We start from the raw sequence: 72,089 nt of genomic DNA on the forward strand, positions 1-72,089 counted from the left end.
TAAGCAAGAGGAAGAAGCCTTGGATTAATGGGTATCTTATTAGGCTTATCAAAAAGCGCAAGAGGGCTTTCCCCCGATACTTCCAAAATAAATCTCCTTATAACTTCGACAACCTGAAGGACTTAACGGCACTTTATAAAATTAAATCGAGAGAAGCTAGGAAAAAGTATTTTGAGGGCTTGGCTACTGAATTTCCTAATAAAAAGAGGTTCTTGAAGCATATGAAACGCTGTGGTAGCGAGAAAGTTAGTCCGCCAAGTCTACGTCATGATGGTTTGACAATTTCTGAGGATAGGGATAAGGCCACACTTTTCAATGACTTCTTCAGATCGGTCTTTCGCCCTGATGCACAGGTTAGGGTTGAATGTAAAAGAGAACAGTGTTTGCCCATGGAGCAGGTAGAACTTTCTTTCAATGGCATATATAAACTATTACAAAACGTTGACGAAAATAAAGCAACAGGACCAGATGGCATCTCTCCAAGGGTTTTGAAACGTTGTTCTGAGGCAGTAGCTCGTTATCTTTATGATATATATAAAAAATCACTAGCTGAAGGCAGGCTTCCCGATGACTGGAAGGTTGCTAACGTCCCTGTTTTTAAAAGTGGCTCTAAATTAGAAGTGTCAAATTACAGACCTATTTCCCTGACATCGATTTGTTGTAAACTACTTGAGCATGTTCTATGTTCCGCCTTAATGAATCACCTGACTTCTGTTGGATTTTTTTATCCTAGACAACACGGCTTTCGAAAAGGATTTTCATGTACAACCCAATTAATTGAATTCTATCACGATATAGCGTCGGCTTTGGACAAAAGAGGACAGATTGATTGTTTATTTTTAGATTTCCAAAAAGCGTTTGATACGGTATCACATTCAGTTTTGATACAAAAGTTGCAGAATTTAAACATTGACAAAGCCGTTTGCAGATGGATTACGGATTACTTAACATCAAGAAAACAGAGTGGTTTTAGGTGGATCATGTTCATAGTTAGTTTCTGTCACTTCAGGGGTACCACAGGGTTCTGTATTGGGCCCACTTCTTTTCCTTGTGTTCATAAATGATAATTCGGATGCAATCAAGAGTAACATTAGAATGTTTGCCGATGATTGTATATTGTATACTAACTTGATTGACCAAACGGATTCCACACAGCTTCAGGAAGATCTTAATCACGTAGAGGCATGGTGTAAAAATAATGGCATGGTACTAAACAGCAATAACTGTGTTCACGTCAACTTTACTAAAAGGGTCAATAGGCTAACGAATCAGTACGTCTTAAACAATGAAGTAATTAGGAAGGAGAACAAATACAAGTATTTGGGCGTTACGTTTTCTGAAGAAGGGACTTGGTCTGAACAAATCAACAGTGTTGTTAGCAGGGCAGGAAAAGCCCTTGGCTTTCTTCAACGAAACCTTAAACATGTGACTAAAGAAGTTAAACAGACCGCATACCATGCCTATGTCAGACCTATACTGGAATATGCCTGTCCTGTGTGGGACCCGTTTCACAAGGTACATATTGATGCACTTGAACGTATTCAGTGTATTTCAGCCAGATTTGTTCTGGGGAGGTATGGTCGGTACGAAAGTTCTACAGCCATGAAAACAGAACTTAAGTGGCAATCTTTAAAAGAGCGAAGACGTAATCTTAGACTTAAGTTTTTTTATTGAATTTATAACAAGCAAACCGGAATCAATGCTTCAGATTATCTACGACCGGCGCATTATCAGTCCTCCCGTTTGGATCACAAATTTAAAGTTCGGCCATACACCCCCAGGACCGATTTGTTCAAAAATTCATTTTTCCCTAAAACGATTTCTGAATGGAATTTGTTGCCACCAGATTTGGTTGGCCGCAAGACTGCGGATTTATTTTATGAATGTTTGTGCCCCCCGCAATAATGCCAACAAAGGCGCTGCGGGTAATTTCAAATAAAAAAAGAGAGCAGTTCACGCGTTCTAACGCCTGTACCTTTAGCTAAACCTTCTAAAATGAAACATTTATTCAGTCCATCAAAGTGCCACATTCAAATGAGGCATGACCTGCTGTAGCATATCTCGGTTTTATTATTGTTCTGATTATGTTCAGTGTCGGTGCAATGTCTTTCACACTGCGTCGTTCGAAATGCTCGGGACTAGCGTCTATAGGGTTGAGCTGCCTCTGTGAATTTACGCTATTCTTTGCTATTTTTTTTCTTTCTTGCAAAGCATCACGTAGACCCAGCATGTTTTTCGAGGAGCCCGAAGTACTGGAAGAACCTGAGCCAGGTAACTGCTTGAGTTAGATTGCAATAGTTACGCCCTTTGGGGTTTAGGAAATTATTTCCCTACTGCGTCATTTGTTTATGAAGGATGCAATATGGAAAGATTCCTAACGGGGTTTGACTAATTCCAAATTTAACGAGTTCAGGCCTGGTTACGCAGGCATATTTTGCATTTTGCCCCATAAGAACACGGTCACTCCTCAAGCGTTGCCGTAGCTTCAAAAGCCAGTGCCGGGCGTTGTAAAGCGTTCAGAAAGCTATACTGTCACAATTGGCTCAGCTGCAGTTCATTTTAAAAAATTCAGCATTTCTCGCAATTTACGAGGCAATATAATGACGATATTCGTTATCTCAACTATAATGCAATATTGAAGTATGGCGCTAAGCCTAAATAGAAGCTCTATTATATATTTCCATATGAAAAGGGCATGCTAGTGTCTGCGCCTGATGTGTTCACAGAAAGAAACAGTAATGGCCATATATGTGCCTCCTGGAAAGTCAAGAAGCAAATGAGAAAAAGCACATAAGTGAAAAGTGCATGTTACAAGGAGTTCCAGCTAACTTGCGCCACGCTATGAAGAACGTCAATGGAAACTACGCAACTGCTGCCAACTCAAAGTTGTTCATTCTCCCGTTAAGCAGCTGACAGGGTCTTTGGCACGAGCCTAATTTGACAGTCAAGCGAATATAAGTTAGCTGAGTCCTAAAATAGTCCGATCAAACGGAAGAACCTTCAAAGAAAAGGTAGAAGACCCCATTCAGAAACGTTCAGTCAGCTTGTTTCCATTGTCGTAGGGTCATTTATTCATGCAACGGAGCAACAACGATAATCCAGGCGGTACCGGCCAAGCACGAACACTGATCTCGCGGACAGCGACAGACCCAAGGCAATTCTTCTTCTTCTTAACTACAACATGAGAGTAGCTTCTCTGTATTTACGTTTTCCAAGCTCCAAAAAATGGCGCACGAGTTCAGAAGTACTACGTAAGTAAACGCACGCGTCCAGTGGTATTATAGAGTCGTCAAACAAACTACGAATGAACAATCTGCGTTGCGCGCGGACCGAACGTACGAGTAGGCCGTAATATTGAAAACGGTGGCACTGAGACGATGGCAACGCAAATGTCGTGTGGGGAAGTATCACCAGTCACGGCGGCGAGCAGGTGCGCGATGGTCTGTGTAGGTAGTGTGTCGGCATCTCGAAACGTCGCGTAACGGACTTTCGGGACATTTGCTATATTCCCTCAACTAAACTATTCATCAGACTTATATCAGACGTATGACTTCTGTAATTGCTGACGAAGGTTGTTTTCTGTGCTTTGTTACAGAACCGTAAGTATGAAAACAGTATTCGTATATATATATATATATATATATATATATATATATATATACATACATATATATCTTCGCGGGCCCTGATGCTGCTGGCCTTTAAGACTTTCTGGCATTGAGAACCGATTATGCTCTGCGTGTCAGCGTGTCGGAGCGCTCCCCACACCCCCCTCACCCTTCTTCCGCATTCTTCTACACGTAAAGGTTTCGTTCCGTTTGAAAGCGGACTGTGAGAAATAGAAGAAATACCGAAAAACTGAAGCAAAAAAATCGTGGCAAATTGGAAGAATGAGCGTTTAGTAAACCATTAAAAGAACACAAAGCTGGCCAAGTTGGTATGAATTTATGATTTGAAAGGTTAGGCGGGGAAGTATCTGATATACCACAGGAACGGACAGGAACACATGAGCCGACAGCTTTGTTCTCTTTTTCGTTCCACTTGCGTCCACGTTTTCTACACTTACTCTTTCACATCGTGTGTTTAGTAGTATCCCTGCTGTCTAGAGTTTCTTTTAAGGAATGCTATTTCCTAAAAAGAAAAGTAAACGCAGTTTTCCGACGCTACCTAGTGTCCTGTCATCGCGTTGTTTTGAGAACACTTCCTGATCAAACCAGCGATGTTCTAACAGTGTCGAAGTTTCCATCTGACTGGGGTGCCGAACTCTCTCCAAAACACTCTCCGTTTTGAATGTTACGAACATGCTTATTGGTACTGCTTCTTGACGCCGAAGATATCGCGCCATGTACGGTATAGAAAGTAAATTTATGAAATGTCAGTACTAGACAAATGCTAATAGCGTTGACCTGCATTCTCTCGGAATTGCGTGGTGCGATGTTTATTTCTCTCGTACTGTGTGCCGAGGGGTCTATAGCTATCTTCCCATTGAGGCAATAACAAACGACAAAAAAAAGAAAACCACTTTACTCTGCAGATAATCGTAATTGAAAACTGATTGTAGTGGTCAGCACTCTCGGCATGGCTGTGTTTTTTCAAAGTGTCTCGTATTCAATTCAAGCGTTCAAACTGATATTTAAAAGATGCGCTTTCCTGTTGAACAATAGGTTCAGTATTTTAAAACTTTTCAAATGTTCCACATCTTAAGCGAATGATATGAATGGGATATTTTTTATACAGTCGTATTGAATAGCTCATATTCTTTACATGCGATTAGTTAGCTTATAAATTAGGTTTAAGTATGCAGTTTATTTTAATATGTTTTAGGGGCATCACTTATATTCGGAAGAGTTGTAAAGCGTGCTCAGAAATGCCCCAACATACTTTTTTTACGACGTGACGTTTTTTTCTTTTTCCCTGGGCTCTGGAAAACGGGGCCCAATTTTCAAGAAATGAGGTCACTACGCGCTTGCCCTTCTGGATTGCAGCACTCTCAGTCGTGTTTTCAAAGGATCAAGCGCGCGTGCCTGTCACAAAACGAGAGAAATTGGGTACACGCCGTTTAGTTTTACAAATCTTCCTATTAAAAATACTTGACGGGCATTTCACGCTAGTGTGTACGTACGCCGCCAGGTACGTTTCTCTATGAGTACCGCGCCTCATCCAACGTGCGAAGATCCAGATCAAGCCGCACCTGTTATAAACGTATTCTTGCACTTGAAGTTATGTAACCGAACAAACTGCTTGTTAGCATAAAAAAAAACTCCACTGCTCTTAAGAAATATCGTGCGACTAGCGCACTACGCAGCTGAACCACGAGGAACCACGCAACGAGCAGTTTACTTCCTCAGTAAAGGCAACAGCAGCGCCGTAACACACAACCCAGCGAACGGGGGAAACAGTTTTTAGTAGGACACGGCGCAATTACGCGTCGGCAAAGTCACCCCATCCCTCTATCTTGAGGCACATGTGTCCAGCTTCTGACCTCACTGGCAGCAGGTGTACTATAACTGCTAGAACGTATATAAGCGTGTATTCACTCCTCGCAATGCGCATGACCGTGCACGCAGCGTGGTGGACGCATGAGTCTGAACTCTAAATGAAACGTTGATACAGGCGCCCGTTTATAACCGTTCAAAATCGTGCCCCTTACCCACAGTGGTGGCTTCGCGGTTATGGCGTTGCACTGCTGAGCACGAGGTCGCGGGTTCAATTCCAAGCGGCCTCATTTTGATGGGGGCTGAATGCAAAAAAAAGGAAGGAAGCAAAAAATCACACTCTCCTGTATTTGGATTTAGGGGCACATGAAAGAACCCCAGGTGGTCAAAATTTATCTGAAGTCCACCACTACGGCGTGCCTCACTACATGGTTGCAGCCCGCAAAGCCCCAGAATTTAAATAATCTTTAAAAAAATTGCCCCATTCCCGTGGCGTCCCCGCTGGACAGCGTTAGCATCTTTCAGTGGCACTCCGAACAGTTTCCTACTAGAACTTCTAGAGGGCGCAACGGTCGTTCATCTTCCAAGGGAACGATGGCTAGGCTATAGTTGCATGAACTTGTCTGATATTGGCGCCTTCCTGGCTTCAGTCGTTCTTGCGGGTTTATTTGCTACGCTTTGCCTGCCTTTATTGTCATAAATAACGAAGCAGTCCTAATTTTCTAAACGAAGAAGAGAACAAGACTCTGCGTACGTGCATAATTACGGCGGATTGATGCATTTATAACGGGATGTTTTGCTGAAGATGATCAATTGGCGAAGTCACGAAGCCCACTTCAAGCCACAAGGACGAAGGTCGTTAAAATGCAAATGTACTAACAATAATTCGGCGTGCTGGTTGAACCGGAGTCTCGCTGTTCCCACACAGACACTAATGTCACAGTTTCCTCTAGCAATTTTTTACGACACCTTATGGCACACTCAAACTGCTGTAGTGCCTCTGTCCGGCGATGATTCCCAAGCCCATGATTCCCATTGTGGTTTAATGATTGCAGCACCAGATATCCTTCTGGTAATGTCAGTGCGAAACTCTATGTTCACTGTAAGCCACTGAGCGACGTCAGCCCCCTTGTTGTGCAGATGCAAAACACCTCACTACTAAACATCATGGCGATAAAAACAGAGCAAAACGCCTCGTGTCGGTTGATTATTTTTTTCATCATTCGCCAGCTTCGCACACACGCGCACAAAATAAAACGTCACGGAAATGGAAACAATGTTATTGTTTCCCAGCGGACGCTAAAAAATTTCCTAATTCATGCCCTTAAATGAATATTCTTATTGTTTGCGAACAGATGTTACAAATTCTCCAGCTTCGATCATGCCTTAAATGGAATATATAAAATTTGCATAGCTAAACACATTTGATTGGCAAACTAATCGGGCTACAAAAAAAGAAACGAAAAAAAAAAGATGAATAACTCATGTTGAATACACATCTCATTCGTTTATCTTGGTTTCAATCGGTACCACCTATTTTTTTATTAGGTTTGATTCAAGTTACGTGAAAACTTATTTTTCGCTGACTGCAAATAATTCGCTTGAATAAGCTTGCCTTAATCGTGTCCCTGTCAGGTTTGTGGAACTGTCTTTCCTTTTTTTTTCTTTTTCGAGTAAAGATACTTCGACACACAAAAATAGAAATATAGATTTCGTACAATATGAAAGGGGAACATCTGCTAAAATGAAAATCGATCGAAATTTGCTAGACCAAGACTCTATTTTTTTTGCTCACTTTTTTTTCTTGTTTCTTTGTTTGCAACACCTCAAAGACCCTATTGAAGGGGTTTTACATAATACTCGTAAACATGTGTACTCTCTTCAGTTATGAGTGGAGCCCAGGCACACGTTTTAGTTGCTGCTTTTTTTTCTTTTTCAGATATTTTGTGTGCTGGCGGAAATTCCTGTTGGCCTTGGCCCTCATCATGATTACCATGCTTGCCCTGCTGGTGCCCACCATGAAAAAGATCCGCAGAGGTGAGACTACGTAGTTGGCTGTTCGTCCCTATAAGACAGCCCAGCGATGTGGTACACGTCAGATATTCGAGGCTTAGGTTTTAAGGCGTTTTCAGGCACGAAGCATTCATTGTATACCGGAACCTTCTCTAGCGTGTTTTCTTCAGATTGTTACCGAAATGTATAAGCAGCTGCTGAGATCTGCGAAATATATATTGAAATCGCCTACAATCTGCACAAACTTATGCGGCGAACTCGAGCGTATGCTTTTTGAGAACTGCTTTTATGCGCATTTCAGCTGCAATTTCATTAATCATTGTCATGACAGGATGCCCCTATACACCGCGTGTTACTTAGTTTGGATTCCAAGCAAAAACCGGAGATCTCATTAGACCTGATTAACTAACTGTGCTACTTGGTATACAAAGCTAGTTTAACGTCTTGCAACTCTACCCTGTGTCCCAGCTAACGTTAGCCAAGCTGTTGCCAGAAAAAAATGAAGAAAAGAACGCGGTTCAAGATGCAATTATAAAACATATGGTGTTTGTTCATCGCAGTTTTGACCACTGAACACAGTAGATTTTATAACGGTGACTTGCACCATATTTTTTTCTTCCTCTTTTACTTAGAATAGCTTGGCTAAGGTTAACTGCGACACCCTATATACAGGGTTTTTTTTCTAGACCATAAAGATTTTTTATAAATAGGTAATAAGAGCAGCGAACGGTTTTGCAGACGAGTTCCAAGGCGAGGCCGACATATTCTGTGGCTAATTACGTGAGCTTCAAAATACCAGATACCAAACATTTAATAATTAGCCTTTTTTATAATTGCCTTGGGAGAAGTTGTCTAAATGACAAATTTGGAGGCAATGAGATTTTTACGCATACGCATCTCTTAAATATCTTGAAAATCGCACCTAAATCGAGGTATTTATCATCTAATTCCAAAGCTCAATCGAAACAATATCTAGAATGAGGGCGCCCCTGCGCGTCAGGCGGCAACGCCCCGTAACGAAGTGTGGCGTGAAGTTTGAATGATAAGTTGACGCGGCAAATCCTGATCCGACACACCGTCGCACATGTTTGCCAGGCAAAGCGTGCGGTATCAATAGCGGCCACGACTGGCCGAGACGTTCGGTTTTAAATTTCTTCGCGCTTGTCGTTACGGGGTGGTTCGGTCTGATATGATAGCGGGCCGCATTTTAGGCGCTCCCGCGGGTCTCGGTTTCGATATTGCCTGAATTTACCGTTGAAACTCGATAAATATTGCCACGTTGTAGTGATGGTCAAGAACACAGTAGCAAAACTGGGAATGACGACGCTAACTCTTATTGGGCGACCTTGTGCCCCAAAAAGCAAGTGACATTCAAAGCACAACGATAGCGGTGAACACAATCAGTGATCGTCGAAAATCTGATCAGCAGGTCAAGCGTGTCACCTTTTATACATGACTCGTCGAAGGTTCCAGCGTAATCGCTGGTGCCCGCGTGTCTTCCAGAAAGTACTACACAATTCGCGTCACGCCTGCAATCAGATTACACAAGGTTCGGTGACAACAGACAACAGATAGGGCCATCGATAACATTCGCGAAACTTTCGATACATGCAGGCGCGTCCTGCGCTGAGCGCTAGCGTTTAACATTTGTTAGCCGGGGAAAAGCGGTACCCCGAGAAAGATAAACAAGTGTACGTGCGCGTGTCAATGCCCCCCCCCCCCTCATAAAAAGCATCGTTTCGATGCTGCAAACCAATAGAATGGCACGTACACACAAGCGGCAAAACGCGCGCGGCGCGCCGCCGGCGGCAAGACGCGTGCCGCAAAAGCAGCCGCGAAACGTGTTTTTCTTGTCGCGGCAGGGATCGCTCCTGGACCGATTTCTTGCGGTTTGGCGCGTGCCGCGGATGAAGGAGACCAATGAGAGCAGCCCGCTTCCGTGACGTGCGCGCGGGAAACTGGTGTCATGCGGACCCGCCCGACCGCTTGTTTCGTACTCGCGTCCCGTGTAAGCCGAAAACTCGTTTCGCACTATCGTCTGCACGCGTCTGCTCCCGGACGGAGCTGATGGATAGTTCGAGAAGGGGAGAGGAGTCTATGCTGTCACGTGACTGCCGCAACGGCGCGCCGCCGGTTGGTGTGGTCGCTTGCCGCAGCTGCGTTTTGCCGCCGGCGGCGCACCGCGCGCGCTTTGCCGCTAGCGTGTACTTGCCAGAAGAGTGCAGAACAAAAGTACCGGCCGTAGTAAAGAAAAGCTATAACAAAACAACGAAGAAACAAAGTCCCGAGGTTCGTCATCGGCCGTAGCAACGCTTAAGACGCACCACGGGGTAGACTTCAGGTCGTGTGCACCGCCGCTGTGATTGCGACATACAGTCGGGCACGACCTCATAGTCCAGTGCGATAATACGTCGGATGATCTTGTAGAGTCCGAAATAGCGTGGAAACACTTCTTCACTAAGTCCTCGTCAGCGTATCGGAGTCCGGACCCAAACGCGGTCGCCGGGCTGGTATTCCACGTAACCTCGTCGAAGATTGTATAGTGTCGGCTGCCCTTCATTTGCTGGCTCTTGATGCGCAGGCCGGTAAGTTTTCGTGCTTCTTCGGCGCGCTGCAGATAGGCGGCGACGTTGAGATTATCTTCGTCGTTAACGTGCGGCAGCATAGCGTCGAGAGTTGTCTTCGGGTTCCTTCCGTAAACCAGCTTGAATGGCGTGATCTGCACTGTTTCTTGCATAAGCGAAGGTTACGTAGGGAAGGAACGCATCCCAGCTCTTGTGTTCGACGTCGACGTAAGTACATGGATAACATGTCGGCGACGGTCTTATCCAGGAGCTCTGTGAGGCCAGTCGTCTGCGGGTGGTAGGCGGTCGTCCTGCGGAGACTTGTCTGTCGGTATTGCAGGATGGCTGGAGTAAGCTGCGCCGTAAAAGCAGTTCCTTTGTCGGTGATCCGGACTTCTGGGGCACCAAGTGATAACAGGATGCTCTCGACAATAAATTTCGACACTTCGGCAGCAGCACCTTCGGGTAGGGCTTTCGTTTCGGCGTAGCGGGTAACGTAGTCTGTAGCCATTTGACGACGTTCCATTTGTTCCCGTATGTTGACGTCGGAAATCGCCCTAACAAGTCCATTCCAATCTGGTGGAATGGCCGTCAAGGTGGCTCGATCGGCTGCAGCAATCCCGCTGGCATTGTTTGTGTCGTCTTGCGTCGCTGGCAGTCGGCATGTCCTGACGCAGTGGGCAACGTCGGCGATCAGGCGCCGCCAGTAGTACTTATCTTGTATCCTCGATAACGTACGGGAGAATCCGAAGTGCTCAGCGGTCGGATCGCCATGTTGGGCTCGCCGGCGGTCACCTGAGAAAGATAAACAAGTGCACGTGCCAATATCTCGAATTAGGTGCGACTTTCAAGATTTGTAAAGAAATTAGGGTGTATTAAAATGGACTGCCTTCGAATTCGCAATTTAAGCAACTGCCCCTAAGACACCAATAACAAAGTTGAATAATTTTTTTGTTAATTAGTCTTCTGAAGCTCATGTTATTATCCGAAAAGTGTGTCCACCTTACCTATAGGAACCCCTCTGCAAAAACGACACATTCGCTGCGCTTATAGCACTTACATTAAAAAAAATCTGTATTGACTAAAAGAACAATACAGATAAAGAACAATACAATACAGATAAAGAACAATACAGAAATATGGCCTTCAGCAAAGGCCGTATTTCTCCTCAAGCTCTTCGTATCCTCCGCCAGGCACCACACTCTAAAGAAAGCATGATCTCCCTGACATGGATCCCGGCCCACGCGGGCACTGTCCACCCACACCTCCCCAACCTCAACGAGGTCACCCACTCCATTGCGCGAGGACTAGTCAACCGCGCCGGTGACACTGGAGACGAGTTGGACACTAGGGACAGTCTGACTACTTACAACGGTCTCGTCAAGGCATTTTACCTTAGTCGCCGAACCTTCCCCCCACCTCACCCCAAGTTCAGCCGGGCTCAGGCTACCACCCTGCGTCTGCTACAAACAAATACGTACCCTTCACCCGCCCGCCTCCACCTTATATTCCCTGAAGTTTACAATACCCCCAACTGCCGGTGCGGTGGCACTCACCCGGCTACGCTTCCGCAGATGCTGTGGGAGTGCCCAGCACAGTACACACAAATTAACACCACGACCCTCTCGTCGAGGTTGCGTGAGGCTCTGCGGAGCTCCGCCCTCGACGACCAAACCTGGGCGACCCAGCACGCCCGTGAGGCGGCGGCGAGGCAAGCCCTCGACGTCCCCTCATGGGAGGCTTAGGCCCGGCCATCTTAAAGTGCTGGTTCCGAAATAAATGTTTATTCCTCCTCCTCCTCTAAAGGAAAACACCTTGTATACGTATAGGGTACTGTGCATATGATGCTGATTACACTTTCAGTGCAGGTTGTTACTATTTTCTTATTACACATTAGGCGTATGAATTAAGTAAGTACTGTAAAGTTTATTCAAGTTTATTCATCAACGATATCAGTTTACAGAAAAGTGCATACATAATTAGTACATACACAGGGAGTCCCAAAGTTAAAAACTGTCAGGGGGACTCCCATACATGAAAAAAAAACGAGATATAGATCAAGCATTGGTTACGGTGCTTTTAGAAACAATTAGAAAAAATAAGGAATAGTGCGAAAAACAAGAATATAAGGCTGTTTAGTAAGACAAAAAAATGGCAAAGAAAACTTCTGTAATAAACAAGCAATTCAAGTTCACAATGCAATAAAAATGGGGGTAATATACCATGTAGTATTATAGCTACGTCAATTATTATTATAACAATCACAAAAGTCTGTTGTTAGGATGAAGAGAGTTGTAAAAAATATTTCTTAACTTGGTTCTTGAATATATGTACTGTGGGTGATGATTTAATGGTATGTGGAATAGAATTCCACAGTTTGATTCCCGCAAATGTTGTTAACTTACCATAGTTGGTGCGCACTTTAGGTAAAAGGCGGTTATCGAGTTCAGAGAACATAGTAACGTTAGTATTTACAAAAGTTTGAATGATAAAGCCATCTATATGGGCAATATTACGAAATAACTTATATATCACGATTGTTCACTTAAACTGAAAGAGCTGATAAACAGGATGAATGTTTAAACTGCAATAAAGTGGCGTTGCATTGGATTGGAAATGGCTGAAAGTCATGAGTCGAAGCGCCTGATTTTGCAGGCGTTGAAGTTGGCTGAGGTGTGCGAAGTATGTGTTACCCCATGCTGATATGCAGTAAGATAAATGACTGTGAATGTGCGCATGATAAAGGGAATGGATAATGTGTGGCTGAAAATATGAACGGGTTTTGATTATGGCGCGTATTCCAAAAGAAATCTTACGTACAAGCGACTGCGCATGAAGATTGAATTTTAGGTGCCTGTCTAAAACTACGCCTAGAAACTTTGTGCTATCAGATATTGGTATTAGGTTGTTGTCGAGACATACAGATATAGATTTCGAAATTAGTGTCGGGAAAGAATGAAAAACCATGAAAACCGTTTTTAGCGGATTGATGCACAACATGTTCGTTCGACACCAGGAAGTTATGTTATGCAGATCAACGTTAACATTTCGCTGTAGCTCGTCGACATTATTAGGGCAAGTAAAAATAGTCGTGTCGTCTGCATATAATATACAGTCAGTAGTTGTCAAAACGTTAGGTAGGTCGTTAATAAATAGTAGAAACAGTAGCGGGCCTAGAATTGAGCCCTGAGGAACGCCTAGATTTATGTTTTTAGCAGATGAGAGTTTGCCGTCAATCTGAACAACTTGAGTACGATTGGTTAGATAGCTAGAAATAAACTGAAGTGGCGGGCCAGTTATGCCGTAAGATTCAAGTTTATGTATAAGAATTTGGTGATTAATGGTGTCAAAAGCTTTCGTTAAATCTATAAATACACTTCCAACCAGCAAGCCTTGGTCGATTGCCTTCTTGACTTTATCGGTGAAGGTTAGAAGCGCAAGCTCGGTTGAGCAACCCTGCCGAAAGCCATACTGTTTAGGTGATAGTAGATTAAATTTTGCTAGATAGGATGATAAACATGTATGAACTAGTCGTTCAATTATTTTACTAATAAATGAAAGAACACAAATAGGCCTGTAGTTATTCAGAAGTTCGCGATCGCCTTTTTTGTAAACAGGTGTTATTTCACCAACTTTCAGAGAATTGGGGAATATGCCTGCTTTAAACATTTTGTTAACAATATCTGCTATGATAGGAGACAGTTCATTAGAGACTAACTTGATACGAGATGGGTGAACAGAGTCTAGGCCAGGTCCAGTAGACTTAAGCGAAGATATAACATGAAGAACTCCCTTTGCAGTCGTAGGTCGCAAGTAGAAAGAATGAAGATGACGAGGCAATGTCGGTAATGGGGGATCTGCTTGAGAATCGCAACTACTACTGAAATGCTCACTGAAGGCATTCGCGATATCAGCTGGAAGACAGTATGTTTGTGTGTCAGTTTTTATTTTAGTTAAATGGTCACGACATTTATTATTTAAGAACTCGTTGATAACCTGCCAGTTGCGTCTCGTATTATTGCCATTATCCAAGATCTTGTTCTGAAAGTAATCTCGTTTGGCACATTTAAGTGTGGCTGCAAGTGTGTTAGAATATTTCTTGAAACGAGATTTAAGTTCACAGTTAAATGGCTCACAAATTACCCTTTTGTGGAGCCGATTTTTCTTCAAGATACATCGAAGTAGCGCCCTCGTGACCAAAGGTTTTCGAGGGGAACTAAAAAAACGAGTTATGGCAAATGTAGTAGTGCATTCGTGAATGCAGCGAGTAATTTCAGCCAAAAATAAAAACTTAGCAGTATATGCCTCCTGTTTGAACCAGTACTTAATATAACTGAAAAAACAAGAAGTTGCGTAGTTTCAGAGGTGGCGTTGAAGTAACGTATCTGCTTGACAGGCTGAGGTCCAGTTTTTTTTTTATATTCAGCAGTGTCTCTCACGTGGCGAAAACATTTTCGTCACTTATATCTGATTATGGGAAATGACCGCAACCTACGCCTCCTCACGGCCACTCGACAGCAAGATCTAATGAACGATCGCGTCACGCGCATAAAACGTTTATTGCGCGGTTCCTACACTACGTTCGTTCCGATTTTTATTTTTTATTTTTACATGTGCTCCGTAGTGCATGTAATAACGGGGGAAAGCACTTACTAAAACACACGACACCATGATTCGATGCATTTGCACGTGGCACTCCGACAGCAGTGATGGCTAACTGTTTCCAAACGTCGTGTTGCAGGCTTTTGCCCCGTTATGAAAACTGCCGCAGACAAAAATTTAAAAAAACAATTTAGTGAATTCGTATGCAACCTAGGCACCCAGCGTAACAATCTGAGATTTTACCGCAATGTTAACAAAATAACGGTCGGCTTGAGATAGTTTCTCCCCTTGTAATATATTATAACCACTGACTGCAAACTGCTCTGCTTCCTGCTACTTGATGTTTGTTGAAATTGGCGTTTCTATAAGCCAATTCTTGAGCGTTTTACGTACGGTATACTCTAACCTTTCATCTATAACGTATTGAACACAAACAGCCACTGCATTGGTCGTTAGAAAAGCGGTACCTGAGCCGCGTTGACACTGATTACCATCGAAGTGAGCTACTATATGTGTACTCTGGACAACGTTTGCGCAAAACCCCATCTATACAGGATTGAATACTTCAGTTAGACGAAGCAGCATCAAAGTAGATGTGTGTATATGCTACTGACACGGACCGGGAATGCTTTTAAACCTACGCAGAGCCACGACGCCTTAATTCGTGCTACCAATTTCGCAGTGTTTAGTAATGGTGTACCTAGCAGTATGCGTAAAGCAATTTTCTGAAGAAGCGTCAACTAATAACTCTTTTAATGACAGAGCAAACGGTAAAACAACGGCCACTCGCGCCGGTTCGCGAATGAAAACTGAAGACCACTTCAAAAGCGGCCAGCAAAGCTAACTGTTCGAAGAATTGCACCTCTCTGCTTTCATTAGTTCAATATTATTTTAATTTGTGCATTATAGTTTTGATTTTTACATCTTGGAAATTCTGAGAGGCTGCAACACGAACCAATTTCAACCAATGAATGAGTGGATCGTTAACGATGCGTAATTGCAGCATTGCTCTTTTTACGATAAGCACACGTGGTCACAGTATCGCGTCGAGTGGCACCCAATAGAATGCGTTTTCCTTGCTGTTAAAGTGTGCATCAACGCTGTGGAAGCAGATGCGCCAATTACAGCAATGACGAGCACGCCGATACGCGGGGGTTGCGCCGAAACAGGCACGCTGCGCCACAACACACATAGAGTAAGCACTGACACGAGGGAAACATGTATTTGGCTGTTCAGCGTGCTTATATGCTCGTCGTATCCTAACGTGAAACAGGGGGAAAACCAATGAGAAACGTCGGGCGTACTTCTAAAAAAAAAGAAAAGACAAACACTGCTGGATCCGTCTAACGTACCTTTCACTAACGTTGGAGAGAGCCGTCAGACGTACAGTCAACCAAAAAAGTTTACGGACTACGAGATCTTAGAAAACGTTAAATTCCCGAGCAGCCTGTAGCAGTAGCCTGTAAAACTGTGTACAACAATGTTGTTAACATATTCTAGTCGAGGCCCGAAATGCATATACCGGACTGCGTTGTGAGGATGCGGAGATATTTAGTTTTTTCTACGATTTCATGGCCGGTAATATTGCGTGGTTAACGGTACCTTTAGCCACAGCCTTTTTAGGGCGCAGCTCCGTTTCTGCGGCGAGCATGAAAGGGGGATGAAAGACGCGAGGAGGAAAGCGGAGGGGGAGGGTTCAGTGGATCCACGATGCGTAAAGCGGAGAAGGGTATGGCGAAAGCGTGAGAAGAAGAAGTGTAGTGCGGCGACGATGGCTACAAGATGGCGCCAGAGTAGCGCGTGTCGTCGGGCAGGTCTGTCGGCGGCTGCTGCTGTAAATCGCGCCCACGCTTCACCCACGTGCTGGCTCTCGTGATCTCCAGATTAGTGAGTCGGTCGCGCCACACATCACTCCATTTGCAACGTGCCCCACGAGACAGATTGTTCGCGCCAGCCAATATATGGCGAAATGAAAACACGTATGGAGCTGCGCTTAAATTTCGCATTAAGGAGTATCGCAATCGGCGAAGCATTTTTTTAATCAAGATCTGCCCTGCCAACCTACCATTCATATAGCGTGCGGAGTCAAGCTCACTCCATACCTGTCAAGATTTCGCACTAAAACACCAAGAACTATTCGAAATTAGCACGAAAGCTTACGTTTGTCGTTTTTGTCTGCAGCTGCTGCACCTAGGAAATGAGAGACGTAGAATATGTATTTAATGGCGTTCGTTGTTTCCCCTTTTCTCTTTCCCAGTTTCTCGCTGAGTGCGCGCTACTGTTGGTTATCTCAGCGCTTGATTACGCGAGTCTTATACTGCTTTCATTGCTCACCATTCGCTGTCCAAACACGCAGTGATTGCAGCCTGTGACGAACTGCCCTCTACCATTGGATCAATCGACGATTACCTGCCGCAAGAGGTGCAGACTAGTAAGTCAGCCAAAAATGCACACCGCAGCTTGAATTGCGAGTAACGTAGTTTATGCATTCTGATATTTGGTTGCTCATTCGGGTATTAGAACGCAAACAACAAGAAATACACAGTAGCGTACTAGCCCGCAGTGGGAGTGAAAAGAAAACGTCGGCTCTCCGTGAGGTTTGGGACCAGTCTGGTTTATTTCCAAAAGGAAAGCACGTTGAGGAATAGACTAAACGTATAACATGAAGGGGGCGTGTTGGCTGCGTGTCTCCCGCGGCGCGCGGGAGATAACATGCGGAGGTTGGCAGCGTACGGCCCGAGCGCCGGCCGCCAGCGCACAAAATATACAGCAAGGGATCTAACGGAGTGCCTTGCGTCCTGTGGGCTGGAAGTCAAGGTCCCGGCATCGGCGACCCGCACAACACAATAGGCTATTGAGGTGTTAAGTCACTGCGATATTTTGTGATGATGGCAGCCCTCCGAATTTGCCGAATTTATGTGCGGTGGCCTTGCCGATTCCTCAATGCATGATAGCAGGCTGCAGGCATGTCCCTCAGGCCGACTTCTCCACCTTTCTCTAATTAAAGATTCTTTCTCTCGAAAAAAAATCGTCCATAGTTGATTTCTTGCCATCAACGTCCAGAGTGGCAGTCCCTAAGGAGCCATAGCACCACCGGTTAAATTTGTCGCCCAACATATGGTGCAACGTCAAGATGACTAAAAAAAATACTGAGCATCCGGGTTTGTTTGTCTCAACATGCGCATCTGCGAGGCTGCTTCGTGGCGCAATCAAAGGTTTCCTACTCTAGTTCCCATCAAATCCAAATGCTCAAAGCAGCGTTGCCTGTTACAGCTTGTCTCGTCAATAAAGTAACTGGTTACATGTAATTGGTTGTTAATAAAAGTAAGTTAGCGTTATCGAGTAAATAAATTAATAAATTACGAAAGACAGAAAATTTAATTGATTACAAGTAAATCATTTCATGTAATTCGTTACGTACAAGTCTGAAATACATGAACAGTGGTCATTGATGAATAGCCTTTGAGTATTCACATATAATAATGAATTACTTGATTGCATTTTTGACTGTCACTTCTGGTTTACCCTAGCTGATAGTTATTAATATGTTTCAGTGAAACAAAACGCCACCGCATTATTACCTTACTTCCCCAACTGATTTGAATAACTATTCCTTTGCAGCGACCGTCGGTAACTTTCCCGGACATGACGCCGATGTGCAATTGGTTGCTCCAAAAAGTAAGCATTTAACGCCAAGCAATATTTCGGTACTTGGTCATTTTTTGGTCACATAGGTTGGCATAACATCTGGTCTCAGTAAGTTGGTTAGTTAGTACAATGCATGGACTATTATAAACGCCGTAGTGGATAACCCCCGATTTATCTTGACCATCCGGATTTCTCAAACGCACTTAATTCTAATTACATGATCATCCATTTTTTATTTTTTATTTATTTGAACATACTGCTACCTCACATTTGAGGCTGTTGCAGGAATGGGGCAGGATACATATTCAAGAGAACACAGTTCAAGTAGGCGCGGACATTGCATTCTGCCCCCATCGGGATGCGACCTCCTCCACAAGACTTGGCCTCTCAGCAACTTGTAACAAACTGCAACGAACCTCACATCAGTGCTCGCACCATGTCGAATCGGTCAGGAAGGTTCGAAGAAACAATGGCTACGTAAGACAGTTTTTTTTTTCACGCACCAAATTTCATACTATTACAGATGTCGTAATAATTGCAAAATACTCTCACGACTTCTCATCTTTTCTTATTTATTTTTTCTGTAATACTTTTTTACTAACGTGGGCATCTACCTCTCCTGACAACTAGGTCACGAAAAAAAAGATATGTTGATTCATCAATCAATCAAACAAAACTTATTCTGCACTAGAAACATGCGGGGTATCGGAGACAAAGCTTGACGAGCCTCCCGCCTCCTAAAGAGTTCCACAGCAAGTGAGCGGCTGTAGGCTTGTGAGCAACGCCGGTGTAGGAAGCAACATAACGTGCTACGTAATTCTATTCACTGTAAAAATTAAGTTATCGAAGAACCATACCTTTGTAGAACAGGAAGAGTTCAGCCGAGATATATCACCGTAATGGGGATATTCAACACAGATGTTGCGCGCCAGGAAAGTGCATCAAAATGCAAATCACTGATAAAAGTATTGACTTTTAAACGTGTTGCATACATGTAGAACCACTTCTGATAAGTTCGAATAATCTGCTGCGAGTTTGAATAATCTTTGTAACGCGTTTTAGTAAAACGAGTTGGAAGGAAGACAGCTTCGATGTTTGCTCTTGGTGACAGTATGTCGTCAGATAGCAGGTTCACTACTTTCATTCTTTTTCACTGTCTTTTACATCAGGCATAATTTTCAAGCGGCTTAATGGGTGCTTCCCACGTGTGCTAGACGTAAAATAGTTGATATTCGTATATTTGATTTGAATTTTGGGGTTTTAAAAGTGCCAAAAATACAGTTTGATTATGAGGCACGCCGTAGTGGGGGACTCCGAAATAATGTTGACCACCAGCGGATGTTTAGCATGCCACCGATGCATGGACACAGGCGTTTTTGCATTTCGCCCCCATCGAAATGCGGCCGCCGCGGCGGGGATTTGATCCCGCGACCTCGTGCTTGGCAGCGCAACACCATAACTGTCAAGTCATCGCGGCAGGTCCTTCGTATATCTGACGTTGCTGTTGCGAGTTCTCACGTGGCGACTGGATTCTGTAAGCTTGGCAAAACTCACTGAAAATGGGAAAATTCGTAATTATTTCTGCAGCTGTATGATTTTCGTGATTCTATAACATGCAAGAAATGTTATACGAAACTAAATTTTCAATACACGAAATCATTTGGTTCCTGAAGAGAAACAGCCGCGTTAAAAAGGCGATGCCATGAAATAGAAGGCATAAGAGGGAGGGAAAAGTTCGTGAGTGATAAGATATTAACCGCAAAAGAAAAAATCAACTAGCAGGCTTAGAAATCATCTTTTACGGCAAGTTAAAAAAATTACCACCACTTCTCACAGATAAGTTTGAAGAGCAGTTCAAAGAAGGCCAACTAGGCATTTCACCACGAAAAAAAAATAAGAGAGAGAAACAAAAAGGGGGGGGGGGATAAAGGAGAGGCGCGTATTAGCGAATTTAAACCTCCTTCTTCACTGGCGCTACTGGTATCACATACAGAGCAAGCAGTTCCTGCATAAAAAGTATATTGCGTTAAACCAAGTCAAATCGATTACATTAAATATACGCGAATACGCATTTAGAGTACTTTGTCAAAAAAAAACACACACACAATGGATTGAGGCTATTCTAGTAATTCTTTCGCTTCGTGTGTGTCGCCGGCCATGTAATAAGTCGAGAAAAAAGAAGCCCACATACTTTGCGAGTGTATATTGTGCGCATCATCAAATGGGCACCCCCCCCCCCCCCCAATGCCAATCCTTCTTCACTCTTTCGGCGCCCTTGTTGCTCAGACGTGCCGCAAGAAGCGATGGTCACCAAGCCAGTCCACTGCACGTACCACTGCCGCCAAGCGTCTGGCACTCCCGTCGGCTTTCCGCCGGACGGTCTTTGCGACTTCGTCTACTTCCAGAACCCGAAGGAGCTGTCTCTGACGGAGTACGGCAAGAGCGGCTGCTCCAAGCTCATGACCACCTCGGCCGCCAAGGCGCGAAAGACGCTGTACGGCATCAGCATATACATTACGTGCGTGTCCCGTACCCCATTTTTTTCACGCGGTTACGAAGGTGCAGAGCGACGATGGAGTTTGTTACTGCGGCCCGACCTCTATACTGCCAAATTTAGCTTATTTAGTTAATTATTTGTTCCTTTTCAATATCATCGCACACGTTTTTTTAAATATATATATATATATATATATATATATATATATTCATTCGAGGTTATGTTACACGGGAAACTACGCAGTATGACGTCGCAACCACACGTTTTTTAACCCAGAGACGTGCATCTGCGGTGTATACCAATGGCGCCGGGTCATTTCGTCCATTGATATGAACAGTGGAATAGCCGGAGTCATTGTTTTCTTCTCTCTCTCTAAATGCTTTTTATAACATACGCACTGAAACATGGCTATGTGGCGCAACAACCACGCCATTTGTTAGTTTGAGTTAAGAACAGCGAAGGGCTGGGGAGGAGGCGGTTAAGCGATGGGTTGCGATGACACTGGGAAGCCAGTAATGAACCCCGCGAAAGAAGGCGCAATGTCGAATGCATTCTGATCGTTAGCGCAGCGTAATATCACTGAACCCCTCATGCACACGTAGGAGTAACTCGGCCAATTACGTGACCTTTTAACGTCGATCTATGACACTCAGCGCATTGAAGCGGTCCACCATACAATAGCGGCGCCTGCGTGAAAACGTGCGCGCGCAAAAGCAGCTATGTCGTTTGGTATCGTGCATGTAATGGCCCTGCCCCTGCCTGTCACCCCTACAGCTTGAACATTTTCGTTGTTTCGAAGAGAACTCATAAATCAAGCGATTCAGTCAGAAAAAGATTTCATTATCATTTGTTCATACATATATTATAGACCCGCTATCCCTGAAAAGAACAGTGTACAATCATTGTATTCTACCACTACTAACATACGGGGCGGAAGCTTCTAGGTTAACAAAGAAGCTTGATAAGAATCAAAGGACGGCGCAAGGAGCGATGGAACGAAAAATGCTGACCGTAACGTTAAGAGACAGGATGACAGCGGTGTGGACTAGAGAGCAAACGGGGGTAACCGATATTTCAGTTGACATCAATAGGAAAATATGGAGCTGGGCAGGCCATGTAATGCGTAGGGGAGATAACGAGTTGACCATTAGAGTGACAGAATGGGTGTCAAGGGAAGAAAAGAGCAGTCGAGGGCGGCAGATATTTGGGTTGTGTGTGGAAATTTGCAAGCATAACTTGCAAATCAGCTAGCACAAGACAGGGGTGATTCGAGATCGCTGGGAAAGGTTTTCGTCCTGCCAGTCACCTTAAATATAGGATGATGATAGTGGAAAGTCAATTTCAAATACTTGATGGGGGAGCACATGCTTTGCTCGTAAAATAGGTAGTGCAGTATTGTCTTCAATGAGCAAACGTGTGTGCTAGACTATAGTTATTCAATATATTAAAGATTGTTTCTCGTATTTCTCACTCTCGCAGTTATTTTTCATTTTTACTGTTCTTTTTCGCTTATTTTAACTGGGAATAGTTGCGATGCTACTCATTTTTGCACGAATTGCTGGGTAATAGATCTTTAACAATTGTCCAACGCTTCGCTCTCAACCGAGTGTATTGGCTTTGAATGAGCTGTCTGTTGTTTTATAGTAATAATGCAGAAATCGTGTTCTTTTTGGTTTTGGTTTTCAGAATATTATTTATTTATTTATTTATTTATTTATTTATTTATTTATTTATTTATTTATTTATTTATATTGATATAGCATAACATCAACGTAAGCTGTCAGAAACCATGCATACAGGCAGCATTGAAAGTGAAAAGCATTGAATCAGGTGATCAGTGTCTGAAACTTGCGATTACAAGCACTAGCGTTGTAACCAACATGTTATCGCATCAAGTGTGCTTGCGTTGTCAAAGCGATGCATGTTTTTTCTTTCTTTTTTTTCACTCTCCGCCAGCGCTGGCTTGCGCGTGCTAGACGGCACAAAAACGATCACATTTTCTATTGGAAACACTCTGGAGCAGCAAGATGGATGCGGTGGCTTCACTTATGGTTTAGCCACAAGGCTTCGCACCCTCTCAACGAAACCCAAAACACACAGTTAACTGCATACATCCAAGGGCTTGGCGACGTTCGCTGTGTGGCTCGTTCACAACCTCGCACCCATTGCATCCTCCACCTTTAGGGTGCATGAGCTTCACCTCATTAGGAAGCAACAGCAGCACGTTCCAAACGCTCCCGCTCGGCATATCTGTAGCGCTGCTTTTGACAGTGCTTCGTTCTTCATTCAGTGTCTTATTTTCGGCAAGTCCCAGCTTGCAAAGCCCGGGATCATATATACCAGGCTGATTGCAGCAAATCATGCAAAGCTCAGCTACATTTCCTATATCCTCAGTTTCCTTCTCTTTTCTGCGAACTGCGTCACCGCACGCGTCCACATATAGGACTGCGTGAACATTGGTTATGAAACTTGTTTTGCGTAAAGTGAAAGATCATTGAAGTAACATGTACATCCAAACACGGCAAACTGCGTTACGTGGCCTCCGTACAGCGCTTTTCTTGCCTCCACCTCGTCGGCCGCACTGTACGCCCACTCAATCATCCACTCCATGCGCTCGTCTCTTTAACGTGCTATCTTTAGCTCGCAGTTACCGATAGGTTCTCGAGAGAGCGGTGCATTTTCGGGCGTACGGAAAAGTGATGAATGGAGTAAATTTGCCTATGGGATGAACATAATGAAGTAAATGAACCTAATGAATAGGCAAGTGAACCTATATTAAAATAGGTTTTTATCTAGACAAATTATGCGTGGCAGCGCAACGGAGATGCTCGCCTTTCGCATGCAGGACGGCTGAAAACAACGAGAAGGAACTAAGAACCACTGCTGGCCTCACCAAGTTCAAAGAGCTCTGGGACTCGAACGTAACCTGCCATGGAATCAACTTCCACATTACTCAGCCTGATGAACTGGCGAAGTTCCAGGGCTATTCGTTTCTCAAGGTGAGGAACGCGTTTGAGCTAGCATCTCAGCGGCAGCTCGGTATTGGGGGGTGTACAAAACGTTTTGCTATCGCAGGACAACCATAGGTACCAGAATTCTTTTTCGCAGCCTTATCTTACCGGCGCCGCAAACCTGAGGAGTGCATCGCATAAGACGAACGCTGGACTATGTGGTCACAACATTCGTTTTCAGGCAGCAATGCATGGTTTCGAGAAACTTTCTTTTTTTTCTTTCGAGCACTCATGGCTCTATATTCATTTTTTTTGTTAGGACACAATGAAAAATTTACTTAACGGATGTTTGTGCGAAGTGAACAATTTTTGTTCACGAATAACACAACTTTTCCGCCTACAAAGAATACAAGTGTAGTTTCGAAATAATATTTTACTACACTATACAAGTTCAGCGTTTCTCTCTGTAGAGTACCTTAAGGAAGGCAACGGTGGAATCACAGGAAGCGGAAACTGCCTGGCCTCTGCCAATGAACATATGCCTGAATAGTTTCACGAAATGTAGCTAACCATTCGGCATTACTGATTGCTTTACTCGGAGTGGTATGTGAAGGTGGGGTCATTTGAAAAACAAGCTTATGTGAACAACGCCTCCAAAATGAAAAGAGCGCGTCATGTAGACGAAGAAGCGTAATCATCTATGAACCGCGACGCTCCTTCGAAACAGTTCTTTAAAAAAAAAATAATCGGCGCCTAGTGTCACCTATGAACTGTTATATTCTCCTTGTCCTGGACTGCCTTCCTTTTTTTAGTTTTTACCTATCTATAAATATACCTGTAAGATAACAAACCAATTTGGCTCTACCAAGTTCAGTAATTGGAATATTCACACATGTAAAACGGTAGTGTGTAAAAAAATGTGCAAGTGCGTATGTGTAAGCATGCCTAAATATGACATATTGCTATGTTTTGTGGCGTATTGATCGCTGTTACACTCCTTTTGTGACGCATGTGGGTACGCAGCATCTAATAAGTAAAGGTATTATCAAACAATACCATTTTATTATCTTGAAATAATGGGATAGGCTAGTCTCTATAAGAGATATGCTTCGGATAATAAAGAAGCTAGAAATGTTGTATCGATTGTATTATTGAGTGATTAATTGATTGGTTGATTTTATTTTAGGCTTCCACGGGTGCTGTATTTGAATATCTCAATACGGTGATGAAAATGAGATATATTCAACTCATGATAGTGTCTAGTTGATGGAAGTGTAGCGGGTGTGATGTAGTTGCTGACTATAAGAAATCTTAGATAGTTATTGTTGGCGACGAGCAGAGAGAGTGGAAAGCTGAAGATTAGAAAAATTGGAACGAATGAAAAATCCCTCTGTAACGACGATAAATGAAGCGCATAGCTTTCTTCTGGGCATATGTAATCATGTGCGGTTTCATGCACTGCAGAGGGTGTGGTACCTGCAGCGCGTCATGGCCGGCCTCAGCGAGAAGATGTGGCTTGTGCCGTACAACCTCGCCGGCGTCTACCTCGTCTCGAATGAGTACAGTAAGGAAAGGAAAACCATCACCCAGGTTCTGACTCGTCTCTCCAGGTACTGTACCGTCGCCTCTTCGAAGGCTGCACAAACATTTGCCCCATAAGCAGCGGTGTCATGAGTTTTTGCACTGTAGAGCTCCGTTAGCTGTACAAGACCAATGGAGTAGACTCCATAGAGCCAAATTCAGTTTCTGAGTAGACATAAACAACAATGCCAGTGTCTACAATGTTGTGGAAATCTGCAGGGCTTACACTATGGAAACATGAAGGGAGGAGACTGTCGATGTTCCTTTACAATCTGATGAGGATGATGATTGAAGTGCCCACAACCAGTGATGTGCTCGCACGTAAGTAGAACACCCCCCCCCACACTTACACATACGCACGCACATACGCAGACACTCACGCATGCACACACACACACACACACACAAACACACTTCTTGGTAAAAGGTGAAAAATATATCTACCAAATGCGAAAAAAATAAAAGGGCTCCTTCCCGACTTTTCTTGTTCCTCAAAATAATATTTGCACACAGTTAGGCTGTCAAACTATCGTGAGAAATAATTGAACTGATTCGGAGAATTCCCGGGAAGTGTGCCACGCTTGTCAATATACCTTCTGTCATTACCATTATATAGCAAAATAGTTTAACTGCCTCCACGTACTGTGGCAACGGCGTGTGGTATAAGATTTGCTATTGGTGAGTTTTATAAAATCTTGATCCCATATTGGGATTTGACTTCTCTTGCAGATTTTTTTCCTGTTCTGTTACATATTTGTCGCTTTTTCTCCTGCGAATGTGCTGCTGCCAAGAATGCAGAATGGTTCCTCTCACAATGTCATATTTAGACACAGTTTTCACAAAAATTCTAGAGACGGCTTTTTTGTAGTTTAGATGTTATAATTTGACACCTTGTGCACTTTCATCGAATGCTTCTTGTCGACTAATCTGCCCAAACCCTTCGAAAACAACCTGTTTTAAAGTGTATGAACCACAATAGACAAAACGAAATGGAACAGCTCACGACTTATGTCAACTGGCTGTCATGCACTTTTCGCACCCAAAAGGTCAAGTTCATAAGAAGTGGTCTTTAAAAAGTCTACAGACAATTCAAACACAATCCGAAATCATTTTAGGCGTTGCTAGCTGACGCTAAACCGTGCCGTTTCGTCCTTCACTGTAAAAACGGCTTATAATCTTAGGGCCTTATCTTTGTCCCACAACAACGTTTGTCGTCTTGCTTGCGTTTTCTTTCTTGAAAACTCTGCGCTCACTATACTTTTCCGTCGAGAATGCTACGTCACGTTGATAACGCGCATGCCGTTCTTGACCTGGACGTACCGTCAACCGCAACAGTTCACGGCACGCAGGATCTGCCAAGAAGCTGAATTCTTGCGAATCATGGTCCTCCTCCTCCTCATCATCATCATAAGCCTATTTTCATGTCCACTGCAGGACGAAGGCCTCTTCCTGCGATCTCCAATTACCCCTGTCTTGCGCTAGTTGATTCCAACTTGCGCCTGGAAATTTCCTAACTTCATCACCCTATCTAGTTTTCTGCCGACCTCGACTGCGCTTCCCTTCCCTTGGCACCCATTCTGTAACTCTAATGGTCAACCGGTTATCTACCCTGCGCATAACACGGCCTGCCCAGCTCCCTTTCTTTCTCCTAATGTCTACTAGAATATCCGCTATGCCGGGTTGCTCTCTGATCCACACCGCTCTCTTCAAGTCTCTTAACGTTACGCCTAACATTTTTCGTTCCATCGCTCTTTGTGCGGTCCTTAACTTGTTCTCGAGCTTCGTTGATAACCTCCAAGTTTCTGCCCCCTATGTTAGCACCATATGTGTCACACAACCGAAAATTAAATGTTCCAGCGTGTAGTAGTAGCCTTTGCCACCTACACCGTGATTCATTAAATTAGAAGTGCCTTAACAGTGGAGTAATTCACATTTGCAGGGGAAACCTCATCCCGTAAGCTTTTGCAGTTGACTGTACCTAGCGCGCAGCGTTAAAGAAAAGAAAATAATGCAAAATAGATGTCGACCATTTGCGGCAGGACAAAGATAACCCCCAAATGGCCTAAACTATTTTTGGAATGTTGTAGTAAGGCGAAGAACGAACCGGCTGTGCAAAATCTTCGTAGGGCAACTTTTCGTCTTTTCAAAGTCCCAATCCTTGCTTTGCGATATGGGAGAACACTAGGAGAGAGAATACTTTTGGGCACAACGCGTAACAGTGGGGGCATTCAACTATGCCCACTTTCGGGTGCTACACCATGTGCCTCTGCAACAAGCAACTGCAGCTGTTTAACCGGGTCGAGCTGTAGCCGTATCATACGGCGCTCCTTAATATACTTGCCAGTGTTACCAATTTACACGAATTCGTTTTAGTTTCGTTATAATAAATTACTAGCAAGTGAACGTTCTTAAACGAATGTTTAGCTTAAGAACACTTCCTGTTCTATTTGCAACAGCCGCAACCGGGCATTTGGCATAGAACCATGGAAAGAAAATGACGCACTTACATTGTACGTTACACTGTGTGCAGACGGTGTTTCCGAATAGAATTTTTTGCGCGTACGAGCCACTTTTCTTGCACGCACCTTAGCACCTCCATTTCTTGGAACTACATTTGCTGTTTATGAATATGGAAAGATTCTCAGTACTCACAAGCTTCTCAATCGTGTTATGTTCAAAATCTGGTGGTCGCTATACGGGATAGCCGTTTGTACCAGTACTGCTCCTTCACCGCCGTTGGCTTTCTTCCAGAAATTACAAAATCAACCTCATGGTGCTTAATACCCACTCTATGAAGTACGCGCAGCAAATACCATACCAGCCCCTTCAGGGACAACGGTGCACCGTCACGGGACCCACAGCTTCCAATGAGCCGCAAGGTTCTATTGAGCTTTCTCTGGTGAGTTAATAATCTTTAGCTTTCCTAGCTTCTTTTATTTCTGCAACGTTTGAAAAAAAAACTTCTCCTGGGTACGAAGCGCGTTACAAAGCGCGTTGGAGGCAACGGAAAATTTTCTTTCCAGCACGGGCCTTGAACTCTCCCCCGCTAAATCAGAACTACTGTTATACCGACAGTCCCGACGAGGGGCCAGAAACCTTGAGCCTCTGAAAACTCTGCCGATAGAAATTCGAGCTAAGAATGGACATCCCATACCAAGGATGGACTCGATCAAGATTCTAGGTCTCCACTGTGATGCTAAGGGCTGTAACTCGACGGCCCTCAACAGGCTCACTGGACAGGCTAGTATTGTCCTAAGACTTTTAGCCCGCATCTCAAATCAGAGAGGTGGTCTCAAAGAAGACAATCTGCTCAGAGCTCACCAGGCATTCTTCTTAAGTCATGTTACCTACATCGCGCCGTACCTTAATTGGGGTAAGGCGGAAAAGGCCAAACTCGACTCTCTAATCAGAACCGGTATCAAGCGCGTGCTCGGCCTTCCGCAGTCCACGAGCACCGAGAAGCTGCTGGAGCTAGGACTCCACAACACTATCGATGAGCTAATAGAAGCTCACACAGTGGCTCAAATAATGAGATTGTCGTCCTCTAAGCCAGGGATGAAAATTTTAGAAGAAGCGGGTATCCAACCCAGACATGAACCGGGGATCAAAATTAGCCTGACCCAGCAAGCCAGAACTCGCATCATGGTTGACCCCGTACCGCGAAACATCCACCCAGTGCATAACGAGGGTAGAATATTCGCGAGAGCCAAGTCGATCCTTAAAAAGATCAATCAGCACAAACTAGGGGCCCTCTTTGTCGATGATGCCAGATATGACAGTGGGGATAAGTTCGCTCTCTCGGTTGTAGACGCGGAGGGCAACCTGCTTAATGCAGCTTCTGTCTATACTAAGTTTGCACATGTGGCGGAGGAAGCCGCGATCGCTCTGGCTTTTTACAGCGCAAAAGTTCCCCCTCTCATCTTCTCGGACTCACGCACAGCAGTTAGATCCTTCTCGGCCGCACTAGTGTCTGAACAGGCGAACAATATTGTGAACGAAGCTCTTCAAAGAACTCGGGAGAGCAGCGAAGGAGGATACCACATCTCGTGGTTCCCAGCCCATATAGATGCCTCAGTTAACCCGCTCGGATGTAATCCTAACAAGCAGGCCCACCGGATAGCGCGCGATTTCACGTACCGCGCTGTCGGGGGTAGCCAGGCTCGGAACGAGGTCAACATCCACAAAGATCCATTATGTACCTTCCACCAAATTGTCTCCCATTATCGTCTCGGCAGGGGGACATTTCCACCCCCCACCCCAAATTGAACAAACCTCAGGCTAGCAAACTCAGACTTCTGCAAACCCCCTTCGTATCCTACTCCCCGGTGCCTTAACAGGATAGACCCTGACCATTCACAGTCGTGCTCCAAATGTGGTCATGACTCATGCTCTTTTGATCACATGCTCTGGTTGTGCCCAGCCCTTAACACCTCTCCACCCATCACGAAAGAGCAATGGGAGAAATCCCTCAGGAGCAACAATCTTCAAATTCAACTCCAGGCTGTCCAGAGTGCCCACGACATCGCGACGGGACTTGGTCTCCCGGTCCCATCGTGGGCGGAGTCACCGACTTAATCTGGGGGAGCCTTCGGCTCGCCTAGATGTCAGTTCCTCAGGACTCAAATAAAGTTCTTGTCATGTCATGTCATGTCTCCGGGGTACGACAATTAGCTATGAGATATGTGGGCTGTTACACGTTCAGATAAATTCCTAAATTAAGTGGGGTTTTACATGACAAACCCACGATCTGATTGCGAGGCACCCCGTAGTGGGAGACCCCGGATTTGTTCCGACCACGTGGGGTTCTTTGACGAGCACCTAAATCTAACTACAGCAGCGTTTTCGCATTTCGCGCCTATCGAAATGCGGCCGCCGCGGCCGGATTGGCACCTGAAACCTCGAGCTTAACAGCGCAATGCCACTAAGCAACTGCAGCTGTCGCTCGGTCAATTTCTTCCTTTTTCACACCTATAAAGCTAACAAGGAATTAGGGGGGAAAACGGTGTATCCGGTTAATCTGCGCCCGCTGCAATATGGCTCACTGTCATCTGCTATGTTGTTCTGCTTCCAGGCATGTGGTTTTCGAAATTAATGCGGGGTTCTCCACTATACTACCCTCATATAGGCAATAATCAGCCACGTAACGCAAATGATCAGGTGATACACACTAGTTAAGAAGTGAGATAGTCAAAGTTAACTAATAGGTTCAGTAAATCAAGTTTACTCATTGGCAACGACATTCAGCCATGGTTATTCGACTGAGCCATCCCTTCCATGCGTGTGTCCGCAGATTATTCCATCAAAGGCGTTCGTCGTTGATTTCATTATTGCTCTGAAATGAGGTGGCATCGGTAGCTTTGCGGACACACGTAGAGCTTTTCCTATTACTCGGTTGTTAATAAAATTAATATTCATTGCGCAGTGCCGTTTCCAGTATTCTGCGAAGAATACGTGTCCTGGAGGTGTTAAGTAAATGGTAATTGGATAATTTCAGTTGGTTTGATAATTAGCATCCACGATGTCCTTTATGATATCTGTCGCCGCTGATAGGCTTACCTGCGCCTTTTTTTTTCTCAAATTAAGCACACCAATAGTTGTCTGGAAAGTAGGAAATTACTTCTCCAAAAATGCGTTAATGCATTTCGTTGAAGTATTGCCACCCTGTTAACACGAGAATTCAATTTATCGAGAAACAAACTTCACGATAATGCGTTATATGTACACGTGCTAGACCTCGAGTAAAAGCACTCGATATAAAAGCGTGAATATGCGACGATTTTCAGGCTGCCGTATAAATCGGAACCTAACGTAAAAAAACACAAAACAAAACAAATTCACCACGAGAAGGAAGTCTTCTGCATACGAAATAATTACAGAAGAGCTGAATGATGGTCTAGTGGTTGCGATGATGATCTGCTAATGTTAGAAATCTGCGCCATTTCGCATTATTTTCATGCGATATTGCAAAGTCTGAATGACTGGACGCCTGTATACTCCGGGTGAGTTTGCTGATCGGTGAAATCGCCGATCGAAAAACGCTGTGGTCGCTTCGTATGAGAGAAAAATCACGACGCATCTTGACGAAAATGCGTACGCAAAGAGTTTCAGTACGCGTATATAGAACGAGAACAGGAATAAGTGCTGTTGACGTCAGCACTTCTTGTAAACAAAAACAGTCGAGAATAGTGCTTTTCCCGTGTCCAGCCCACTTATCTTTCGTGCTGTGTTTGTTTTTACCGATATTTAAATACGTTGCAAAGCTGCGGACAGCGCACTAATGGCTGGAACTGAGTTCTCTATGTTTAGTCCTGCTACCTATTATTCTGAGTGGGTTGCGACTAGTGTATGAACTGGGTCGGCAAACCTATAAACACCGAAAAAAGCATAGTGTTCTGAGAAACTAGGTTTCAACCGAAAATGGTCAATAATGATTGATTGATTTCCTTGAACGTCCAGAAGCGACTTCTTGGATGTGCCAGACACAGTATAGTGGAAGACACCGGGTTAATTGTATTCACCTGGGGTTCCTTATACCGTGGCCTCAGTGCTAATATTCTATGGCAATTGGACACATGAATAACAAGTATGAGAGAGCGTTATACTCGAGAAAATAGAAATATGAATGTTTAGCGTGTGAAGAGACAGGGAGAGCAGTATTTAACGCCGGACTGCGCTGTTTCCTTTTTTATTCGCGAAAGAACACTTATATACGTAAAGGGGTAGAAAGGCTCAACGCAGAATTTGCAGCTGAATTTCGGCCACTTCGTGCACTTTTAAACGTAGCAATAGGGTAGTTTTGCTCAATTAACAGTGGTATCCGCAAGGGCGCGGGTGAAAACAGTTGAAGGGCCATGTGTGGCCCCCTGTTGGCCATACACTCTAAAATTACTTACACATTTAAAAGTGAATACGGGTGTAAATCGGTCTATAAGGGTGTAAATTAGTTTACAGTGTATTTTCCTCAGACCTATTACTCAGCTCAACACAACAGACACATCGCCTGGGGAGGAGGGGTTCCTGCGCCATTATAGAAGAATGCCACGGTGTGGCGTTCTTCGATACTAGCGCCACACCTAGTGTAGTTATTTTTTGACAATACAATTTATATATATATATATATATATATATATATATTATGCGGTGTGTCTTGTAGATGGTATCTAGGCAAGGGGGACACACTTTGCCAGTATTAAAGCGTGAAAATGCTAATTAACACAAATGCGTCACTGAACTTTTTATTAGAACCTCGAGGGAAGTTGTGTATATGGCAAGCTTCGAGGCAGCTTGAAAGTCGCACTTAATTCGCGATATTCATCATGGAATTTCAACATCCATTTTGAGAAAATATCGAAACCGAGCGCGCCGGGAGTGCAAAAGAAAGGCAGCCCGGCGCTGTTACGTCAGACGGAATCATCCTGTGAGGAAGTATATGATTAAATTTTATGGTTTGTCGCAGCAATTGCTGATACGGTACGTTCCGCCTTGCAAGCACCTGTGATGAGGTGTCGTGTCAGTTATTTGCCGCGACATGTCATCATTTAAACTCTGTCACGCGCTTCGTCACGTGTCGTTTCCGTTTCACGTAATAGCGCGGGGCTGCCTACCTTGCAGGCTTGGCGCACTCGGTTTCGATACTGCCTGAATGGAGCGTTCATATTCGGTGATGAATATGTCGAGCTAGGTGCGTTTTTGAAGATATAAAAAAATAGATGCACATTAAAATATGACTGCCTCCAAACTGGCTGCATAAACAACTGCCATCAAGGTTATAAGAAAAATGTTAGGCAATTTTTCTTAAATTTAATCTTGAAACATCCGTTATTAGTCTTCATACAATATTATTTTTCTCAAACTTACGTCCGCTTCGCCTTACAACACCTCTGGAAAAAGGTTACGTTCACTGCGCTCAGAGCTGTTTTATGAGAAATCTGTATACTTCAAAAAATTCGTTTGCGACAGCATTACACGCTTTATTCCGGTCAAGAAAACGCTGCACTTTGGCCTTTATCCATTTCGCATGCAGGTTGAGGCCAAAGACCTGCTGAAGCACGTGACCGTACCGGGTTACGTTCGCGTGATGGTCTCTTTTTCCGCGGCTGCTCACGAGTTCGACGTGGTGACTCCTAGTTCGACGACAGCATATGGTGCAGAATGCACCAGACAGGACTTCGTCCCTTACGAAGTGGTAAGAAAGTCGCTCGCAATTATATCCCGATATTATGCCCGGAGCCTACCGCGAAGTTTGTGGGAAGTATTAAGTGAGGCTAAACGGAAAGGGGAAAAAATACAGCAAACACCGCTAAAGCGGCAAACAGCATAACAATATGCTTTCTTCTTTTTTTTAAGCGTGCTCGTCACTGGTCGTCGGCACGACCAATTAACGCCACCTAATATGCGCCCACTGTTACCGTGTCGAAAACACAGAGCAAGTTAAAATTATATTGAACAAGCCCCCCCCCCCCCCCCCTAATCACAAAAAATGTTCTTACGCCATAATTGTTCATAAGATCCGATGTCAGTCACTGAACATATTGTTAGCCAATGTGGCCGGCCAATGACAAGCAGCACTTACGAAAGAAAAACTTTGTGAATTCGGCCCACTTTTTCAAGGCTGGTTAAACATAGAGGTGATCACGGAGCTTAAAATCAACGGCGCCGACAACAAACGGCACTCCCGCCAAATCTACACCCGAAACACGTTCCATGCTTGCAGTTAGAGCGAGTATTTCCCGGTTGCTTTTATAAGCGGTGACCGAAAGATACAGCGTGCAGGCCGAGTTGTTCGGTCATTACCAAAATATTGGATTAAAAATGGCCGCAATATAGATAAAAGCTGGTATACTAATTACTTTATGTTAATATGATACGTTAATCGCTCGTAAACACTGGTAAATAAATGCTAGTTCAACATAATGACTGCAAGCTGCCAGGTTTGGACATGAGACGAACGGCACAGATCAAAACGTGCATATTGCGTGTTTAAAGATGGTTAATATTGGGCTGCTTTCTCGCAAACCAAAATAAACGATAAAAACTTTTTGCAATGGTAAACGTCAAAAAAATTGGGACGATGCTCAGGACAAAAACCGCCACGTTCATTGTGGCTGTGCCCGCGAAAGCTAAACGAGAATAGCATTTAAAAAATAAATACATCATTAGCAAAAGCTGAGACTGTGCAGGAAAAAAAATGAGACAGAGCAAAAGCCTAAGTTATCGAAGTTACAAAGGACGCTTAAAATTGAGGCACATGACGTGATTTTATTGCTTCTACTTGTTTACACTGGGAGCCTTCTGATGTCAGTTTACTTTAGTGTCCGGGCGTCATCTGCAGTAAAACAGTATTCGATTCAAAGTTTTTTTTTCTCTCCCTGAAGCGGAGGCGTTTCTAACAGAACTATCGAAGCAAGCTACCGATTATTTCTTTAGTAATTTAGCATCAGATAAATGTGCTAAACAGTTGCATAAAAATTTATATCCTTCGCGATTCTTTTTTCACCTCTTGCTTTGCATTGTGCCATCCTTTGCCCGCGTCTTCTTATCACCACCCCCTAGACTTGCACCACCGGGCTTGAAAATCGTAAGCACGAAGACACGCCAAACGTGGAAACAGCCATCAGAACAGCATCGGCGAAACGCGTCGTGTGGGAGCTTGCCACTGGAATTCTGGATAAGGTACGGGAACCGTGCGAAGGAGCACTGTCACCTACCGTGTCGTGGCATGAGAAAAGAGAAAGAAAAGAAATACTGATGACAATTCGCTTCAATACGCTTGCGACATGCCATTGCAGTTTTATGCGGTGTAACGTTTTTTTCTTACCAACCACTCAGAAAAACGACGTATGGCGAGTTCGATGGTCATTTTCTTGAAAAGCTATAGGTTAGAATGAGAATATTTATTAAAAAATTAAATTATGTGGTTTTACGTGCCAAAACCACGATCTGATCATGAGGCACGCCGTAGTGGACGACTCTGGAATAATTTAGACCACTTGGGCTTTTTTAACGTGCACCTAATTCTAAGTACACGGGTGTTTTCGCATTTCGTCCCCATCGATATGCGGCCGCCGTGGCAGGGATTTGATTCCGCGACCTCATGCTCAGCAGCCCAACACCATAGCCACTGAGCAACCACGGCGGATAATATATTTATTTGGACTGGTTTGGTTCATGTGTTCCACTAATAACAATGCTGTGGACAATGAAGAGTTCGATATCGACAAATAACTGCAATATTTCCATTCAAGGGCAAAATATACTGGGGGTTTCTCAAAACTTGAACCAAGCTTTAAATAGTGATACATCCTAAGTGATTACGAACAACGGGATATTACTCGTAATCATCCTGCGAGACACTGAGTATTTTTTGTAGTGCGATTAGTTAGCTAATAACATAAGAAACTGCGTAAATTTTTAAATTATCATTTTAGAGCATGCGTGTGATTGTAAATAAAATAAAACACAATGAAGTTCTTTCCATAATATTATTTATTAAGACATGGTTCTTTTTTCCGGTGCTCTGGAATACATCCGCGAAATACAAAACAAGAAATTTACAGTCACTTTAACATACGCCAAAGAGGGTGAAGGCCAAAGCGTGCGCGCTCAAGAGACATTAATCAAATTACTTGACATTCTCATTCGAATGCGTTGTTAATTCGTATTTCTTGTTTTTTTCTGACCAAAGGTCACGGGTTCGAGTGCCTTAATTAACTCTACATTATTTACTGTGTGTTAATTAACTTCACCTCAGCGCCAAAGGTGGTGGGTTCGACTCCCACCGAAGGTCGTGGGTTCGAGTGCCTGAATTAAGTGCAACGTAATTAACACGGTGACGACGGTGACCCGCGCACCATCAATTTTAGACAGTTTTTCACGTACGTAGAAGCGCTACGTACGTGATCATCTTGCGGGATCTAACTGCGCATGCGCAGAACGTACGGAGCCCCGTCGCGTCTCACGTACGCACGCTAAATCTGCGCCTTTGCGTTGCGCGCCCCACGTACGTACGTGACCGGCTCTGCGAGCGGCTCGCGCGACATCTCGAAACAGCCGAGAGCAGTTTCAGGATCGCAACCGGCCGTGCCGACGGTGCATGTGGTTAGACACCGTACTGTTGTGCTGCGGGTTTGCGCTTTTCGAAGTCTACAAGAGCACAGATAAATAATGTTGACCACAAAGAAAGCTGGGAGGCATTTTGCAGCTTAGGACCACGCTTTAAAAGAACTTTACACCCTTCGGGTCGTATCTTGTCCCCAAACAATAATCAACATCTATCTTTTCCGCATTGCCTTTCCTTAACGCTGCGAGCCCCGTACTTCCTAGTTACGAAAGGCTTGCGCGTTATCAGCGTGACACAGCATTCTCTACAGGAAAGTAGCGAGCGCAGAGTTTTCAAGAAAGGAAACGCAAACAAGGCAGATGACAATTGTCGTTTGGGGACAAGATACGACCCAAAGGGTGTAAACATTTTTTAGAGCGCAGGCAGAGAACGGCAGCACTTGCAAAGTAGCACGGACGTTTGCGAAGTGCGAGAATAACGCATTGGCTCCGATTTCGGCTCGTCTTGAACGAACTTGGCTGAAATAGCGTTCATGTCTTCCAGCAGAGCGCGCAAGTAGACATGCGGAAACTACGATGTATACGTTGTCAAGGCCTCTTACAACAGAGTGTTGCGCACGCGAAATTATAAGCGTCCCAAGCATGCAGCGCGTAACGTACCTAGAACTCACGTTTGCGTGCGCAGAGCGCATACGTACGTGAAATTAAATATCTCTATTGTCGCGTGAGCGTTGCTTGCTTACTCATAGAAGACTCGAAAGGGGAACAGCGCGAAAAAACAGGACAAGAAGACAAGAAGGGAGACACACACTAGCGCTGACTGACGACTGAATTCTTTATTCAGAAAGGAACACATATACCAAAGAAGAAAAAGAAAGAAAAGAAGGGTATATCACTGCGCATGGGCAAGAAATAGACACTGATTAGATTTGGATTTCCCGCGAATTGTGACGGTTCCGGAGATATGTTAGTTCTGCCTCAGACAAGGCCACAGACGGAGTGCTGACGCAAGACGCACCATTCCCTGCAATGGCAGCAGCCTCAAAGATTTCTCGGGCACACGCGTCATGGTAGCGTCTGCGGATCATGCACTGCGAAAAGTCAAGTCCCGGATTACGGCACAGATCACAAACACTGTAGTGTTTCTTGTCTGTAGTGTTCCCTTCTTGTCTTCTTGTCCTGCTTTTTCGCGCTGTTCCCCTTTCGAGTATGTACCGACTAGCCCAAGCCTCTACGGTCATAGAAGACAATGACGACGGTGACCCGCACACCATCACAATTGCTGCATGAGCGTTTGCACATAGGTAAGACACATGCTGGGTCGGTGTAGTAATTTAATTAGTACACCGAGTCATCATCGTGTACGACGACACGGTTTTCGCTCAAGGACACTGAAGGTAGACTGAACGATGAGACATATAAGGCTTTCGCCTTAAATAAGACATAACTGCGTGCTTGTGCGTCTCGTTTGCAGCGCTCTCTACCGTGTTTTGGTAGAACGAAATTTGCAGTTCCATCGTGAAATAATCCGACAAGTGTGTTTCGATTCGCTTTTAGTGCGAGCCTATCATTTACCATTTTGAACAATGCTGGATGCCAAGGCCTATTACTTTTCACAAATGAATATGTGGCCTTTATTCTTTCGAAACATGATTGATAGTGCTGCAAACCAGACACCCGACCGAGCGGCGATGTCTCTCTTTTATATATATATATATATATATATATATATATATATATATATATATATATATATGTATATATATATATATATATATATATATATATCGCGGGCTTTCTTCTATGACGCGGAAAAAAGAACCACCGTAAAGTATCAGGTCATGAAAACATACTCATTGAGTGCTATTAATCCCGCTCTGCAACTGTTTACAATATCACTGACGCCCTAAGGAACATATTAACTTATTTGCACAATTTCACATTGCTTATTAGCCAACTAAAGGCCCTGCAAAAAATACTCCGTGAAACACCAGGATGGCTGCAAGCGCCGTTGCTGTATTCAAGATGTGCCTTAATATTGTTACGGGGAGATTTACAGAAAAGGGGGTTTATTTACACTATGTACAAGGAGACTAAATGATGGCCAGCAACAACAAAGATGGCGAACCAGTTTCACCTCTTCCTCGTCTCGTCGGCTCTATGCTTCAGCATCTTCTTTGTCCGCCGGACAACTGGCTTATAACACTACCCTCCGGCGGCGAAAGCACCGACTCGGTGCAGGTGAACGAAGGGTACATGAAAAAAAATAAAACTACCACACAAGGTATTAAGGGGTGTCCGGGGCCCGATAGGGCTTGAGACGAACAACGTGCACAATGTCCTTGCGGAGAGGAGCAGAGGATGACGAAGGCAGCAGTGGAGTGATTTCATAAGTGACATCAGTCACTTGGCGGCACACGCGATATGAACCGGTGTACTGGAAGAGCAGTTTTTCGGATAAGCCAACGCGTCGTGCTGGGGACCGCAGGAGAACGAGCGATCCAGGGAAAAAGTGGATGGTCCTGTGGTGGCTGTTATAGCGAGACTGCTGGTGGATTTGGGACTCAGAAAATCGAGTGCGAGCAACTTGACGTGCATGGTCGGCACGTGCAATAGTCTCTTGAGCATATTCAGTGGGTGGGCACCCAGAAGAAGGCACCAGGGTGTCCATGGGCAATGTAGGGTTTCGACCGTATACGAGGAAAAACAGCGAATAACCCGTGGTCTCATGCCTGGAAGTGTTGTACGCGAGTGTCACAAAGGGTATTGCAACGTCCCAGTCGTGGTGGTCGGCAGACACGTATATGGCCAACATGTCGGTAAGGGTGGGGTTCAGGCGTTCTATCAAGCCATTCGTCTGTGGATGTTAGGCTGTAGTCAGTTTATGTTGCGTTGCGCAGGATCTTAGAATGTCATCGATCACCCTGGACAGGAACTGTCTGCTGCGGTCAGTGAGCAGTTGCCGAGGAGCTCGGTGGTGGAGTATGACGTTATGCAGCAAGAAGTCTGCAACGTCGGTGGCACAGCTAGCGGGAAGTGCACGCGTAATGGCAAACCGCGTCGCATAATCTGTGGCAACGGCGACCCACTTGTTCCCAGATGCGGATAGGGGAAACGGACCAAGTAAATCGAGGCCGACGCGGTGAAAAGGATCGTAAGGAATGTCGAGAGGCTGAAGATGGCCTGCAGGCGGCAGAGTCAACTTTTTTCGGCGCTGACAAAGGTCGCATGAGCCCACGTTACGGCACACTGAGCGGGACATCCCAGGCCAATAGAAACGGCGGCGTGCGCGGTCGTATGTGCGTGACACGCCAGGATGTCCCGCCATTGGTGCGTCGTGAAGCTGCGCCAGGACAGTGGAACGGAGGTGAGCCGGGATGACTAACAACAGGTCAAGACCGTCAGGTCAAGACCGTCAAGAACGTGTCGTTTTGGAGTACATAGAGGCGGAGGGAAGGATCAGGAGCGTGGGAGTGCAATTTTTTGATGATCTTACGTAGGGACGCCTCAAGGAGTTGTTCGGCAGCGATGTTGAAGAGTTGAGAGATGGAAAGAACACACGGGCTGGAGTCGCTCAGGGCAGCGTCCGGTGTATCTACTGCGTATCTGCACACTAAACATTTTTACACCCTTAAGGGTGTTAAAATGGGTGTTTTCCGCATGTACACCTCATGTACACCCTTCTAGCACCCATTTTGTTAAAAACACCCTATCATAAGGGTGTATACCACACATAAGGTGCGAAGTTGCTCAACGAAGGGTGTTAAATCGACCTCTGAAGGGTGTTAGATCAACGTATGAAGGGTGTTGAACACAAGGATGCATGCATAAATCTGGCCATAAGAACGCGTATACGTCCGCGCAATGAGCCATGTCTCAATCTATAGCACTTTTTTCTAAGATACTGATGTCACTGGTATGACGGGCACTCCAAAACGTATATTACCTTGAAAAGTACACACATTCACTTGCAATTTCATGAAAAATCATTAAATTTAGGGCTCACTGTGACACTACAGTGCAATTAGACACTTTTAATACAAACTGCGCTAGTTGAATGAAAACGCGCAAGCAACTTGCAAAATTTTGCAGGAATTTAGCGGTGCCCTTAACAGCCCAACAAAAAGGGGCGAACCCCGGTGAGATGTCTTTTTAAACTATTCGAGGTAGTAATTAGACACGCAGGCATAAAAATTAGGCTAATTCACTTCTCTACCAACGAAGTCAGACGATCCTGCTTAATTATTGAAGCCCATCATCGATATAGTTCATAAACGGTTCTTTGAATGCCAAGAACTGATGCCGCTTATTGCTTCAGTGTAATGAATTCCGGACTATGGAAATATGGGAAACCGAAACATGTACTGCGGAAGAGCACAACTGTCACTCCTTTGGCAGACGCCCACGAGTGATTTGAATGCTTGCGTCTCACACGTGGCACGACCAATAATGTAGCGCTCTTATCGAGCCACGATCTCGCTGAAACTGTATGCTGTGACCTGGCATGGTCTCCTTGATCGGACGCAGCCGTTATTTTGATCGTACCTGTAGAAGCGCGCTGATAGGCTCGCTGACGGTCACGATTTGTGCGCTGCACTCACAGTCATGCAGCCCAGACATCGTCAAAAAAATTTAAAATAAATAAACGTAACGCTCGACGCGAAACGTATTCGCAACTCCCAGCTCACCGGTACAGCTAGAGACCACAACGAAGTGGCAGCAAGCAGGCGGCCACGCCAACAAGCAAACCTGTGAGAATAAACGGGCAGCGGCAGATAATTTTTACAGTTTGACTGAGTTCGGCGCAGCGCGATTTACGCGGCTGCGCCCTCCCGAATGAAAAGCGACCGGAACTGACGCTACGACGCTGTACCGTTGCCTACACAACCCGGCGCGCGGCAGGGCGGGAAGGCGGAAGCAGCTTCGTCACCTCATTGGCTCTTGCTTCAAAAGATTGTTTCTTTTTGTCTTTGTCCGCGTCTCGCGCTCTGGGAAATAATTTTAAACGTGTGATTGGTTTTATGTGCGGTTTAATCAGAGACGTAGTCCGTGCGGTGTGTAATAATCGTGCCCCACCTCAACTAAAAGCCTTGGCACGCGCTGATGGATCCACGGAGGCGGATACAAGCAGTTGCAACGTGCCCGGTGTCGGCGGTCGGTATACTACTGTCAGTATGGAAAGTTTCAGGCAAGTGTCTGTTCATTTGGTGTTTCTTTATTTGATTAAGCGTTATTGTTGGCTGTAGAAGTATCTCATTGTGATCCCATAGCATAATTCACTAATGTAAGCGCAAAAGCAGTTGCATGCAGTACTATGGCAAGATGGCTATACCTCGAGTGCCCCCGTGTAACAAACGTTTCTGTGGCCACGTCGGGCGTGGTGCGCCTGCATAATCCCGCTTTGTTTCTGAGCGCTTGAACTATCGGAAATGTGGTGTTCTTGCGAGTTCAGCGCGGCTTATAACACGGTCGTTCGTTTTGTATCGCGTAGAAAAAGTAGTGACGGGACTGGCTTCGCCTTTCGAAAGTACCGGCGCAATATTGGCTCTCCTTGGCACACTCGCGTATTGCTGCTCCTGCTGCTTGCCGGACGCCTTCCTTCAGCGTGTTTTGGGCTATCTTTCTCTCTCCGTTTGTGTGTGTGTGAGCGCGCGCGTACGTGTTTTGTAAGCGCTTTACGTGTGCGTGCGTGCGTCCGTGCGTTTTTTCTGAGCGCTTTGTATGTGCGTGCGTGCATGTTTTTGAGTGTTTTGTATGTGTGCGTGGTCGCGCGCGCTCGCGTTGCTGTATTGTGAGCGTATTGCGTGAGCGCGCGTGCTTGTATGCGGGTCTCTATGTGCTTGGGCGTGCGTGCGTTCGTGCGTGTTTTGTGAGCGCTTTGTATGTGCGCTAGAGCACTGCACGGGCTCAGGCTTACCCGAAAGCCCGGGCCCGGCCCGGCCCGTGGGCCGGGCCGGGCCGGGTAGAGCAGTTTTTCCACGGGCTCCGGCCGGGCTCGGGCACGGCGTGTGCTTTTTGACCCGGGCCCGGGCCGGGCTCGGGTTTTTTGACGCGGGCCCGGGCCGGCTCGGGCTTTCTGCGAGTTATTCTCGGGCGTCTCAACTCTGAAAAACGTGTTTTTCGGTCTCGGGCCGGGTTCGGGTCGGTTTCTAGCCAGGCTCGGGCCGGGCCGGGCTCGGACTTATGGTAAAGGGGTGGTGGGCCGGGCCGGGCGGATAACGCAGATTATTTCCGGGCCCGGGCCGGGCCCGGGTCTCGCCATAAAAGTTTTGATCGGGCTCGGGCGGGCCGCCCAATGTAAAAAACGGGCCCGGGCCGGGACCGGGCCGCAAAAATCGGCCCGTGCAGCGCTCTAATGTGCGCGCGTGCCTGCTGTGTGAGTGCTTTGCATGTGTGCGTGCGCGCGCGTGCGTTGCTGCTTTGGGAGCGTTTTGCGTGTGCGCGCGTGCTTGTATGCGGGTCTGTATGTGCTTGCGCGTGCGTGCGTTCGTGCGTGTTTTGTGAGTGCTATGTATGTATGTGCATGCGCGCGTGCGTGCTTTGTGAGTACTTTGCCGTGCGCGCGTGCTTGTATGCGGGTCTCTGTGCGCGCGCGTGCGTACGTCCGTGCGTGTTTTGTGAACGCTTTGTCTGTGTGCGTGCGTGCGTGCGTACGTGTTTTGTGAGCTTTTTGCGTGTGCGCGCGTGCTTGTGTGTGGGTGTGTATTGCATAAGGTCGGTAGTTTTACACGTAATAAACCTCTTCAAAATTAGTGCAGCGGCTGTCCCCGCCCTGGAAATAGAGTTTCGTGTCGAGCCACCCTGGAAGCCACCCTGGGATATATTATAGGACGCGCCGGAGGACCAGTGGAAGGTGTAAGTTTCCTCCTTTTCCCCTCCTCTACCCTGATGAATCAACTTCCTTGACTGTTATTTTGAAATAAACGTTTCATCAACAGCATAAATACATGAATCAGAAACCCGGAAAGTGTGTTTCACGAGTGCACTAATTTCGGTCGTGAAACGTGTACCTTGGGTTAGCCCACATTTCCTTGAAGTAGGCAACTGCTTATGGAGGCGGCGGCGGGCGAAATGCTGCCGCCGCATTTCGCCCACACAAAAAACGTTTTGCCAACAAATGCAAAAACGCCCGTGTCCCGTGCATTGGGGGCACGTTGAAAAGCCCTGGGGGTCAGAATCAATCCACTCACCCGCTATCGCGTGCCCCTTAATAAAATTGTTGTTTTGACACGTAACACTCCCGAATTCAAAGAGAAAACTGCTTAAATTGTGAATAGGTGGTTATTTGCGATGTTCCGCGTATGTAGCAATTGGTTTCAGCAGCTTTTAATTATTTGAAGATATGAAGTGCTAAGCTTTAGGTCGCTCTGGGTGGTTCGCATGCCCTATTGTCCCCTATAGTAGCCCAATTATAATTCGTAAAAATGGAATTTATAAGGCATGCCCTCGCACTCGAGAATCTGTTTGATTGATCTGGAGGTTTAGATTGAGAAAGTTGCAGTGAGTCCGATAAAATTTTTTATGCTTTATCAGTAAAAGTGTCAAAATGTAAAAAAACGTATGTGTGTAAATTGTTGAAAGCGAGTCATGTGGTGCAGGTGTGCGTGTGTGTGTAAGACTTCGCGCCTCGAAAGGGCAGGACTTGAGTAAAGTGACTTGTTGAACAACACTTTGCAATGTGGTGAACATGGTTTAAATAATGGATTTGAGACCTGCAAGGAGTTGCTACATTCTAACGCATTCCTCTTGCATTTACCACGGAGTTGCCACTGAATTGTATGACTCTCTGGTGCTGTTTGGCCAGAATTGGCAAGGAAAAACAATAATTAATCAAATTTGCTTCATTCACTCTATTTATAGCCAGCATAGTAGCACATGTCACTAGTGTGATCGAGTATAGATTTGCAATGTGGCACTAAGATTAGTCATTACATTCAACTTAGCCACTTTCATAGCTGGTAATAAACTGAGAGAGCACTAAATGAAATATAAACAATGGAAATAACGCTGGCACAGCACTGGCAACAGTGTATGAGCAGGCAAGCGTATATGTGTGTGGAAATTTCAATGCAATAAACTTTCACTGCAACATCTGTGGTATGAGGTTTTTTTTTTTTCTCAGTAAGCTGTACCGAGTCTATACTTTGATTTTTTTCTTGCCAACCAAAATCAGCTTTATTGCCAGTGATCTTGTCTCTGGTTCTGGTAGCATTTGTTTATGCGGAACTTAATATATCATTTCTTGCAGGTCATCCAGATGACAGCCTCACAATTCCCAGCCTTTGTGCTCTCCATCAGAAACCCATCAGGGGCAAGCCACTTATGTTTGCCTTCAGACAACATTGTAAGTAGATATAGGCGTGTAGCCTAATATTCTAAACCAAGTTTCCATTTAATACTGTGAGGCTCCTTTGGTAGCCTTAGGTTGATATTTTGTGCAGTTGTGTGTGCAGTTTTTAGATATTGCCGATGGTACAGTGCACATTGCCGATATGACGACTCCGAAGTATATACTTGCAATTTCATCATTGCCTTTTATAACGAAGTTTTTCTTTTGTGCAAAGATATTCAGAGATCGGGGCATTTCAGCATGATATTCCGTATTGTGCATTCAGTGCTCATTTCAAGTTACCCTGCTCCTACCAATGTATTTGCGGGAAAGGAATATTTGTTTACCCTCTCCAACGCGCTTCTTATTTGCTCATTGCATCAAACTCCTCTATCTTTAATTCTCAAATAATTATCACGTCAAAATTTCGGCTGTTCTTATTGTTTTGAAAACAGTATCAAAATCAATGTGCTTGATTGCTATCTAGACTGAAAGGGAATTCAAGAAATTTTAAGAAACCGTGGCTTCTTATGGTAGTTGAAAACCTCTTTTCAGCAAACCATGTGCCTATTTCGTTTACTGAGCTGCTCATGAAATTCGCGAAAATGTTTGATTTAACACAGCCGTTACAGGAGAAGAGAAAAAAAGATTAACAGGAGCACTTTTCACGTGGATGCAATGCTTTTGTATATTCTCCAGGTGGCAAAATGTACATTTAGGACAGAGAGTGACCTGGAATCAGAGAGGGTGGGGAGGGGAGCCAATTTGCACCCATTGTGACTCATGCATGTCGTGGCAACACAGGATGAGAAATAGTTGTGGCACTGCGGTCTAGCAAATAGGTCAGCCCTTAAATAAACTCACCCACAGTGAGGGGGAAACATAGGATATGTTATCCAATAAAGATGGTGCTTTTAGGAGACAGCAGGAAATTTTTGGCTCTAGTTGAGCAGCTACAATATGAAGGACCACACAAATTGTAGGAAACCAACATAAACTGAGTAGAAGGACGTACGTCACTGTTCAGAGCACGAAGTGGGAATTCGGACCATCAGGAAGGATTGTAAGTATAAATAAGGGAATAGTACTTGTCACTGTATTGCCGAGCTAACACATTGGAACAAGGGCAAAAAACAGTTGACAGGACGTTCTATATTTTCCAGGGAAATGTGCTGAAACACTGATTCTTACTCAGTCAGTAAAGAAATATACAATAAAAAAATAATTAAGTATACAGAAAAGGTCTTATATGCTGCAGTGGAGAGTTGGACATTGTTGGGCTAGATGCAAGTACTGCTTTGCTACTGTAATGCAGGGCAGGTGAGAATGCAATTGGGGTTTTTTTTTCATTTTCGTCTGTTGTGCACTCTCTCTGTAGAATAGTGCTCTTCGTCTCGTAGTGTATAAATGTTTCGTTAAAAACAATTATTTTCTCATGCCTTGAGCATACTAGTCTTATTGTGTCTTCTCCCATGAAGTCTTCTGTGCAGTGCTTCTGAAGTGTAATGCACAACTACATTGCAGATTTTATATTGTGAGTTTTATATTGCGGTCGCATCCATGCTCGTGGAGAAATGCCCATTGCTGAGAGATGTCGTTGGTAGAGTATTGACATTTTATGCTCTTATTTTTCCATAGTGAAAAGGCTACTGTATATTCATTTTTGCTTCTATGCCATATTGTATTCACGATGACTTAGTGATCACGGTATCTAAATTTGAAAACTGGAAATTTCGCCTACGTTTCATTTGTCATGCCCAATTAAGCTGTGCCTTGGGTTCAGTCACAATAATTAGGAGTGTTGTTTTCAGAAGTGTTATGTACTGACGTCACATGTACATTTCATCGCTTATCACCCACGCAAGCAGCGGTGGCCTTATCACGAGTTTCACTCATGCTATAAAAGGAGTGTGCGTCAATAAACCTACGTTCATTTCACCACTGGGCGTCCGACTGATTTACTACATTGGCGACGAGGCGGACCGGCCCGGCGAGGCCGCCGTTAAAGAAGGCGGGATGGCTGTCGGCAAGATCGGCGAGTATCGTCTTGGCACGGGCGCGTCTTGGGATGAGTACGTCGAGCGGTTGGAAATGTTTTGCGACGCGAACAATATAACAACGGACGAGCAGAAAAGAGCAGTTCTGCTGAGTTGTTGCGGCGAAGCAGCGTACGGGCTCATCGTAACCCTGGTGAAGCCAGTAAGACCGACCATGGCAAGCTACGACGAAATCAAGACGGCCGTTCGCAAGCACCTGCATCCGAGGCCTTCCGAGCTGCACGCAAGGTTTTTGTTCTACAGGAGAAACCAGGCGGCTGATGAATCGGTGGCAGACTACGTCACGGCTCTGCGGAAGCTAACGGAAGACTGCGGTTTTGGTGACAAGCAACTACCGCTGGACGTCATGATGCGAGATCGTTTCGTGTGCGGCATCAAGAACGAAGCAGTCCAGCAGAGACTTCTCGCCGAGCCCAACCTTACGTTCCAGGTCGCGTACGACATGGCCGTGACAGCTGAGGCTACAGCAAAGCAGCAGCGAGACATACGCAACCAGGGACGAGACGAGACAAAAGACAGCCAGGGCCTAATTCAAGCAACTCGCACGAAGCAAGACACCGCAGCGGAAGAGTCCAGTTGCTATCGCTGCAACGGTAAGCACGCTCCGCATTTATGCAGTTTTAGAAAGGCGGCATGTTTCAAGTGCAAGAAAATCGGACACATTGCGAAAGCCTGTCGTTCGAAAGACGAAGTTAGAAAGTTTCAAAGAAAAACTTCACACGAGCAGAAGAAAAAAGAGAGTAAAAGCAAGGGCGCCTACGAAATCACCGAATTATTTTCCCTCTGCGAGGTGAATGAGCAAGAAGAAAAATTCATGGTTGAAGTACAGATTGAAGGGCAGAATGTACCCATGGAAATTGATTCTGGAGCATCGTGCTCAATTGTGAGTGAAGAAACGTTTCGCTCTATCGAGGGAAAGCAAAGTAAAATACCCCTTCGAGAGTCAAGCACAACGCTCGTAACCTGGTCAAAAGAGGCGTTGCCTGTAGTTGGTCGCGCAAGTGTTGTGGTGGAATTCAAGGGTCGGACGGCAAAGCTGCCTTTGTTGGTAGTGACGAGAAGCGGTAACAGTTTGCTTGGGCGGAACTGGTTTAGGCCGTTGGGCATTGGGCTGCATGGAATTCAGCAACTGAATGTTGAAGACGTCACTTCACGATTTTCTGAGGTGTTTCGCAGTGACCTTCCTGGCTTCAATGGACCGCCAGTGCACATCGAACTGAAAGACGACGCCAAACCAACGTTCCTCAAAAGTCGTACAGTTCCACTAGCACTGAAAGACGATGTGGCCAAGGAAGTGGACCGCTTGGTGCAACAAGGAGTCTGGGAACCAGTCGAGTACTCCAACTGGGCAACTCCGCTCGTGGTGGTAAGGAAAAAAGACGGAACCTTGCGTCTCTGCGGGGATTACCGTAGCACGGTAAACAAGGCAGTTAAAACCAGCGGGTATCCTTTGCCTACTACCGCGGAAATATTGTCGACTCTCGGGTCAAGCAAGATATTTACTAAGCTCGACCTAGCTCAAGCTTATCAACAGCTTATTCTGGATGAGGTGTCGGCCGAAGTGCTCACAGTTAACACTATCAAGGGGCTACACAAGGTCAGGCGGCTACCGTTTGGAATTTCTGTCGCGCCATGGGTGTTTCAACGAGTCATCGACACGTTGTTGGCAGGCATTCCTGGCGTTAAAGCTTATCTTGATGATATCCTGATTTTCGGGCGTAACGCAGCAGAACACGCAGAAAGACTGGAGGCTGTGCTGTCGCGTTTGCAAAGAGCGCAGTTGAGAGTTAACAAGGAGAAGTGTGAATTCAACCAGACGAGCATTGAATTCTTGGGACATCGGATTGATAATACAGGGATCCACCCGAGCCAAAGCAAGACTGACGCCATCCAGCAAGCGCCAACGCCCACTAGCAAGAAGCAGCTGCAAGCCTTTTTGGGGCTACTGAACTTCTATAGCAGTTTCCTCAAGGGCAGGACCGGAGCGGCGGAACCTCTATACCGGCTCCTAGACCACGACCACGAATGGGAATGGAAAGGTGAGCACCAACGTGCTTTCGAGAAGCTGAAGAAGCTACTTAGCTCCGATGCCGTACTTGTTTCTTATGACCCCGAGCGTCCCTTGATGCTGTGCTGTGACGCATCCCTGTAGGGGTGGGGGCGGTGCTGGCCCATAAAGCAGCTGACGGGAGGGAGCAACCCATAGCTTATGCTTCACGAACTCTAGGAGCAAGTGAGCGTAACTACGCCCAAATTGACAAGGAGGGTCTAGCAGTCGTCTTCGGGGTAAAAAAATTTCATCAGTACCTGGCTGGGCGAGAATTCACGGTGATAACAGATCACAAACCGCTTTTGGGTTTATTAAACACGGACAAGCGAGTGCCGGAAGTATGGTCACCCAGAATGTTGCGCTGGATTTTGTTGTTGTCTGCGTATAACTATCGCATCCAGTACAGGCGAGGTGAGGACAACTCCAACGCTGATGCACTCAGTCGACTGCCGGCCCCCGGGGACGAGGACGAACCACAACCACCTGGAGACGTGCTTCTACTGGAAGCTGTCGAGTGACAGGCACCGGACATCGTCAAGCTGATCAAAAAAGCCAGCGTCTTGACCAGGGTGAAGGACTGGATCCTGAGTGGTTGGCCTTCGACACAACTAGACAGCACGTTTACACCATACGAGGTGAGGAAGACAGAGTTGTCGTTGCACCGGGGTTGCATACTCTGGGGGAATCGTGTGATAATTCCCGAAGCCGCAAGAGAGCGAGTGCTCCAACTACTGCATGCAAATCACCCGGGGATGAGCGCTATGAAAGCAGCAGCTAGAGGGCTCATGTGGTGGCCAAAAATGGACCACCAGATTGAAGAGTACGTATGGTACTGCCAGACATGTCAGAGCAACCGACAAAGTGACCCCAAGGCTCCCGTTCACTTTTGGGTCAAACCAGACCAACCTTGGAGTCGTCTACACATGGATTTCGCGGGCCCAGTCAAAGGAGATGTATTCCTTGTCGTGGTAGATGCGTACAGCAACTGGGCGGAGGTTGAAATCATGTCATCAATGAAAGCTGCGGCCGTCGTGACAAGCTTAAGGAAAATGTTTGCGACACATGGTGTGCCAGACGTTATCGTTTCGGATAATGGAACGGCCTTCACAAGCGCTGAGTTGCAAACTTTTTTGAAGTGTAATGGTGTGCGTACTGTTTTTACTGCACCTTATCATCCCGCCAGTAATGGCAGAGCCGAGAGGATGGTAAGAGAAGTGAAAGAAGCTTTAAAAAAGCAACGGGAAGGAACAACACAGTGCAAGATTTCGCGATTCCTGTTTAAACAGCACACGACGCCACATTCTGTCACAGGGAAATCGCCAGCAGAAATGATGATGGGGCGAAGGTTGAGAACTGCGCTGGATCGTCTTCATCCGGACCGACAACATGCACCTGAGGTTCAACACCCAGTTACCAAGAGGTACTGTGTCGGTGACACTGTCTACTCTAAAAGCTTCACTCCAGGTCCCAGGTGGAAGGCGGCCAGAGTGGTGGCGGTCAGAGGCCCGGTGTCGTACACGGTCCAACTGGATAACGGCGAGCGCCATCACCGACATCGGAACCAACTGAGAAGCGCCTGGACGAGGTCCGAATCAGACAAAGGTACCGGGGAGGGCTGCCATGCCGAGTTGTTTCCCACGGCAACACGACCCCAGCCGCAGCCGACGGCCCCAGAAGCAACCACAAGGGCGAGCCCGAGTCAACCTGTTCAAGAGCCAAGCGCAAGACGCCCACAGCAGCAGCTGACGAACCCAGAGGCACCAGAGGCAAGCCCAGAGCATACCAACCAAGATTCGATCGCGCCTCGAAGGTCAACGCGCGTTCGACGGCCTGTCCTACGTTATGGCATTGATGAATAGCCCAACGTAGCTTTGTATTCTTTGTATAACTAATCTTAGAAGGAAGGAGTGTTATGTACTGACGTCACATGTACATTTCATCGCTTATCACCCACGCAAGCAGCGGTGGCCTTATCACGAGTTTCACTCATGCTATAAAAGGAGTGTGCGTCAATAAACCTACGTTCATTTCACCACTGGGCGTCCGACTGATTTACTACAAGAAGCTTGTTGCCTTATCAAATTCCCCGCAGTGTATATGATCGTAATGAAATGTAGTCAACTCTCATGATTCTGTTCTTATTTTGCTAATGCAGGAAGCAGGATTCCAGCACAGCCATCTACTGCACTTATGGTCAAGATGCTCAGACAATGGGGTCCCTGTTCCTTGTGGTTAACCGTGAACAGTATTCTCGCTTTTATGAAGGCTAAAGGTGATTTCCTGCATAAATTACAATTTTGCAGCTCAAATGTGTACACTTTATTCTAATTTGAATCAACTAATATATGCTGTTTAATACTTTTATACTGTTTGATACAATCATTTCTTGTTGGAGAATATTAAGTGTGATGTTTAACATTTATTTATGCATGACTGGCTGATGCATGATGGCCTGTGTTTAAAAAATGTGAACTCACACATTTGAAGCTTCATTCAGTAACCAGAGTATGGCTGATTTAATAGACATTATTTGCTGATTTATGTACTCATGTGCTACAAGCCCTAATCTTCCATTATCGCACCAAGTACAAATAATTTAGAAATTGGCAATGTATATTAACTTCATCCGCATGTGGCCAGTAGAGTACCTTAATGAACAGTGGTTTGTTTTTATAAGGCCCCCATTGATATGGCACTTCGCACCTAAACAGTAATAAATGTGGCATATTTAGGCTTTTGTCTTGCAGTAGAAAAAAAGCATTTTCAAGCAACATATTTTATAACAGACCATGCAGTGCCTTCGCATTACAAAATATAAGGAAACCAGAATTGTAATTGGAAAATCTGCTACGCAGCATTTTTAGCTCAGAGAACTCTATTTATATTTGATAAAATTATTTAGGCGGGAAAAAAATTTTCTTGCTCAAGGAACCTTGTTGAGGAGCGAAAATTCATCTCGATGCTCCTGGATCAAACCTTATTTAAAGCAAGTTCATGCGTGAAACATACGTTGTTTCAGTATATCAAAAATCTGGGCCGGTCAAGCATTATATCGACTGTCCAAATCAGCTTTTCACAATGATTTGCCATGACATTGGTGTACAAAATAACAGGTGTGTTTCTTGTGTGCTTGCTCTGCATTTCATGTACTTCCCTAATTGACCTTTGCAAACCAAAACTAGAATTTTTCTACCTGAAATTTAATATTGAAAATTTATTCCTGTAAGTGGCACCAAACTCGGGCAGTTTTAGTGTTACCATATATACAGGTTGTTTCAGTGAACTTAAGCTAAACTTTAAATATATGCTAATGCTACGTAGCTGGACAGAACCAAGGTAATGTTTTTGCCGTCGCTTGGAGATACTCCGAATATTTTTTGTACTCTGCCTCATTAGATAATTAGACCTAATTGTTTATTCAACTTCTCAATTATTATAATTAGATGAAAAGTGTCAGTGAGTAAATTGTAGAGCAACATGAGAAACTCCCCATACAGTTTTCTGTTACTCAATACGTGCAACATAAAATTTCTTTCCGATCGTGAAAGAAGCCCGCGTATACACGCAAAATTGTCGTTCGAGTCACTTGGCCGCTCGAGTCACTTTATGTGTATTTGCGGGCATCTTTCACGCTTGGAAAAACACTTTTGTGTTGCACGTATTGAGCAACAGAAAGCTGTATCGGGAGTTTCTCATGTTGCTCTATACAATTTTCTAATTGACACTTGTAATCTAATTATAATAATTGAGAAGTTGAATAAACAATTAAGTCTAATTATCTAATTAGGCGGAATACAAAAAATAGTCTCAGTATCTCCAAGCGACGGCTAACAACATTACCTTGGTTCTTTCCAGCTACGTACCATTTGCATATTTTTAAAGTTTGTCCCAAGTCAACTGAAACACCCTGTATATAGGACAGATTTGATCTGTTATATTGAAAAAAAAACGTATTTTTGTAGGAAATGTAAATTTTCATGTACTTACAGATGTATTTGGGATTGCATGTTTTAGGTTGTTATATATGTATTATGTAGGTATGTATTCAAGCATGGAATAAATATATTTACTTTCCTTGAAAATGGAGTATCATGTATGTATTGCTGGTCTGTATTACATTTTATATGGATATGTAAATCGTAATAACCATTGATGTAGATATACACGCTCCAAAGTTATAGTTTGCTAGGTTGCATTTGTGCAGTGAAGACAGGTTTGGCCCTGAATTACTAATATATATTGTGATCCACACGTATAAATGTGTATATGCCTATCGAAGCTTCAAGCTTGGCTATCAGACGCCGTGTTTGGTAGCTGAACTTGAACCTTCTGGCACACACGAGTTATGCGTGGATCGCTCTATATAGTCGTAATTCAAGGCATGTACAGCTGAGCCTGTCTTCCGTATACTGTAGAAATAAAAGGGTGTACACCCTTTCAACACCTATGAAAATGGGTTTTAATAGGGACTAACACCCTAACACCCTTCATAATTTTTGCTGAACGCCCTTCTAGGGTGCTATACTAGCACCCCAACTTTAGGGTGTAGGAAACGGCACCCTTAGGGTTTCCGTCTGGCGACAAACTGATTTACACCCTTAAGGGTGTTAAAATGTTTAGTGTGTGGAGAGGCAGTCGGCATCCTGGGGCAAGCGGCCAGACTTGTAAACGACGGTATAGGCACCGGGCGGCCGTCGTAACGCGCCAGCGGCGCACCTGCAATACGCTGGCGAACAGCGCCGCGAACGGCAGCTGTCAGAGCAATGGCACGTGAAGCAGACGACGGGACGAAGGCGCTCGGTGCTTCCACTGATATGGCACAGCGGGTTTTATGGGCTGATGCACCGGAAAACACATTTTCGTGTGTCTGCTTTTGAGAAAGGTCGTCACTTGTACGAGGCAGATCACATTCTTGGCAACAGGTAGTATACAAGGCAGAAAACGAGCGCAAATTGCGATGCAAATGCACCACGCGAACGGAGCTCACCGCGGCAAGCTAAGTGGAGCTCCAGCAGTTATATTCCAGATGTTATTTTGCTGTGCGCGTTAACATTCTCGCGTATTTAATCATGTAAATAGGCGAAAAACACAAAAATTATGGACAGAAAAATGTCACAGTTTCGCCCTAAGGGCGAAGCAATGAATGCGATAGCAACACAGCAATGTCATACGAAGTAAGGTGAGCGGCTTTGGTAGCAATATGAATTGTAGTAAACATGAGCTGATTAACTAAGCAGGTGTGCTGCGGCGTAAGTAGACCGACATGAAGAGAGGCTCGATGACCACGAGAAGGCGCGTGTGAAACGGTGGTGTTGATGAGAAGCGCTTCCCGTGGGCAGCGCGTGCGAAGGGACACACCTGTAGCGCTGCACTGCCGATCCGGGCAGCATTGCATGTGTAGCGTGCGTTGGAAAATGTGGCCCGACTATTACTAACGGAATGCACAAGCGTGGTGTGAGCGCGCACAAACACGAATAGATCACACTGAATGACTGCAGACGACTGTCAAAACGCTGGCAGCAAGCATACGCCGCAGCGGGCGAAGGTACGTGCGGTCTATCGCTTCAACGGAAACTGAGCGGCGAATGCACGGCGCATAAAGGTCAGAGCCATGTGGAGATAAGAGACGGTGCGGACGAGCGACAAGCGCGGTTGTTGGCGGAGTAGAAGTGCCCCCCCCCCCCCCCCGCTCTTTCCGGCGCTGGCTTCCTGCTTCCTTGCTTGCGCGTGGGAGATTGAGTGCGTTGGCTCTCCGTGATAGCGCGCGTCCCCGCACGCTTTCACTCGGGCATACGGCGCGCGGCGAAGATTTTATCTATAGGGAACCGCGACGACGACGGTGACGCTGACGGCAGAAATTCGGTTGAAGTGCACATTTAATTGCTATCGCAATAAAAAAGCAGACATACGCCTTCCTTATTCTGATTCTTGAACTGCTTCGCCGATCGCACATGTGTCAGTAAGTTACCGTTCTCTGTACGTTGTAGTTCTTTTATGTTTGCAATGCTCCCCCATTCTTAATTGCGTTAAACTAGCCCAATCTTTAGTCACGGCCCATTTTACATACCTAAGTGCGACGGCAGCCATCGGTGGCGGCGAGTACACGCCCCTGCGTTGGCGTTCGCCATCGATGCACAGCGCAGTCATGTGCCTGACGCAGCCAGAGTTGGGAATTGCTAGGATTGAAAATGTACATTAAAAGGAAGACTGATACACTGATAAGACAGCAAAATGACTACAAATCTGAGTGTTTGCCTTCGGTGCCCAAACTCCGGAGCCGTTACACTGCGGAGGCGAAGGCAGGCAAGTAGGACGCGAAGCTCTTGCGTTGGAATGGATCTTTTATTAACGTTAGAACAACTAGACCATAGCAAATTAGCGTCGGAAATGTACAGTTCCCAGCGATTGAAGCGTTGGCAGCGCGCGGCTGCCGCCGTATTTTTTTTCTTTTTTTTCTTTTCGCGCCACAAGTGATTGCCGTGGGACCAAATGCAGTCATAATGCGTTACGAAGGTTCTCGCTTTCACTCTACACCACAATGCATAAGTTTGGTGTCCCCAACGCTTACAGTCAGTGCAAAAAGCTCTGGCGACCATGCGATTCGCGTAAAGGCCGTTTCACATGGCGCGATTGGGGCGAAAAAAATCGTTCTGTCGCGCACGTCGCAGAGCGATTTTCGCTGGCAGCTTTCACATGAGTCTTTGACCGCGCGATTTCCGTCGCAGCGACGCCCAAGGTTGCTCCCTGCTCACAAAGTATCCATGCCTGCATCGTTAAATAAAAACATGGAAACTAGTCAAATATTACAATTTCGTATTATTTTTTTTTTGAAAATAGAATAGTACACAATTTTTCAGCACTTAAACGCGTTGAGACTTTGCGATCGCTTAGTCCGCAGCTGCGGCGAGTGAAAATGCTGCACAAACCGCATAAGCGTGCGGCGTGGTGGGGTGCTCTTGTTTTTTACCCTCTAGTTGTGTTGTTGCGGTACGATGGAAGCCACAACTCTTCTCCTGGAGGAGTATTTGCTTCTCCAAAGAAGCTACTATTAAGTGTGCAAGTGCCTGGCACAATTTCAAGCAATGAAGACGTTGCCAACGGTGACGATCATGAGGGTACGTGCCGTATGTTAAAGGCGGCGTCAGCTCCCGACTGGATAGCATGCAGCTTCTCCTTTTAAATGAATTGTGCGAGCTGGAGAAAACAAAAATCGTTGACGAAGCTCCTGAGCCACAGGCGCTGGTGGGTACGTACGCTCTGTTAAAACATTGAAACTGGTGCGCGACATTGCTCCGCAGAGATTCCAACACGCGGTAAAACAGGAAAGCGCCTATTTCGACGGCGCTTGCTGTTACGTCACGTTGCTCCGCCCATACTCGCCGATCGCTGCGACTCAGCGACGGAAATTCCAACATGTTGGAATCCCGTCGCGGAAAGCCCGCGACGTCGCAGCGGTCGCTGAGCGATGGAATTCGCTGTGTCGCTGTGTGAAAATCGCGCCATGTGAAACAGCCTTATCGCGTTTCAACTGCTGAGCACTGTACGCGCTGTTGCCACAGACCGCACATATACAGACTTTCTGCCTGAAAAGCGCGATGCCGCGATGAACAACGATTGAATTGAATGGCCTAACCAGCTTCAGCCATGGTTCAGTAACTGTTGGTGCACCCAAAAACGCAACATGTTTGATCAGACTTAGTTTCACGGCAGCGCCTGCTGCGCGCGGCCCGGCCGCCACTTGCCATTACATTCGTGGCGCAGCAGCATTAAGGCGCCACCGGTCCAAATTCATCCCGCGCCCGGTGCCTATACGAGTATTCTTAAAGTAAGTCGCAGTGCCCAACGACCAAGGCGACCAGTGGGATCTTTGAGAGAAGACAACCAGCATAGAGCATGGTGGTCAGTAATGACGGTGAAGGGTCGGCCGTAGAGGTAAGGGCAAAACTTGGCGATGGCCCAAACTAGAGCGAGGCACTCTCACTCTGTGATCGAATAGTTTTACTCATCCGAGGAAAGAAGGCGACTGGCATAAGCAATAACGCAGTCGTGACCATGCTGACGTTGGGCTAGAACTGCGCCGATTCCATGGCCTGTGGCGTCGGTACAGACTTCTGTGGGCGCAGATTCGTGGAAGTGAGCCAACACTGGTGGTGATGGCAGTATTCCAATCAGCGGTGAGAAGGCGGACGCTTGTGCAGGACCCCAAGAAAAAGTCGCGTCTTTCTTGAGCAGGCAGGTGAGGGGCCGTGGTAGTGCTGCAAAATCTTTCACAAACCGCCGAAAATAAGAACACAGGCCGAAAAAGGAACGGACGTCTTGAGTAGAGCGAGGTGTCGGAAAGTTGGCAACGGCGCTAACTTTGGCGCCGTTGCCCACTATTCATTAAAAGTTAATGTACTACTATTCTTTAAAAACTTCTTTTAAGTTACGTCACATGCTCAGCATACGCATTGCTGCCATTGTCGTTCCTTTTAATATCGGAACCGTAAGGCAGCGCCGATTGCGCCAACTTTAAGGCACGTCACACCAAAGCGGGCAAGCGGAAATCGGGGAAAACCTCCTCGCCCGGCGTGTAAAGCGGGCGGCAAACGAGGCGGCGAGCTCTATCGCTCGCGGACGGATTTTTGATTGCGAAAGCAATCAGGGGCGGATGCAGGTTTTTTTCTGAGGGGGGGGGGGGGGGGTCAGCTTCTGTCAATGATGATGATGATGATAGTAGCCTGTCTTATTTACCGAAATTTAGCGTTTTTTATCACGATAAACCCGCATTTTATACGGCTGAAGCAACACCTGTAGCCCTCCGTGGTGGCTCAGTCAGCTCAGGCGTTCAGCAAGAGATCGCGGGATCAAATCCGGGCCGCGGCGGCCGCATTTCGATGGAGGCAAAATGCAAAAACGCCCGTGTTCTTGCGTTGTAGTGCAGGTAAAGAACCCCAGGTGGTCAAAATTAATCCGGAGCCTTCCACTAAGGCATGCCTCATAATCAGAACTGGTTTTGGCACGTAAAACCCCAGAAAGAGGAAGAAGACCTGTAGCGAAGCCAGGAATCGGTTTCTCCGAGCTTATAGGAAAAGGACGTTACCCAATACAGCCATGTGCTTGGCGGCTGCGCCTGATAATACAGGGTGTTCAAAACTAAGCTTTATGGTTTTCTTAAAGTTAGGCACTGGGAGGCACGCGAAGACCACCTGTGCAAATAAGTTACGTGGCTAGGGAGGCAGAAAGTGAGATGATAATTATCGCTCTGAGCAGCCCAATTAACTAAAATTCAACAATTTTTTTTTTGTTGACGGCAGTAAGTGGGTATGTTTGTATTGAAAACTTAGAGACAGTCGAGTTTCTACACAGTATCAGTCGGAAGAATTATTCTAGCGTGTCCGTGCTCCGAGATATCAGACTCCAAATTTCAATTGTCGTACTGCGCAGAATAATCGAGAATAAAGACGCGACAATTCTCATGAATTCCCGTGAATGATCATGAAGCTCAGTGACCACTTCTGTGGAGGGATGGCGGTGCCATCTTCTCAGTGCAGCCAATAACGCCGCACACAAGGACGTCGCATGCGACCTGGTGCACGATCCATGGCAGCTCACCACAGCAAAATGGTGATCCATGCCGTCATATGCATTCAGCTTAACCAGGCGCCTTTCTGAAAGAAAGGTGAGAACCATGTATAGGACTTCGCGTATGATGAGGATACGCTAACAGCTTTGTGCCCTCCGCTGAAGCTCAGTAGTTATGGCGTTCTAATGAGAGCATGCAGCCGTGGGTTCGGCTGACGGCTTCGGTCGCATTCCGATGGAGGCGGTGCAAAAATGGCCGTGTGCTTAGATTTTGTGCGCGCCGAAGAACTCGAAGTGATCTAAATTAATCAGGAGTTATGCGGTGTCTGTCATAGCCCATGCGTTGCTTTGCAACGTCATAAAGCCCTAACTTAACCTTGATGACATTGTCGATGTTAACAGCTTGTGTTAGCAAAGCATTTTCTTCACGTTCATGTGGAAGGCGTGAAATACAAAAGCACTAGCGCTGTATGCCTTTTTCTGACTACAAACGGTTGGCTGGCTGTGCAAGCGGAGTCACAAAAATACTTGGTGTGCTTGCGGGATGTTTTCTGAAACAGCGCAAACGGGACGAAAGACACGGTAGAAGTGCACAGGGCATGCGCCGACTGACATCGTTCAAAAACTTGGAGGACGCTTAAGCTTCACCTTTAAGAGTAGAACGCGATAGCGTTATCAGGACCCGTTCGCATCGCAACCTTCGCGCACGGCATGTAGGCTTCATTCACTGCAATACTGAACATGGAAAAGCCACCTTACAAAAACCAAGCTTACACCGATCCCCTTAAAGTCGGCTTCACTTTTAAACTGAAATGCATTGCTGGAAAGACGTTTTTTCAAGGGCCATATAAGTGGTCTTATATTAAAATGTAAAGGCCCTAGCACCTTTTTTATTACTTTATTAATTGTTTGCTATTGCCCCGACGCGCGCAGGTCTGGTAGAAATGTTTGAGTTTCCTCGTAGCAGAATTAGGTTTTCTCATACATTCAAATTACAATCCGACGCCGATTGGTAAACTATCCGACGGCGAATCCGACGCTGAATGGTAAAGTCGTACTTTACCATTTTCTGACAGATTTCACTGTGAGAAATTCAATTTTTCTTCACCAAAACATTGCTCCACGTGGAGTGCCTGCGCGGTCGATGTGGTTGGATGATTTTCTCCGCCACCCGCGATCACACGCCGGTTGCCGACGCCGGATTTTCTGCGACACGGGGCCCTAAACGCTATCGCGTTAAAAGACATCATGCACATCGTGACTTAGTGAAATCGTTGATGTGTTCCACATAAGAAAGATGTATGATAATTAACATATCAGTCCCTTCTGTTTCCGTGCTCCACTGCAAAAAAGAAGTATTTGCACGTAGTTGCGGCTCGATGAGCGTGTGCGTGAACAGGTTGTCCTTATTTTTATTTATTCGCTGTTTCTGCTAGTAAACATGTCACTAGACAGTCAGCGCGTGTCCTGTGTACTTCATCCTGCGCTTCTCGTTCCGTTAGCTTTGTTTTAAATATGAACGTTAACCAACTCGCCCAACTGCTGCACTTTGCTGCAATTCATTCGTGTGACCCGAAACACAGTGCGAAACTGTCGTTTTACGTTGCGCGGAAAAAAAATCAGGAACGACCCGCCACAGCACTTCCCTTAGATGTTATTAAAGAAAAAATGAGACATCCACCGAATCGTAGCAATTGCTACAAAGGAAACCCATACGGGTTTCTCGAAAGGAAATTGCCTCGCAGTTGAAGAAAAATTTGACCTGGTCGGGTGGATGTCTCATTTTTCCTTTAACTACTTCTCTCCACCTAGCGGGTTTCCGCTGAAATATTACGTCAGACACTTGCCTTTGCTTTGAGTTGTTGATGAATTAGACTTCGCCCTGCCATCTGCTAGTCGCCTGGTTAGCTCAGATGGTAGAGCGGCTGCCCCAGAAAGGAGGGTGGTCCCCGATTCGAGTCCCAGACCAGGACGTCTTCAACTGCGAGGCTTTCCTTTCGAGGAACCCGTATGGGTTTTATTTGTAGCAATTGCTAAGATTGAGTGGATGTCTCATAGTTTTTCTTTAATTACTTCTCTCCACCTAGCTGGTTTCCGCTGAACTATTACGCCTTAGATATTATTGCAGAAACGTGTCGAAAAGTCTCATATTTTATACACATGCCATACATGGAATTATCTCATATGAACACGTATGTTTTATAAGTATTCGCATGTCATTATATGAGAGAATTTGATATGCGACATATGATAGTTTCTGATATGGCAATCCCTGATCCAGCAAGCTTACTGTACAACCTATTCTCATCAGCAAGTTCTTATAAGGATCGATTAAAGCTTCAATTGAAGGTGCGTGTGCAAACAAAGACAAACAGATCATTCTAGATATGGTTCTGCATATGGTGCTTTCTAAAACTGCCTGTAATTTCACCTTATCTGCGATGAGTCCCAGTGTATATTGTGTCTGTCGTATGACCACTCTGATGCACTATTTGACCTAAGGCTTCTGTTTTCGCTGCAGGCCAACCGCATCCAAACCTCGTTGTCTAAAATAGAGCTTGGCTTCTCCGTCGACCATATGGAGTGCGCCTACGTCAGTGCCAGAGCGCCGGTGAAATGCCTGGGCTTACTGGACTATCCTATTGTCTCCGCAGTCCGAAATTTCACGGGGAAGACGACTCCCTAGCGTGGTGAACATGCACGGACAAGGCAGATCGATCCTTCACTCATATCACGTTGCGGGTATAGCTTGGTCACGTTGCTAGCAACAGCTGTCTTGGAATCAATATGAGACCTATCGCATAGCTGGACATTTTAAGCATATAGTGCATGTGCTGAGTTGGTACTGATTCTAATAGCAGCGCTGTACCGGCGCAATAATGTTGCAAACGATCTGAATTGTACCAATAAAGAAATTCATGATATACATGAAGTGAGCCAGTAGCAACACTCAATATTTTCGTTTATTTTGTCTAGTTTCTCTTCAGCGTTCATTGAGCGTGGAAAAATGGTCTCTGAGGTAAGGACGACTTTTACCAAACCGCCTAATAGTACCTTTGTCATACGTTTACGCTCCACACACTCAAACTACATGCGTAGCTTTGTTACCTTTTAGCATAAAAAGAAAGCGTGGAAAAATTTCCAGACACAGATCATTGGCCTGAGCCATTTCGACAGTGGTTTTGAAAAGGGTGCATCAGTGGTGATAGTCACATCAACAGGCCTTTTTAACTTGGGTGCCGCCATCTTGGGAAAATGACACCATCTATAGCGTCTGCCCGCACTCCGCCGTCATGCTGGATTACGGCGACAGCTGCAGAGGTTGGCTGTGTATACGACGAAAACCCTCCGTCGAGCTGCACAAAGTTTTTACAGCGAAACTCTACATGGCTAGGGCAAATCCGTCGTCCGCGAAGAACCCGCGAACTGGCTCGTTGGCGGACCTCGGCGCAACCGCGCGCACGCACTTGTTCCACTGCTCACGCGTTCGTCGTGTTCTTCCACAGCTGGCTGCATTGCCGCTCATCATTCCATCGTAGAATTTCACAACTCTTCTGTCGTCGTAATGGGGAGGCCGCGTTTACGGGGGTGTGAGCCATTCATTGTGACGGCCATATTTAATAACAGAGGTGATAGGCGAATGTGTGTGCGTACCTAACGTCACGATGACCACCAATAAGTGCAATAAATAAATATGTTCGTACCTTTGTTCAAAATGCTGTGTCACCTCTGTGTCGTGCGCTAAACACAAGCCTCGCTGGTCATCCACCCTCACAGAGTGGAATGGCTCACGAATTTATTTTTTTTTCGTGCGAGAAAGAAATGCCTCTTCTTCTTGCGAGAAATAAGTGCTCTCTTTAGCATCAGGGTGTGACCGGTGTGTTAGCTTGTTGTTGTCATTCTACAAGCACGCAGTACTGAATTTTCAGTGTAATGCCTACGTAGTTCATACGGTCCGCGCGAGAAAATCCTAACGGAAACCAAAGAGGTTCGCAGGGCCATAGGCGGAAAGTTTTAATTTTTCCGGGGAGGGGGGGGGGGGGCTGGGGCCTGACCAGCTTTCCGAACCTCACCCATGAATGCACACACACACACACACACATATATATATATATATATATATATATATATATATATGTATGTATGTATATATATATGTTGTCCCTATGTTGTCATTGGTGTCATTGTTTGTTGGCTTCTCATGATATGATTAATAAAATCGGGCCCCTCGGTTCCCTTTCTTCTCGTTCATTACATAACGAGGGCTCGAATCCGGCAACATTGATGCCTTCAGGTAGCATATGTGGGTTTATTGACCAGTTGCCATCACCCAAAAATATCACCTGCTCGTGATGCCTGCGGCCGAAAGGATGTTCCACATCCGCCCCTAGGTTTCTGGGTAGTGGCGCTGGCTAACACTCCCAGGGTTAGTTGTAGTGTAAAACCAAATACCCCAGAAAGTGGATGGGAAGACGGGTCCGCGATAGCTCAATGGTGAGAGCATCGCACACGTAATGCGAAGACATGGGTTCACTCCCCACCTGCGCACAGTTGTTTTTTCATCCGTTTTCATTTCCATTAATTTATCATTTTCTTTATTTCAATAAGTAAGTACAATGAATTTTCCCTATGTTGTCCTTGGTGTCATTGTTTGTTGGCTTCTCATGATATATATATATATATATATATCTATATATATATATACATGTATATTACCTTTAATAACAATTACACTGGAAACTTCGTGTGACTTCGAAAGATTGTTCACTGAAGGGACGAGCTTATATGAGTATTTACAAGACCTCGGAGTAGGAGACAATTCAGTTTTACAGCCTGAGTCCCCTCGCAGCGCCAAGAGACGGGAATCTCTGGGTCGAGCCATGCGACAAGCGGATTCAGTTGATCACGCTAGGGAGATATTATTAATATCTGTTTTGCGCGTATTAAGTCGCACAAGTACACATCTATGAAAAAAGAAATGTCTACGCCTTGCAAAACGCCTTGTAAATGTGTACGCCTTGGATAAAACATTCATGAAATTCATGAGGAATAAATCTCGTTTTCTGGCGGGGACTTGTGTCCACTTGCCATCTTATGTAATACGTCCAGTTAAATTGGCCCCCATGAGTGCAATTCTCGGTTACGACAATGACGCAGACAAGGACATGCCTCTGATCGACAGCGGGGACATTAAAGACGATATTCATAAACCGCAAAACACGTGGATCCGCGATTTCATCAATGAAAACTATTAACTCCAATTTGTGTCTCTTGACACGATCCCCAAATCAGTTTGTAAGCGCATCTCGCAGTGGAGGTGCCATCGACCGCGTGTTTACTTACTGATTGGATGTCCGTAAGCGTGTACGTCTCGCAAACTGCTTCACGCACCAGTACAAATTTTTAGATGCCAATATTAGGTTGGGTCTACGTAATTTTATTTTTTTAGATATGCGTCGTACCTCTCGGTGAATACACCAATCATCAGCATTCTTCCTCGACAAGCATGCTATATCGCATTCGCCTTCTCAAAATCGCTGCGTATGTGATTCAAACTGTGCGTCAGCCTGATGTGGTGTTTGTATTTCTGCATAGGCCTTGAGAGCGGCGTAATGCGTTTAACACAAAGACCGCATCAGAATAAAGTTCACACTTGTGCGGTAAATAAACATAATCATTGCATGGGGTCACCCGTTGCATAGTGAGAAAATAAACACAATTTCGGGCATCGCACTTAATTGTATAGAATTTATTTAACTGCTTCACAAGAGCTTCGCTTCACAAAGATACGAGCATGTCCATATTTTGGACCAGCAAACTTTCTTCTTCTACCAGACACGCAGGTGAATGTGCCAAACGGCAATGACGCGCATAGATTAGGGAAAGGGAGGGAAGGATAATGTACGTCGGGATGGAGAGGCAATTATACCCAGTCCCGTGACATAGGTATACATGTGATACAAAGGGAAGTTATACAAATTGCACACAGAAGGTAGAGCAGCAGCATTTGTTCCAAAGGTGTAAGTAGGAAAGGAAGTGGAAGAAATCTGCTAGTGGACGAACGTTCGATGTGAAAGGGGGTTATCTGTAATGCTACAAAGACAACCAGAAAGGAAGAGGTAATGATCTCGTGGCACAGCGCCGGCCCGTCTTCTTGGCCAATCCCCCCGTATAGTGGACACGCGCCATAATACAGGAAGCAAGCACGCAAGCTGACAAGCCAACGGGCTTTTACGAAGCCTGGATGAACCCAGCCGACTTCAGCAACCGCATCAAAGACGCTCTAGACTAGGTCCTAGAGTATATATGCTAAAGAGACGGGTCTCCCATGTCGACTCTAACCTCACGCCCTAATTCCCTTTTTACTCCTTCCCCAATAGGCCGTCGGCAATCTCGAAGAAAAAACATTTATTTATTCAATCAATTAATTATCTTCACGCTATAAGGAGTGGGCACGTGAGAGGCATGTTTCACTAAACTTTCGCTCTTTGTACAACAACTATCTCGCTTGCTGGCAGCTTTATTTCGAACGCCAGGTCCTGTTTATATGTCAACCTTCACGCTATAAATTTGTTGCTGGCCTTGAAACCTTTGGCTCATACCCACAATGGGAAATTGGCCATATTTACCATGGCGGAAGACAAATTTACATCTTCCTTGTCTTTCATGTTCTTTGCCAACGAGTAATAACCAATTACTTTCCGCTATGACATCGAATGTCCACAGTGTGTTTCTTCATCGCAAATGTAGGACACCTTGGTGGTTGCCTCTCGACAGCTTGTCCTGTGCCCTAATCTCTCTTTAACTTTTTTTCCCAGTAGCATATTGCACTACACATTAGTCGAACGATCTTTTCTAATCACGTCTTCAGTTTACTGCGCGGGACAGGGATGTTTGCTGGCCAAAGCTTCCTTATCTCTCTTTTAAAACTTGCGCATTTTTGTATCAGTCTTCTCTCTTCGCTGTAATGTTGCCCGTGTTCAGCGTTTAAGTTGGTTATTTTGTTTTACTATTATTATTTTTCTTTCAGAAAAAAAAACTCCTTCCAGGTTTTATTTTCCTTTATAACTACGCGCTTATTGGCGTCATCTCGTACAGAATCGCGCCATTTCGCTCGAGGAACAGCAACGGCAATCCACGCGATGAAGACAAAGCGGTCTGCAGTTCCATCAGCTATGGCGACCGATTCGGAACATGAAGTCGACCGCCCCGGAGTGCCTCAACCTAGAGCGACGACGCCGCCGCCATCGGCTGCCGGGGACTGCCGAGCGACACCGTCCGACCCGATTGCCATCGTGCGCACGGGCCGCCTCCCAATGAGCGCGCCGTCAGGGCGCCATGGCTGGCCGGCCAGTTTCATGGATCAATGTAGACTCGTAACGGTCGGTTCGCCGTCCACCCCACCGGAATATTACGTTCCGCGGGCGACGGCACGGAGGCCCCCTACCAACCACGTCGCGCGCGCTGCAGCGGCGGCCCTGGAATCGAGTCGGGACCGGCATCCACTGCTCATGACTGACACGTACACCGTGCCTCTGCAGGACGGCACAGTGAGCCCCATGCAGTACTGCATGGTCGGCCTCCTGTTAGCCGGCCTCTGCGTCGCCGCGGCCCTCGTCTTCCTCGATGCGCCCGGAGGGCAGGTCACCCAGCAGGACGTTCGGCCCAGATCGGAACACCACGAAATACGCCCGCACATGCCGGCCTACGATCCGCCCGATGAAGTCGATCGCGACGCAGTGGTGGTTATCCCGCGCCCCGTGGAGCAACCCTCTCCCGGTGTCCAGGGCCCGACCGTCTTCGAACCTCTCCCGAAACCAGGGAACTCGGTGGACGCAACGGTCGCGGCCAAGGATCACGCCGCTCAAGATGCCATCACAACCGGAGCATGGGCTATCCAAGGGCGAGTAAGTGCGCGCGAATACGTTTGCTATAGCGTAGGTGGAAGCCGTTGTTAATGCAAAGACCAAACTGTTTAACACGACCGTCTCTATAGAGCTGAACGGTTCAAGTGGAAATTTTGGCGGTGAACCACATTTGTCCAGAGATGCAGCTATGGCTCGTATTAAGGTTGAAGTGCACCAAAAAAAGAAACATTACATCAGTGTCTGGTGGCGATTTTTTTCCTACGAGAATTGAATTGCGTTTATCTGGCGAGAAAAAGCGTGGCCATGAGCGGAGAAAATGATAAGCAGTGTTGCCCCCTTTTTTTCAATTTTGCGCCTACACTGCAGCATTGTTACGTTAGTATTACGCGACGAATTGCCGTGTATTTTCGTACAGTTAGGCTCAACTTTGTTTTTATATAAAAGTTCCTAGAGCTCACTAGGGTGAGTCTTTCGTTGCGCTGGAATAGAATTTCGCATTTGTCTTTCAACGAACTATTATGGCATCCCGAACAAATATTGTACAAAACTCAAAACGTCGCGAGTAGCCGGAGAAGTGACATTAAGCTGGCCTTTCGTTATTGCGTCTTTTCTGAATAACGAAAATCCTCACTGTAACAATTATGTTTCGGTTTTCCACATGTGTAAATTATTCGTTGAGTGTACATTAACATTCCTCTCATAGTGTTCCTTTAACCTTGAATACAATCTCCTTTCGCTTGTATTTCTTTCACTTGAACAGCGGTTAAAACAACGAAACGTAGGACAATGCAATATATATATATATATATATATATATATACATATATAAGAAAGTCAGAAGCACAACTTCGCGGTTATCTTAGGTTTAATATTTTCCCAACAGTTTCGGTCGGTGGGCCGACCTTTTTCAAGGGTCGGTCCACCGGTTATATATATATATATATATATATATATATATATATATATATATATATATATATATTTCCAAAGTGCTATTTATATTTTGACACTTAAGGCACTTGAGAAATGTTACTGAACCGGAATAGCGTCTTCTAACACACCGACGGAACGCCAAACCTGTCAAATCAACTATTACATATCCTCCAGAAATCGAAAGTGTGTGTCTGTGGCAGACTTTATATGCAGTGCTGGCAGTACCAATCTCAAGGTTCTTTCGGGCAGGTGCGTAGCCAGGGGGGGGGGGGGTCTGATAGGGCTTCAGCCCCCCCCCCCCCCCCCCCGAAATTTTCTCCCGATGCCGACCAAAACAACCACCGGCGCCGGGAATTATTCTGGATTTTGTCTACAATGTCTTTTTCACGCTCGAGAAGACATTTCGGCACGAACATTGCGAACTTGGGCTGGATTTCGTGGCAGCGCCCTTGCGCCTGGAGTAACGTAACTCAAGGAGCCCCATCCGAGCACAAACTTTCAAGGGCTTTTCAATAGGGAGCGGCGCGTTGCGGCATCTCGCAGCGGCCGCGGAATCAATGGAGCGCATGGATTTCAATTCTGAAACTTTATGGGTGTAAAGTTCTCATAAACTTTTGACAGCGAAAGGTGCACTGACATTTCCAAAGGCGTGCTTTAGATTTTCAACTCTGAAAATTTATGGGTTTAATGTTCTTATAAACTTGAGCTAACATGCGCGCACTAGAACCCTCGTGTCCAAGCCGTTTCAGAAATGGAAGCCTGCGTTCGCAATCTTCCACACACACGAAAATACTAAATACCACCATGACTGTCAGCTGGCAGCTGATAATTTTCTCCAAACATTTTCAGGAAGCGCGCCCAATGTGATCGATCAGCTGGACCAGAGCAGGCAAAGTAAAATAAGAGAAAACAGAAGAAAGGTAACAGCCTATTATAGAGACAGTTCTTTTTTGCGGGCGACAAGATCTGGGTCTCCGTGGCCATAGGGACAGTTGTCCTATGGATTTAAGCAAAGCCCCGGCTGGTAATACTGCTATTTTCAAAGCGCTTCTTCGCATGCGAGCTCATTGTGGAGATACATATCTGAAAAACCATTTGGAAAGTTGCCCCAGTAATGCCTTGTATTTAAACCCAGATGTACAAAACCAAACTACAGAAATTTGGGGTGAAATTATCAAAGAAAGCCTAGATGCAAAAGGAAACGCTGCAGCTGCTTCTCCGTACTTGCTGACGAAACGACGTATGTTGCTGGAATCGAACAGCTTACTGTTTTGCAAGGTATCTAAACAAGAATGCCAACGACACCGAAGAAGTGTTTTTAGGTTTTACCAGCGGAATAGATGCCCTCTCTTATTGTGACTGGAGGTTCTATGTAAATGTGTACAAACTGCTGAAGATTCTAGTCACCCTTCTAGTGAGCACTGTTAGCGCAGAGCAAATATTTTCAAACATGAGATTACTAAAAAAAACTACTTGCGCTCTAAAATGTCAGAGGAACGCATGGTCAGGCTGGCGCTTTTACACGCCCACAGAGACGTCGGCATCAACGTGTCCTAAGTCATTGACCGCTTCGCTTAACTTCCCCGCCGAGTGAAGTTTGTCCTTTACATAGCGAAGCAGCAAAAATCAATGCAAGTAAAAAGCTCTGTGCCTTCAGGTCCATAAACTCGTAATTATGAAAACGTATGACTGTTCATTAGCTTTTAAAACCGCAGAAATGTTCGCCATTTATTGTAACAGTTAACATCATGATCAAAATTGTTATGCGAATACGAAAATTACGAGGACATCAATAACCAATTTTGACCGAACTTGTTGATTGAAAGCCCGGCCCACGCAGCGTTTCCCAACAAACACACTTGGATATTAAGTAGTTCAACTTGCCGCATCATCTCTGGCTTTCCTTTGTCCTTTTCTTTCCTTTTTGGCTACCTGCTTTTACTTCTTTTTTTTTTGAAACAAAGCAATAGCGTTCTTTGATTTTGGGTGCAGAATAATTGTTGCCGCTGTGCAGGCAGCTAAAATACACATTTTCGCACTGATTTCTGCACCTCCTTCTATTATTCTACCCATATGGTGCTGTCGCGACCGCAGCAGGGCCCAAGTACATATCACGATTTCTGCGATCATAGTACTGTTCTTGCCTGGATCGTCTGTCTCTATGCGTGAAGTTTACTATCTGTGACTGCGCAACATGTTTATTTGTCTTGGTTGATGCGTTATATACAGTTACGTTTTCTTAGATACGTAGATTTATTGGAGACTTATAGGTACACCTAAATATCTTGTTGCGAGGTTTTGTGTATACAAGCAGTGAACTTTGTTTCCAGCGACACTTTTTTGCCCTTCTCAAGTTGTATCTTCGCATTTCTATATTCCATTCGATCTTCGCATTTCTAATGTATGTTTTGCTGAACTCAAGCTTTTTATATGTACTCACTGTTGCGCGTATAATCTCGGTGTAATTACAATACACGACGTACCGGTATAACAGCTGCTCCTGCACAATCCATTGCAACGAAGGACAGCGTCATAGAGGTTTTTCCCTGGCCGTTGCTTATGTACAAAAATGTAAACAAGGTGCTTGAATGACATAGATTTATCAAAATATTTGTCCTCAACTTGTTAATTTCATGGCCATTACGTTTTTCATATAAGCTGCATGCACTTCCTTGCTGGTTTCCAACTGATATAATTCGAAAGTTCGCGTGATATTTTCTGTCTTTATTAAAGAGACAAAAAAACGCGGAACCATTAATAGCAGTTATTTCTGCAACAATTTCGGTGACACACGAATATATTTTTTATGAAAAATATACATATTAGACCTGTATTCACAGTGCGTAGCGTTCAATAATTCGTTTGCAGCATCGAACATACAATGGTATTGGCAATCGCAATGCAGTTATTATATATGTATTTGAGCCCTCGACAAATTCTATACGAAGGAGGCCGCACTGCAACCTGCGGATCCCGGCGGATCCGGGTACTTTTTTTTTGCATTTCCAGCGATAGCGGTTACGTTCGCCGGACGCCGTCGGCGGAGGCGGCGGTGGCAGCGGACACCATCGCGCACCGAAACAGCTATTGGAAGGAGCCCATAAGAGTTTACGCTGTAAAAAAACACCGTTATCAATGAAAATCCATTAATATTGCGACGTAGCGTTAACGCGACCTTTAATGCGCCGCGAAGACGTGGCGGACCGATCACACTCAAGGCACAGATCAGTCTCAAGATGAGTCCCCACAAGCGATGAAGACGAAGAAGCCGATATGATGATGAACATGTGCAGCCAACGAAGAAGTGACTAAGAAATGCCCACACTAATTTCCCCCGCGTGCGAGCGGCCAGCCTGGCCGCATCTTAAAGGGACGGCGAACGCCTTGTGAAAGACTTCATGCGAGAGACGTGGACAATCTCGGCAGCGCGACAGCGGCGGTCAGTGGGAACCACAATAGGTTGGACGAGATAATTAATGGGAGAAGTCTGCTCCAAGACTCTGTATGGGCCTATGAACCGAAACTGAAACTTGTCGCACAAGCCAGGAGTGCGAACTGGTGTCCGGAGTAGCACTTCATCGCCCGGGCGGAAGAACACTGTGCGATGGTATGCGTCATAGAGGTCCTTGCGGTCCTGTTTCCGTGCTTCAGTGTTGATGCGGGCGAGCTGGCGACAGTGGAGGAGGCGTGATATATATTGTTCACAAGAGGATGCAGCTGGAGTGACAGGGGCGGAGAAGAAGGAGACGTCAAGAAAATAAGAGGGCGAACGGCCATAGACGAGGTAGAATGGCGAGTAACCAGTTGTGCGTTGTACGGCGGTATTGTACGCAAAAGTCACGAATGGCAAAATTGCGTCCCAGTTTGTGTGGTCTGGTTGAATATACATGGCTATCATGTCGGAGAGCGTGCAATGAAAGCGCTCAGTTAGCCCGTTGGTTTGAGGGTGGTAACTCGAGGTTGTCTTGCGGGTGGTGCCGGAGGCTCGGAGCAATTCGGCTACGATTTGTGAAAGGAATGCCTTCCCACGGTTGCTCAGGATGACACGAGGAGCACCGTGACGCAGGATTAATACTCGAAGTATAAATGCAGCCACTACAGAAGCCGACGCTGAAGTCACGCAAGCTGTTTCGGCGTAACATGTCAAGTGGTCGACGGCTGTCACTATCCATCGATTGCCGGTGAGAATCGTCGAAAGGGGACCATACAGATCAATACCAACGACTTCGGATGGTGCCGATGGACACGGGACTGGTTGGAGCTCTCCGCTTTGACCTGATGTTGGTAGCTTTCGGAGCTGGCATATGGCGCAGGAAGCGACGTACCGCGCTACACTAGTGGATAAGCCAGGCCAGTAGAAGCGACCTTTGATGCGGTCGTATGTTTTCTGAAAACCAAGATGACCAGCAGTCATGTCGTCGTGATAGGCCTTAAGAGCATTAGCGCGAAGAGAGCGAGGCAGAACAGGCACCCAGCGTTGACCATCAGGGTGATAGATATGGCGGTACAGGGCGCAGTTGTCGAGCTTGAATTGCGTGAGCTGTCAATGAAGGCGAGCGTTGGGCGGGCGCGAAGTTCCCTGAATGCGGTCTATGATGCGTCGACAGTAGGGGTCAGCGAGTTGGTGAGATATGAGCGATCCATGGCCATCAGAAGGAATCTGGTCAAGAGCGGTTAAGGACAACACATGCGGGGAAGGACGGTCCGAAAGCTTGTCGCGGAGGGCAGGAGCGGAATCATGGCATGGCGTCGTAGGAAGCGGGCAGTGAGAAAGCGCGTCTGCGTCCTGATGCTTTTTACCACACTTGTAGATAATAGTGAAGTCGTATTCTTGCAGACGGATAATCCAGCGACCAAGGCGTCCGGTCAAGTTCTTGAGCGTGGAAAGCCAACATAAGGCATGGTGGTCCGTAACGATGGTAAAATGGCGGCCGTGAAG

The 72,089-nt window shown here is 45.6% G+C and overlaps 1 protein-coding gene across 1 annotated transcript; it reads left to right on the forward strand.

Moving 5' to 3' along the window:
• The first annotated feature begins 46,493 nt into the window (after nucleotides 1-46,493).
• Nucleotides 46,494-48,827, forward strand: LOC125942186 (uncharacterized). The gene is made up of 2 exons (XM_049660341.1): nucleotides 46,494-48,101; nucleotides 48,592-48,827. The coding sequence occupies exons 1-2, from the start codon at nucleotides 46,512-46,514 to the stop codon at nucleotides 48,682-48,684; spliced, it is 1,683 nt and encodes a 560-aa protein (XP_049516298.1). The 5' UTR covers nucleotides 46,494-46,511; the 3' UTR covers nucleotides 48,685-48,827.
• The last annotated feature ends 23,262 nt before the right edge of the window (nucleotides 48,828-72,089 follow it).

Source organism: Dermacentor silvarum, chromosome 1 (assembly GCF_013339745.2).
Source record: "Dermacentor silvarum isolate Dsil-2018 chromosome 1, BIME_Dsil_1.4, whole genome shotgun sequence".
In the NCBI taxonomy this organism is placed as follows: Eukaryota; Metazoa; Arthropoda; class Arachnida; order Ixodida; family Ixodidae; genus Dermacentor; species Dermacentor silvarum.

Coding starts and splice junctions, on each gene's coding strand:
- LOC125942186 (XM_049660341.1), top strand. CDS start 46,512: ATGTACATTTCATCGCTTATCACCCACGCAAGCAGCGGTGGCCTTATC. Junction 48,102..48,591: donor GGGCAACTCCGCTCGTGGTG/GTAAGGAAAAAA, acceptor TTGATAATACAG/GGATCCACCCGAGCCAAAGC.